The sequence below is a fragment of the Pantherophis guttatus genome, chromosome 2, assembly GCF_059756535.1.
Source record: "Pantherophis guttatus breed Tessera chromosome 2, ASM5975653v1, whole genome shotgun sequence".
Taxonomy (NCBI): domain Eukaryota; kingdom Metazoa; phylum Chordata; class Lepidosauria; order Squamata; family Colubridae; genus Pantherophis; species Pantherophis guttatus.
The window spans coordinates 272,023,669-272,095,757 of NC_142064.1; the positions used below are offsets into that span (position 1 = coordinate 272,023,669).

The 72,089-nt window shown below is 40.9% G+C and overlaps 2 protein-coding genes across 2 annotated transcripts; one reads left to right on the forward strand and one right to left on the reverse strand.

The window, feature by feature from the left end:
- Positions 1-32,458: 32,458 nt before the first annotated feature.
- Positions 32,459-44,152, reverse strand: LOC132711682 (vomeronasal type-2 receptor 26-like). The gene is made up of 6 exons (XM_087885282.1): positions 43,935-44,152; positions 42,915-43,203; positions 37,902-38,696; positions 35,709-35,921; positions 35,017-35,143; positions 32,459-33,363 (listed from the first exon to the last, which is right to left on the reverse strand). The coding sequence occupies exons 1-6, from the start codon at positions 44,150-44,152 to the stop codon at positions 32,459-32,461; spliced, it is 2,547 nt and encodes an 848-aa protein (XP_087741408.1).
- A 7,941-nt stretch (positions 44,153-52,093) lies between these two features.
- On the forward strand, positions 52,094-57,441 carry LOC148115909 (vomeronasal type-2 receptor 26-like). Its single transcript, XM_087885283.1, has 4 exons — positions 52,094-52,402; positions 53,658-54,452; positions 55,234-55,446; positions 57,239-57,441. The coding sequence occupies exons 1-4, from the start codon at positions 52,094-52,096 to the stop codon at positions 57,371-57,373; spliced, it is 1,452 nt and encodes a 483-aa protein (XP_087741409.1). The 3' UTR covers positions 57,374-57,441.
- Positions 57,442-72,089: the final 14,648 nt, after the last annotated feature.

Consider the following 72,089-nt stretch of genomic DNA (forward strand, 5'->3'; position numbering starts at 1 on the left):
CCTTAGAAAGGATGGAAGGCTGAGTCAACCTTGAGCCTGGCAAGATTCGAACTTATTAATTGCAGACAGCTGGAGTTAAATTACAATGCATTAGTCTGCTGAGCTATCCAGGCACTTGATCATATACTGGATAAATTGCTATAAAAGATCAATTAAATTCATCTTAGTGTAATCAACAGTAAATGTGCCTTTTAAAACTTTATAATCCAAAAATTCCTATTCTTATTCTTTTTCTATGACATTATTTCAGAGTATTGCAAACTGTTGAAGAATAATTGTGATTCAGTGGAAAAAAAAATTATAATTATGGAAGAAAAGTTCAATGTAATTCTCACTGATATGTTTTTACCTTCAGAAAATCAGCCAAAGATTATTGGAAATTTCTACCCTACGTTTTTACCACCGAGGACATCAACCACAATGACCGTCTCTTCCCTAACCTCACCCTGGGTTATAATACCTATGAAAATTTCTACAAGGCAGAAATGACTTCAGATCCTTTGCTGGACCTGCTTTCAGATGGGGAGGCCAATGTCCCCAACTACAGGTGTGGAAGGCAGAGAAAGACAGTGGCTGTTCTGGCAGAGGCTGAGACTGGCATCTCCATCCAGATTTCAAACATGCTGGGCACCTACAAAATCCCTCAGGTGTGTCTTTCTTGGGGAAACAGTTTTCATTCATTTCAATCAGAGGTCCTCTGCCACAAATGAAAGCAGACTTTTATTATGGAAATGGTAAGAATTACATTGTGTTTGTTAAATTTCAACTACCACCATCTTCCATTTCTTTCAGATCAGTTACAGTTTTGCTTCCAAAATTCTGGGGGATAAAACTCAGTTTCCTTTCTTCTACTCAATGTTGCCTGCTGAAGGAGTCCAGTACCTGGGGATGGTCAAGCTCCTCCTGTATTTCAGGTGGACCTTGGTTGGTCTTGTTGCTCCAGAAACTGAGCAGGGAGAGGGATTCATGAGGACAATGTCTTCGTTGATGTTAAGGAATGGCATTTGTGCAGTTATATATCAAAGCTTTCCACTTCATAGTTATGGTGTAGTTGGAAAATTTGACCAATATTACAAGTGGAGGAAAGTCAATGTCTTTGTTTATGGTTCAGACATGAATTCATTCTTGTTTGGAATTATGATTGTACAAGAAGCACTTAAATGTTTTCAGGAACATGTTGAAGACAAAGTCTGGATCACTACAGCTCACTGGGATCTCGGCCCTGATTTGATGTTTGATCAATTCTCCTTTAAATACCTCAGGGCCATTTTTTCCTTTATGATACAGAAAATGAAATGGACAAACTATGCTGCTTCTCTTCCCATTGTCCAATCCATAGCTAATTTTTTGAAGAAAACCTTTGCATGTTCAACCGCTAAGGATGCCTTTTCAGTGAAAGTCTGGAGACGGTGCAGACAGAGAGAAGATCTGGAGCCTCTCAGGAAAGAGGATGTTGATCTGATCCAGGCTCTGAACAGCTACATCATTGACAGCACCATTTGGGCTGTAAGAAAGGCCTTAAATTCAGCTTTGCTCTCCAGATCCAGAAGATCAATGAGAAAGGAGGATATGAAGATGGACATTCCAATGCTGAAGGCTTGGCAGGTATTTCTCTTCCATTAGACATGCTCAACCTGCAGATGGGCATCAGTTTTGTAAGTGGATGCCTTGGTTATTTGTTCTGAATAACAAATTATTCTGAAACCCAATTCCTGCCTAATTCTATTTTTATTTCCTCTGATCCTTGTATTTGCAATATTTTCCCTTTTTACTTTTTAAAAAAGTGAATGCTTTGTTATCTTGGTTGCTCAGCCATTCTTTTATCTCATTTATTGAACTATCTTCTAATGACAGTATTTATGGCCCAAATATTATACTACGTCCATGTTTTTTTTTTCCTTTGACACTTCATACAAGGAGCACAATTGTGTCACAGAGAACCTTATTCAGAATCAGAATAGACCTTGGAGATCTTCTTACTCCAGCCCCCTGCTCAAGTAAGTGATCATTTCAGACAACTGATTGTCCAGTCTCTTCTTAAAACCTTCCAGTGATGAAACACCCACAAGGTCTGAAGGCAAGCTTTTTCACTGGTTAATTGTCCTCACTGTCAGCAAGTTTCCCCTTAATTCCAGGTTCCTTCTCTCCTTGATTAGTTTCCATCCATTGTTTCTTGTCTTGTCCTCTGGTGCATTTGAAAATAAATTGATCCCATCTCTTTGTGGCAACCTCCCAAATACTGGAATACTGCTATCATGTCCCCCCTTGCTCAATAGTCGTAACTGTGAGAGGGATCTTGGAGTCCTAGTGGACAACCATTTAGATATGAGCCAGCAGTGTGCAGCAGCTGCCAAAAAAGCCAATACAGTTCTGGACTGCATAAACAGAGGGATAGAATCAAGATCACGTGAAGTGTTAATACCACTTTATAATGCCTTGGTGAGGCCACACTTGGAATACTGCATCCAGTTTTGGACGCCACGATGTAAAAAAGATGTGGAGACTCTAGAAAGAATGCAGAGAAGAGCAACAAAGATGATTAGGGGACTGGAGGCTAAAACATTGGAAGAACGGTTGCAGGAACTGGGTATGTCTAGTTTGATGAAGAGAAGGACTAGGGGAGACATGATAGCAGTGTTCCAGTATCTCAGGGGTTGCCACAAAGAAGAGGGAGTCAAACTATTCTTCAAAGCACCTGAGGGTAGAACAAGAAGCAATGGGTGGAAACTAATCAAGGAGAGAAGCAATCTAGAACTAAGGAGAAATTTCCTGACAGTTAGAACAATTAATAAGTGGAACAACTTGCCTGCAGAAATTGTGAATGCTCCAACACTGGAAATTTTTAAGAAGACAAATGGTTATTTGCCTGAAGTAGTGTAGGGTTTCCTGCCTGGGCAGGGGGTTGAACTAGAAGACCTCCAAGGTCCCTTCCAACTCTGTTATTCTGTTCTGTTCTGTTCTGTTCTGTTCTGTTCTGTTCTATTCTATTCTATTCTATTCTATTCTATTCTATTCTATTCTATTCTATTCTATTCTATTCTATTCTCAAGATTAGCTAAACCCAAATCCTGCAACTGTTCTGCATATGTTTTAGTCTCCTTGCCTTTAATCATCTTAGTTGCTCTTCTTTGCACTTTTTCCAAAGTTTCAACATCTTTTTTTGTAATGTGGTGACCAAAACTGGAATCCGTACTCCAGGTGTGGTCTTATTAAGGATTTGTGAAGTGTCCCAAAGGTGCTTTTTCAAGAGGCAACTGGACTTTCTGGTTTTTGTTTGAAGACGTTTTGCTTTTCACCCAAGAAGCTTCTTCAGCTCTGGATTTATGAAGTGGTATTAATACTTCATGTGATTTTGATTCTATGCCTCTGTTTATATAACCAAGGATTGTATTAGCTTTTTTGGCTACTGCTGCACACTGCTGACTCATGTTTAAGTGATCATTCACTCCAAGATACCTCCCACAGTTACTGTTTTTGAGCCAGGTTTTGCCTAATCTATATTTGCACCTTTGATTTTTCCTGCCCTGCTTTGATCCACATTAAATTTCATTTCGTTGAATAGGGGCCATTGTTCAAGTCTGTCAAGTTCTTTTTGGATCCTGAACTTGTTTTCTAGGGTGTTGGTTATTCCTACCACCTTAGTATCATCTGCAAATTTGATGAGTTCCCCTTGTATTCCCTCATCTAAGTTATTTATGACAATATTGAAGAGTACTGGGCTGTAGACATGAACTTGTGGTACCCCACTGCTTACTTCTCTCCATGTAGATGATAGTCCTTAATGGTAAGGACTACTTATTGAGTACAGTTTATCAGCCACAAACCATCTGGTAGAAATGCTGTCTATTCCACATGATAGACACACATATCCCACATGTTATACCACATGTCCATCCCTCCTGATGCAGTGAGACAGTGTCTAACTGTTCCATCCCATTGACCTCTCTTCCATTCAAGGCCTCCCTTTGCCTAGAATTTTCTCCATTCCTTCACTACCATCAGCTTTATTCTTTTGCCAAAATTCTCATACCTCAGTAGGATGAGAGAAGCCAAACAACGGAGAGACCCAGCAAGGGACAGAATATGGCCAACTTTCTCTGCACTGGGGAGATAAGGAGGCTGAAGCTTTTTTGTTAATAGTGTGCTAATTAAAATTGGATATTAATGAGAAAACCAGTAGCCAAATATTAAGCAGCTAGCTGGAGGGAAATGAACCTAAGCAATATTTGTTGATGCTGACCCTGAGGCCACTACCCCATGAGCCCCCAGACCCCGTGGTCATAGGGGGCCAGACCCATTATGAGGTGTAGCAAATCCTCAATTTGATGTGGCACTGGAGTCAACTCCAATATTTAATCAAGTAGAAGGATTGCCCCTTATCAGAGGCATCTTGGGTAGAGTCGAAACATCCAGGCTGATCGCCTTATAGCCAAATTTCATGCAGAAAATCCAAACAAGCCAGGTGGAGGGTTACATCTCTAAACTCTGCATCTGTACTCAAATTGTTTTGCTTTGTGCAGGTCGCCCTCGGGAAGTGAGGGGAGCCGAATGTCAACTTGCAAAGCTTTCAAGTTGCCATGAGCAGGAGGGAGGGAGAATTGATAGAGCTGATTGACTAACTGAAGTTACATTCCATACATGCTTCCTGACTGCAATCAGAGGGAGGGTGTTAAATTTCACAGCCAGCCAAAGTGGTTAATTGGAGAATGTGATTTATGACATGGCCAGGGAGGAGGGGAGAGACAGGGTCATATGGGAACGTGAATCCATGTGGGATTAGTTCTAACTGCATCCGAATAATGCCAAAATGGTGCTCCTAATAAATGACTGTATTTCTTTTGAAGTTTGGCTCCTGGCTCATGAATTAATTAGGGCATCTTTCGGGAAACTTCACAGCTAGACAATTCAAATAAAAAAAGAAAAACTCTTAACTATCTATGTGAATTTAATCTTTTTCTCAACTGACGGGGAGAAAGCAATGAGAAATGGGGGCAGCTTGAAGGAATAATTTACTTTGTACATTGGCCCATGGTAGAAAAGAACAGCAATAGAAAAAAATAAGACTTGGGCCACAAGAAAAAAAGGCAGATAAGAGAATAACAGAATATCAGAGTTGGAAGGAACATTGGAGGCCTTCAAAACCAACCACCCACTCAAGCGAGAGATCCTGTACCATTCTCCACAAATGGCTGCCCAATCTCTTCTTAAAAAATCTCCAGTAACGGAGCATCCACAACTTCTAGAGGCAAGCCGTTCCACTGATTAATAGTTGCCACTTTCATGAAATTTCTTCTTAGTTCTACGTTGGATGGATTTCTTCTTGATACGTTTCCATCTGTTAATTCTTTCCCTGCCCTCCGGTACGTTGAAAAATTAGTTGACCCCCTTCTTCTCCTTGACAGTCCTTCAAAGATTGGAGAACTGCTATCATGTCACTCTCTATCCTAATTGATACTCTCCTAACCAAGTTAAAAACTGAAATAGAATCTTATTCTTGAACACAGAGAGAAAAATATTCAGATTCCTTCCACTATAAACCATTCTTTTCAAAGAATGTTTGAACTTCTTTCTAAACTCTTCTTTTCTTTTCCTTTCCTTTCTAGCTTCACCCTTTTCTTCAAAGTTCTCAGTTTCAGAATAATTCCATAGATGGAGTATATTTGGATGAGAAAGGAGATTTGACAGCTGATCTGGACGTTGTGAACTGGGTTCTTTTCCTCAACAAATCTTTCAAGAGTCTGAAATCTGGGAGTCTAGAAAAACTGACATCCAAGGATTTGAAAGTTACCATTGACCAGAAGAGTATCATACAGGTGGAAATACTAAACAACTTGAAACTAATATTTATTTTATTCCACTGAAGACAGCAAAAACAGGATTACAGTTTTGGTGTGGGTGGCAGTTTTCCTTCAAAGCCTTTAAGATTTTATGTGAGCTGATGAAGTTGTCAAGACTGTAAATTTATTATCAGCTATTCAGGAGGTTTCAAAATGTATACTCTTCAATTTTCATAGAAAATATTAACTGAGTCGATGAAAAGGGAGATACAATCAGTCAGGCTTGCAAATAATGTGGTTTACTTAGCCAAAACAAGGAATCCAACCAACATTTCCTGGATAAATTTAATATCTAAATTTAAAATTAAAGTCTAAATTTGTAGTAAGCATGAAATATTTCAAGGGAAGAGAAAGAGAGAAGGAATATCCTATTCAATATGATGAACCTTGCATTTTCTCTTGGCATCTTATTAGTAAAACCAAAATCTTGAACTGGAGATGCCCAAACTATTTTTGCTTTGCTGTGTTTCTAAAGCTAAGTTCATTTTCTTGGTATTTTCCCCCCTCTCTCTTCAGACTCTTCCTCCTTCCAGGTGTGTTGAAAGATGTCATCCTGGATCCATGAAGGTGCCTCAGGAAGGGAGGCCCATCTGCTGCTACAACTGTCATCCTTGTGCAGAAGGAACCATCTCCACCTTAGAAGGTTGGTGACATCATAGAAAAGGGAGAGATTTTTGGTAACAGTGCAGACTGTTTTCAAAACATGGAGTCTGGATAGACATTTTGAAGTCTGGCTTTTAAAAACTATATATAGAAAGAACTTCATTTAGCCAAGCATAATTAGATACACAAGGATTTTTTTTTTCCAGTACAGGTGCACTGAGTGTACTTGTAAAGTGACAGAGAAAATAGTAATAATACCAACCAAAGGGGAAATAAAGACGACAATAAAAGGGATAATAATGCTACTATGGATATAGTCAAAGGTTTAATGGATATACACATTTGACAGAACTGTGAGAATTAGGTTTTCAGCAGAGAAATGGCATGAGGGATAAATACTGCCCCTATGCCTAGTTTTCTTGGCATACAATACCCTATAGAGCTGTTTAGAGGGAAGGAGTCTTCGGGGTCTTCAGATAGGTACTTTCTCAGCCATCCTCCATGCAATATATACACATACATTTTCAGCCAGCTTACACATGAAGACCAGCAGCAGAGTTTATTAGAGAAATATCTTTCTTCTGAAAAATATTAGAGCTGCAAGGGGCCACTGCAGCCTTGAGTATAACCTGTTATTCCTTCTTGTGCCAGAGTTAGTCTAGTATAGAGAGTCCCAATGTCCATCTGTTCAGAAGCCATTGGGGAAGGGCTCTAGAGCACTTTTGATGTTGACTTTGAAATGTGGTTTTTTTCAATATGGGATGGAAAGGATACAAGGATACAACCTCTAAAAACTGCTCATCCTGGGAAGGCATGGCAGAGATTCCTTTTTACTTCTAGTACTTATTATTTTTGTCACAGTTCTTAAAATTCCTAACCAATGTGCATACTAGCTATCCCCATGCACATTCATCCACATCATCATTTGTCTCACTCCAACTATGCATCTGATGGAAGAGCATGCCTTATGTTTCTTGCTAATGTTAATTTTGTCCTTTTCAGAGGCTGAAAAATGCACCAAATGTCCAGCTGATCAGCATCCAAACCTCAACAAAGACAAATGTATACCTAAGATTGAAACGTTCCTATCCTATCATGAAAATTTGGGGATAATCCTAGCTTCTCTTGCCTTGCTTCTGTCTTTAGTAACAGGATTAGTCTTGGGAATCTTCATTAAATTCCGAGAAACTCCCATAGTCAAAGCCAACAATCGGGATCTCTCCTACATTCTCCTCACCTCCCTCCTGCTCTCTTTCTTGACCTCCTTCCTATTCATTGGTCGGCCAAGGAGAACCACTTGCCTGTTGCAACAAGCAGCATTCAGCAACATCTTCTCAGTTGCCACTTCTACTGTCTTGGCCAAAACAGTCACAGTGGTGATTGCATTTTTGGCCACAAAACCAGGGAATAAAGTACAGAGGATGCTGGGGAAGAGCCTGGCCAACTCCATCATCCTTTCTTGTTCTGGTGTCCAAGTTGTCCTCTGCAGCATCTGGTTGGGCACTTCTCCCCCATTCCTTGAGTCGGACATGTCCTCACAATCTGCAGAGATCATCCTGCAATGTAATGAAGGCTCCGTTGCCATGTTCTATCTTGCCCTTGGCTACATGGCCTTCCTGGCTCTCATCTGCTTCGTGGTGGCTTTCCTGGCCAGGAATCTACCTGGGGCCTTCAACGAAGCCAGGCTCATCACCTTCAGCATGCTGGTCTTCTGCAGCGTCTGGATATCTTTTGTCCCCACCTATCTCAGCACCAAGGGGAAGTATATGGTGGCCGTGCAGGTCTTCTCCATCTTGGCTTCCAGTGTTGGCTTGCTATGCTGCATCTTCATCCCCAAGTGTTTCATTATTTTTATAAGACCTGATCTGAATACAAAAGAACATTTGATGTCGAAATAAAATAGAAATATTAACTTTTGGTATGTCTTTCCCCAAAAGGCTATGATTATTATTTGCTACACTGATTTTCCTTTAAAAGCACATAATCACACAGAAACCACAGCAATGTAATGATTGCTAGAGTAATCATACATTGAAATAATCTTCCATAGGATTTTTCTAATTGTTTATCCATCAATCCCCAGAGAAAACATTCTGGGTTCAATTGAATATTTATCTTTAAAATCCTCTGTATCAATGTTTGTATTTGAATCCAATTTTGTAAGCTTTTTTCACTTGCCCAGTATGCATTATTTAATGTCTCTCCATGTTCTTTACATTTCAAACTCTACAAAGTTTTTCCCAAAAAAGGGCCTACATAATCTCTGGGAGTGTTTTATTTGAGCCGGTTTGAGAACTAACATTAGGAGTACCCCACGCAATTTTTCTTTCCTTGTGTTGCCACTGTTCCACCCCCACCAAGATTCCTGAGAAATCCAAAGATTTAATTGTTGAATTGGAATTCCAAATTCCCCCCTCTCTATCCCTCAGCTCCAGTGTGGCAACATTGAAGGCTCACAATGGCCTCAGTCAGGTCACTTCAGTTAGCATATGTTTGTGTTTAGTTTAGTTTAGTTTAATGCAATTTATATGCCGCCCTATCTCCAATGGACTCAGGGCAGCTCACAACAATAAAATACACAATAACATTGATACAATATAAAATTAAAAAGTCCGAATTAACAATTTATAATCAATTTAAAACTATTAAAAAAAAAACCCTCATCAGTCCAGGCTATGAAATAACCAGGTCTTCAAATCACAGCGAAACGAGCGAAGGTCAGGGGCCATCTGAAGCTCCAAAGGAAGTTGTGCTTGTGTTGTGTCCTGTTGGCTGCTGGCCCCTCCAGCAGCCAAATCAGAAGAGGAGAAGGAGGTGTGGGAGTCAGTGTCAGTGTCAGGGCAACCTGGGAGCTCCAAGGGGGAAGAGGGAATGGAGCTGTCAGAGAGAGAGGTGGAGCCTGGGCCATCCGTCAGCCCCCAAATGGAGAGTCAACAGCAGAGGTGGGTTTCAGCAGGTTCTGACCAGTTCTGGAGAACCAGTAGCGGAAATTTTGAGTAGTTCAGAGAACTGATAAATACCACCTCTGACTGGCCCCACCCCCATCTATTCTCTGCCTCCTGAGTCCCAGCTGATCAGGAGGAAATGGGGATTTTGCAGTATCCTTCCCCTGGAGTGGGGAGGGAATGGAGATTTTACAGTATCCTTTCCCTGCCACACCCACCAAGCCATTCCACGCCCACCAGGCCATGCCCACAGAACCGGTAGTAAAAATTTTTGAATCCCACCACTGGTCAACAGCCCCCAGGTCTGGAGGTGGCTAATGAAGAAGAAGAGGAACAGCTGGGTCCAGTGCCTGATGTGTGGCTGCACAGAAGACAGAGAAGGGGAGAACAGTGGAAAGCCATGGGCCAATCCTTAGGAAGGAAGAGCCACTGCTGCTAACGAGGCCCCACCCCACCAGCAGGGGATAAAAGGCAGGAGGTGGAGATGAATAATTATGGCAGACAACTATTCATCTTTTGGCTGGCCAGACTTGTTAGCCTGCGGAGAACATTTTGCCAAGGCTGCCAGCATTCCTAATAAAAGAATCTTTTGAGTTCACGTCAGAAGGTTTGTCTTGTTTGGGAAACTGGGTCAGAACAGCTTGTGTGTGTTTGTGTTTAGGGGAAAAAGGGAGGGAAAGCAGGACATTGGTATGGTTGACGAAATTGAGAAACTTGCCTTGAAACATCACCCTTTCCCATTCTTTCACCAGAGAATAAAAATGACCCTCATTTTCCAGCAGCAGAGACACACACGCACTCAGAAGGCACTGCAGATTCCAAGAAAAATTCTGATAAATTTCAGACAGGATTCAGAAGTGCAGGCTATCAGTGGCTGACTGGCAGGGAGATGAATAGTTGTCTGCCACACACCTATTCATCTATGCCCCCTGCCTTTTATCCCCAGAGCTAGGATGGGGCTTTGCTAGCAGCAGTGGCTGTTCTATCCCTAGGACCGGCCCTTAGATTCCTCCTCTTCTCTGCCTTCTGAGCATCCGTGCATCAGGCACTGGACCCAGCTGTTCCTCCTTTTCTTCATCAGCCACCTCCAAACCTGGAGGCTGTTGACTCTCCATCTGAGGGTTGATGGATGGCCCAGGCTCCACCTCTGTCTCTATTTCTGACAGCTGCCTTCTCTCTTCCCCCTCGGAGCTCTCAGATTGCCTTGATGCTTCCCACGACTCCCCCAATGCCTCCTCATCTGATTTGGCTGCTGGAGGGGACGGCAGCCGACCGGCCACAACAGGACTCCTCGAAAAACAATTATTCCCCTCAATCCTCTCTTTACAAAACTAACTAGTCACTCTTTCAATTATTATCATGCCAATGTCAACAGGGAAGGGAGGAAGCCAGAAGGACACCCCCCCATGTTACTCATAGCTGAGCTTTTCCAATAAGCTAAAGAGACACAGAGAACTTGGTCAGTTGCTGCCTAAGAACATCCACCTGTGCTCTGTTCCTGACATTTCTCCATAAACAGAGTAGGTTGATAATTTACTAAAGGGGGCAGGCAAAGCAGACACATGGTAGAAACTGAAAATGCTCAGATATTTTGGAATCATGTGTGAGTGGATTGGCCTTAATACCTCGAGAAGAGGGGTGACTTATCCAGCAATTTCAGTAGACGGACACCAGTCAAAATAGTGTGATTTCAAGATAGTCATTGTTGCAAAAAGGATCCAACTACTGAGATGACCTCCTGGCTTGCAAAGGTTCTACTCCATCCCACTCAAAGGATGAGTCAAAGGACATTTGATAAATTGGACATAGTAGAAGCACCCCGAAAGTTAGCTTGATAAGCAGCTGGGTCTTTTGGAAGCATTCTGGGAGTTTCAGAATGAGTGGCAAAGGAAAGAAATTTTCAATGAAATTATAGCTCAAGCCACAGTACCAGATCATGATGGATGGCCACTGATTGATGATTGGACAGTATACGTAGAAATAACATCATCTGCTACAAACCAGAAGTCCGTGAAGTTAGCTCCAGAATCAAACATTTTCAAAATAGGTTTCCCTGGTATCTGCAATGGCACTGAAACCTCTCAATGTTTTCATGGAATGGGAGATGGGCTTTGGGCTTTGTTTGCCAGAACTTGTCCTCAGTTTAGTAGCCAATCTAAACTTAAACCGTTTCCCAAAGTGATTTTTTGGCAGGGTAGTTTGCTGCCATATGTCCCTGACCACCACAATACAACAAAGCCTCCCATCTGCTTTAGTGCCTTCTGAGCATCTGTCAGACTACGTCACGCACCCCGAATCTGCCTGGGTTCCTCAATGGAAGGGTTCCCCACCCCCAGTACTAAACATTGGCTGATATGCTGCAGGCATGACAGCAGGTTTGGTACTATGGACTCTGTCCTTTAGGTGCCAATCTATCTTCAAGCACAACTGAATTAATTCTTGCACTGTTCCCAGACATTCAGTTTCTGCTGACTTGTGAAAAATCTCATCTGCCAACCAACCCTTCCTGAAATTGGTCATTCAGGGCAACTTCATTCTGCAAAATGTGTGTGTTTTTTTAAGGAGGAGCATGGAAATGAGTCATATGAAGTTGGTGCAAGGCTCAAGAGCAGGGTTGTCAGCCAGTCCAAGGATCTAAGGTTCAAGAGTGAAATTCATGCACAGGGATTACACTTAAACTGAAGAGAAGGAGAGAGGGAGGGAGGGAGGGAGGGAAGGAGGGAGGGGGAGGGAGAGATGGAGAGAGAGAGTGATTGCTGCAACCATTGTTACTTATTGGAGTGTTGACTCCATTGCTAGGCAAATTAACTTGACAGAACTTATTTTCTACTGTCCTTTCTCCTGGGCCATCACAAGTCAACACATGACAAGTCAAAGGGGAAAAAACATAGGGGACAAAGGGCAACATTGTCTTGCTCCTTTCTGAATATTATGTAGTTTAGTTAGATCCCCATTAACCATAATTTGAATTTTCTGAGACATACTATATCTTGAATTAAATTCTTGTGACTATCTTCTAGACCTTAAGTGAAAAGGTCAGTATAAATTATCAAAAGCTTTCTCTGCATTTAAGAAGATTAACACAGCTTGTTTTTCATTACATTGTGTGTAAATATTCTATTACTTCCAATACAATTCTCGCATTATCTTTTGTCTTTTATGTAACAATAGGCACTGGTCTTCATGAGTAAACTCGTAAAAAACATATTTATCTCTCAGCCAAAATTAATGTAAATAATTGATAATGACTGAAATATGTTATATGGTCTAAATGAAGGATGAATGCATGATGCTCCTATAGAGAATTCATCTACTACTGGAAAGATCTCTAATTTCTTTAGGCCTGAGATCAGTCAGGAACTCCAACTTTTCTCAACCTCTTCCTGGGTTGCAATCATAATGACAATCTCAATGATGTTCAGGCACTTTCTGCTTCTATTATATAATTTGTACATAAAGCATTTATTTTTTCTTACTTCAAATCAGAGGTGGGTTTCAGCAGGTTCTGACCAGTTCTGGAGAACCGGTAGCAGAAATTTTGAGTTGTTCGAAGAACTGGTAATAAAAATTGTGACTGGTCCTGCCCCCATCTATTCTCTGCCTCCCAAGTCCCAGCTGATTGGGAGGAAATGGAGATTTTACAGTATCCTTCCCCTGCCACACCCACCAAGCCATGCCATGCCTACCAAGCCACACCCACAGAACTGGTATTAAAAATTTTTGAAACCCACCACTGCTTCAAATGCCATTTTTTAAAAAGCATATCAACAAAATTCCAATTGCACAAATATCATGTTTCAAAAAGCAGGATGTGGCATCTCAGGCCTCAGTAGACTAAGTGCATTAGACAGATATGCTGCCTTGAGAATTCAGAAAAGCTAAATGGACATTTTGGAATTTTAAGAGTAATAGATTGGGGTCATTATCTTCCAAACACCCTTTAATTATTTCAAGCAAAATCATTGGCCCTCTTATGTTTGGAGAGGAGCTTGGATCATCTTCTTGGTGTGGAATGATGCAAACTATTGAGACAAAAAATTCCTCTGTCTCACATTTCTACATTTCTTCTGGTTGTAAGTTGCTCCTTTGTATTCAGGGCTGGTTTCAGGATAATAATGTAGCACTTGGGGATGAAGATACAGCCCAGCAATCCAGCACTGGAGGCCAAGATAGAGAAGACCTGAACAGCCACCATGTATTTCCCTTTGGTGCTCAGGTAGGTGGGTACAAAACTCACCCAGACACTGCAGAAGACCAGCATGCTGAAAGTGATCAACTTGGCTTCATTGAAGGCCCCAGGGAGATTCCTGGCCAGGAAAGCAACTGTGAAGCAAATGGCAGCCAAGATACCCATGTAGCTGAGGGTAATGTAGAACATGACAACAGCCCCTTCATTGCATTGCAGAATGACCTCTCCAGACTGGGAGTGGAGGTCAGAGTCAGGGAATGGGGGAGAAAACCCCAGCCAGATGGAGCAGATGATAATTTGCACAGTAGAACAAGAAAGGATGATGGAATTGGCCAAGCTCTTCCCCAACCATCTCTTCACTTGGTTTCCTGGTTTTGTAGCTAGGAAAGCCAACACCACTGTGATTGTTTTGGCCAAAAGAGAGGAAACGGCAACTGAGAAGACAATGCTGAACACTGCTTGTCGAAGAAGGCAGGTGGCTTTCCTTGGTTGACCAATGAAGAGAAGAGGAGATAAGAAGCAAAGCAGGAGGGAGACCAGGAGGATGTAAGAGAGGTCCCGGTTGTTGGCTTTCACAATGGGAGTTTCTCGGTATTTAATGAATATAATTAAAATAAAGTTTGTGGTTAAGAACAAGAATAGGGCAAAAGACACTAGGATGATGCCCAGATATTCTTCATAAGAAAGGAAGATTATAATTTTGGAGATACATTGGACTCGTTCTTTGTTTGGATATTGATCAGGTGGACACTTGGTGCATTTTTCTGTATCTGAGAATACCAAAAGGTTTAATTTTTTTTTAACAATCTCTCCATTCACATTTTAAGAAATAACTTCTTCGGACAACAGCTAGTACCAGAAACATTTCCCCAAATGCATGTTTTAACATTCATCAGAATATAGTTAATAAAAATATCATTTTCTATGGATAGACTGTCTATGGAAATGAAGGAGAGGGAAGAAACCAAGTACTATCAAATTTGGAATAGATGGTATTCCTGGCTTGAGAGTAAATGTAAAACTTAAGATATAAGTTGTAAAAAGTATTATATATAGAATGCAAAATTTATAAGAAATATATGATATTGATTTGTGAGTAGATATTGATATTATAATTTAAATAAGGATATAACATACGATAGTGATGTATATAAATAGAATTTTTGTAAATATGATTATTACAAAATATATTGATACCGATATGGAAAAGCTGTTATAAGTGTAAACATGTGTTTTGTGTTTTAAATGTTGGAAAATTCAATAAATACTATTTTTTAAAAAAAGAATACCATTTTCTAATATATAAATATATAGCTAAGATCTATGGAATTTGGGCAAATCTCAGGAACGGAAAGATTTCACGTTTAATGTGCAGAATCTCCATAGGAATTTACAGGATTAGAGTTTAAGAATGAATCAGTTAATCTTTCTAGTTACACTTCCTGAATCCTGCAGGATGGCAATTCTTAATATATTGATATCAGAAGATAGCAATAGCAATAGCACTTAGTCTTATAAACTGCTTCACAGTGCTTTACAGCCCTCTCTAAGTGGTTTACAGAGTCAGCATATTTATTGCCCCTAACAATTTGGGTCCTCATTTTACCGACCTTGGAAGGATGGAAGACTAAGTCAACCTTGAGCCTGGTGAGATTTTGATCTGCCAAATTGCAGGCAGCTGGCAGCCAGCAGCCAGCTGAAGTAGCCTGCAGTACTGCACTCTAACCACTGTGCCACTGCGGCTCTTATATAGCTATCTTGGTGCATATATCTGTCTTAGGAGCCTTGGTGGTGCAGCAGACTAAAGTGCTGTTAAGTAGCACTTAGCTGCCAGCTGCCTGCAATTACTGCGAGTTCAAATCTCACCAGGCTCAAGGTTGACTCAGCCTTCCATCCTTCCAAGGTAGGTAAAATGAGGACCCGGATTGTGGGGGCAATAAACTGGCTTTGTATAAAAAAGAACACCGCTTGGGGGGGGGGGCAAAAGCCCTACTAAGCAGGTATATACAAAAGTATGAAGGCTATTGCTTAATGCATTGTAAGCTGCCCTGAATCTCGGAGAAGGGCAGCATATAAATCGAACCAATAAATATCTTGTGAAATCTAACAACCTAGCAGAGAAAGCTACTCCAGCAAATAATCTGGAATGGTTAATGGAAGCATTGGTAATATGGATGGAATGAGGGCTCCCTATAACTTAATTCAACACCAAATTATGGATCAGTGATGCCTTCCCCCAGTGAGCCCATAATGAATGTACTGCAATAATCCTTCCAATAATTATCCTAACATCATTTCTCAAGTGATGTTCCCAGAAGTCAAAATATAGAAAGAAACTATAACCGGCTGACAAACCGCACTCAGCGTGTACTACTTAATATTCCAATATTTGAGGGGCTGCCAAAAAGAAGAGGGGTCCACCTAGTTTCCAAAGCATGCAAAGGCAAGACAAGACTCAAGGAAAGAAATAACCTAGAACTAAGAAGAAATTTCCTAACAGTGAGAACAATTAACCAGTGGAATGGCTTGCCTTCAGAAATTGTAGGTACATTATTTTTGCTATTCCTCCAGTGGTGGGATTCAAATAATTTAACAACTGGTTCTCTGCCCTAATGACCAGCTGGGTAGGTGTGGCTCGGTAGTCATGTGACCATGTGAGCGTGGCCAACTCAACATCACTCACTTTGATGGGCGCTTTGCCTTAGCTGTTACAATGTAATAAGGGTTAACCAGAGAGGCAGTTTCTGTAAGCAGGGCAATAAAGATTAGGCTAGAATCAACACCAGAATGTTTTCTTCCTGCCTTCCTTACAGGATTAGCTCTGTAAAGTGGAAAAAAACAAAATAAGATTTCTTCCAACAATCGGTTCTCTGAACTGCTTTGAAAGTTAACAACTGGTTCTCCCGAATAGGTGCGAACTGGCTGAATCCCATCAACGTATTCCTCCCCTTAGATAATAAATTGACCATTAGAAGATGAACAAGAAAACAAACAGTTGAGCTTCAATCAAGCTTTATCTTTTTAACTGCACTTTCATGAAAATGCTGTGGAAGAATCCAGTTCCACAGATCCTGTCCTTTTCTTTTCTTTAATGTTACCCACCTTCCTGAGTGGAGATGGTCCCCTCTGGACAAGGAACGCAGTCATAGCAGCAAACTGGTTCCCCTTCTCGCTTCCGCTTGACAAATCCAGGATGACAATTTTCCACACACTGGGACTGAGGCAGAGACTAAGCAGAAAAGCCAAAGAAAATGCATTAGCACTTACCATCCATGGAAAATAAAGGTTAAAATGAATATTAGCCAAAGACTCTCTGTTATTCAGTTAGATAAATGAAATGAGTTCTTTAATTTCAACCGGAATAACACAAGGGCTATCAATAGATTCAAACTCAATGTAATTCGCTCTAATTTTGATTGTAGGAAATATGACTTCTGCAATAGAGTAGTTAATGTCTGGAACACTCTACCTGATCCTGTTGTTAGTCTCTCTAATCCCCATATCTTTTACCTTAAACTGTCTACCGTAGACCTTTCATGTTTTTTAAGAGGTCCCTAAGGGGGCATGCATAAGCGCACCAGCGTGCCTACCATCCCTGTCCTACTGTTCCCATTTATATGTACTCATTTTATGTGTTTATGGCTATTTTTTCCTTTTATTTGTGCCAATTTTTTTCATGTGTCCATGTCTATGTCTATGGTGTTACTTGTTTCCTTGTACTTGATGACAAATAAATAAATAATAAATAGATAAGTCTGAACTCTCTAATTAGTTCCAAATAGTTGCAGGAGATGCAACTACTGACAGATTCTTCATTTAGTTCTTCCCTTTTGCTTTTGGAATATCTCATTGAAATAAAGGACTTTTCTACTTAGTAAAATTAGGAGGGATGGGGTTAAGAAGAGATTTAAGCATTAAGTGACAACCAGTGTTTTTTTTTCTTCTTCTCATGGCTGTATTAAAAAATTCCTCCATTCTTCATATATCCATGTATTAGTGTTAAATTTGGTAGAATCAAATTTATTCTAAAAGATTTACTAAAGTTTTACTTCATTAGATTTATGAAAATAGAATCAAACTGGGATGAAGAAAGAAGGTTAGTACGGTGCAAAGATTTCTTTAGGACTACTTAAAACATTGCAGCTGGTGCAGAGTGCAGCCGCGCGGGTGGTTATGGGAGCGACGTGGTGTTCCCATGTAACACCTCTCCTGCGCGAGCTGCACTGGCTCCCGGTGGTCTTCTGGGTGCGCTTCAAGGTTTTGGTTACCACCTTTAGAGCACTCCATGGCTTAGGACCTGGATACTTACAGGACCGCCTGCTGCCACCAATAGCCTCTCACCGGCCAATACGCTCTCATAGAGAGGGGCTCCTCAGGGTGCCATTGGCCAAACATTGTCGGCTGGTGGCCCCCAGGGGGAGACCCTTCTCTGTGGGGCACTTGTTATTTGGAATGAGCTCCCCCCGGAGATACGGAGGATCCCAGATTTACGCACCTTCCGCCACGCCCTCAAGACCTTTTTATTCCAAAATTAGGCTGGCCTGGCCTAACTTTCCCTTTTAAATGGTATATGAGAAATTTTAAATTTGTTTTAAATATGGGTATGTTTTTTAATTTGTCTTGGGCCAAATAGTTTAATACGTTTTTATACTGTTTTAAATTTTATAATCTCTGTGTTTTATCTTTTTGGCTGTTCACTGCCCTGAGTCCTTCGGGAGTAGGGCGGTATATAAATCTAATAAAATAAATAAATAAAAATAAATAAAATAATGTTTTAAAAGTGGTTTAAAATAGTATCCCGGTTAAGATACATAGGAAAAGGTTCTTACAATTAGAGGTGTTAACCTTAAAACAGAGGGACTTTGTTTATTTGCATATTTTACTTTCATTTATATGGCTGCCCTCTTAGTTATATGAGACTAAAATCAAGAGCCTAGTATCTAAAGTGTAATTAGATGACATAGAGGTAAGGTCATGAGAACATGTCCCTCAAAATGTCTAGCATCCTTTGCTGCAAGAGATGAACATGAATATGAGCCCTTCATTGGAAAAAGTTATTTCTAAGGCTCAGCTAGGTATCCAAGACAAGGTCCTTTCTGTTGAAGAACTACAATGAGGTGATGCCAACTGGCATGGAAAGACAGATTCACATTTATTATTAGGTAAATTTGGAACCTCATTTCTGCTCAGCAAGACTTAATGTAGGAAGCAATCATGATAAACAGTATCATTCAAGGGTTATTAGATGAAACACCCTCTTACAAGCCAAATCTAAGTAACATTTCCTTTCAAATTGTCCATTGGACATTGTCCAATATTAGGAAGGGCTTTTCTTTCAATCAAAGTCATATTTCAGTGCTCCAGTTTTCTGGATCAAGGTATTATCTCACATTAGACCAGTCATTATGATTTCAGTTGAACTGAATGCCTTGAACTTCTTTCCAATGACCAGAAGATCTATTGCTCTCTCCAACTGGAGTGAAAGGAAACCATGGATAATTATGGCCACATCTGGCCTGCTTAAAATTTTTACTGACTATGGAACCTTCCCTTTCAAGGGACACTTTGCCCAGCCAAGACAATCTGAATCCCAAGGCATATACCCAAGGAGGTATCTTGTTTCCACTTCATTTGATTCAGTCCAACCCCAAATTCGGGAACTCTTTAACAGAATTGCCTTCTCCTTTGCTATTTTAGAACAAGGAACAAGCAAAATTGAATATATCAGTACCACAATCATCAGCACTTGAGGGCCTCGCTCATCAGTTTCATAGAAATACAGGTAGTCCTCAACTTACGACCACAATTGAGCCCAAAATTTATGTTGCTAAGTGAGAAATTTGTTAAGTGAGTTTTGCCCCATTTTACAACTTTTTGTCAGCTTTGAAAGCCATATTATTTTATTTTATTTTATTATTTTTATTTTTATTTATTTTTATATGCCGCCCTTCTCCGGAGACTCAGAGACTCATTTTTAAAAATACAATACTTTACATATATACATACAAGGTTATTGCAACTAACGTACACAAATCTGCGCCTATACCACTAATACAATCCATTTCATTTCCCTCTCTTTTCTTTCACCCAATTATACCATAAATTCCAACATTTGTAATAATCAGAATCTTTTTGGTTCCTAAGTAATTTCGTTAACTGGTCTGCCTCTGCGCATTCTGTAATTTTTTTTTATTGTATTTTTATTTTATTTTTTTATTTATTTTTATATGCCGCCCTTCTCCGGAGACTCAGGCCGGCTTACAATGCGTTAAGCAATAGCCTTCATATTTTTGTATATTTTATACAAAGTCAGCTTATTGCCCCCATAAACCTGGTCCTCATTTTATCCACCTTAGAAAGGATGGAAGGCTGAGTCGACCTTGAGCCTGGTGAGAATTGAACTCGCAGTAATTGCAGGCAGCTGGATGTTAAATGCTGCCTTAGTAGGAGGCATTAGCCTCCTACGCCACTCAGGCTCCTGATATTAACCCCGGAAGCTTCCACGCTGCCACTTTCTTGTGCTTGGGAAAGTGGGGGGGGGATTTAGTAGAGGGGTTTTAGTTAGACATAATAGCATTCTTCTTTTCGGTCAAGGTCAGGGTGTTCCTGCATCTGGAGGAGGAGCGGTTGCAGTGGTGGCTCAAGTTGGGACGGATGGTGATTGGGCCATGTGATGGACTGATGGGTGCAGGGGCTGGATTTGGGGTTTTGATTTATTGAGGGAAGATCCGGAACTCTCAGATTTGGGTTTTCCCAGATCTGCTAGTATACCTATTCCAATAAATGGAAGACTTGAGGTGATGCTTGTCTTGGAGTTTTTAATTGGAGTTGGGTTGTTCTGGAATGCTGACACTTTTTCACCACATTTGTTAGGTTTTTCAGGGCCATCGTAACTTTGAATGGTCACCAAATGAACTTCTTGTAAGTCAAAGGACTACTTTTACCAGATTGTATAGGACAAAAAAACCAAACAAAAACCATGATCCGTGTCCCAAAAAATTGTCACCCAACATCCTATGTTGGACAGTGCAAAATCAGCTTTTGTACAATCTCCCATATTTTAGCATGGAAAGGACGCCTGATTTTCAAGCAGCCTTTAAAAAAAAACCTGTGAGATTTCTACTCCCCACATTCAATTCTCAGTGAAGGTCAACTACCTTGTTGATTAGGCTGAGCCAACTTGAAATGAGTGCTCAGGCTTTGGATAGATAGAGGATGGACACGCATATTTCTCCTACCTTGTTGAGAAGCTTTAGCAATGACAGAGTATCTTTATTGACTGTAAATCTCTGCCTTTCAAAACTCCCCAGTTGCTCATCAACAGGATCCAACCAGGGAATAAACACCCAGTTTATGACATTCAGATCTGCTGTTACATCTCCATTTTGGTCAAAGTACAATTTCCGATGGGAAATATTGTAAAATTCATTCTTCTCCAGAAATGGATGGAACTAGAACAGAAACATCCAGGAATTTTAAAGGCAGAAAATTTAGGTTTTTTTAAAAAAAAATCCCAGGTGGCCTTTTCACTTTTGAAGCTTTCATCTACAGTTGTCAAAGTTACAAATATAGTAAGCTGGGAAAACAAGTGTTACCACTTTCTTCAAAAGTGAAAAAGGCTCAGATAAATTGGTCAACCATATATTGAGATAGATAGATAGATAGATAGATAGATAGATAGATAGATAGATAGATAGATAGATAGATAGAAAGATAGATAGATCTACATCTATATATAGACAAAATACTGTCCAAATTTGCCAATTAAAGGGAAGATTTTAGAACATATCAGATGTAAATTGAACAAAGAAACAAACAGTGAGATTATTCATAAATGAATAATCCTCCCAACATATTTGTATTTTTTTTTGTCATTCTATTTCTAAAAGGTTTACCAAAATGGTCTGAAAAAAATATCTAAATCAAATTTAAGAGAGAGACTCATGCAAAGTTCTACACTTGGAAGAAGTAAAATGAGATGCCAGAAAAGTAGGATGAGGGATGCCAAACACAGCAAGAATACTTGTGAGAATAAACTCAAAATAGTAGTTGATTGCAAGCTGAATGTGAATCAGCAGTTGATGTGCATGGAAAGAAGGAAATACACCCATAAAAAAATCTCAGGAAGTGAAGGAAAGAGATCCCTACTCAAATACTAGGTCCTTCAAACTAATGAATGTAAAATTCTACAATACTCATAATATCCTAAATACAGGAATTTATTTAAAAATGTATACATTGTTTTACAAAGAGCAGTTTTAACATCAATATATGAATCATAATTCCCACTCTTTGGATCTTTCTTTCTTTCTTTCTTTCTTTCTTTCTTTCTTTCTTTCTTTCTTTCTTTCTTTCTTTCTTTCTTTCTTTCTTTCTTTTTCCTTCCTTCCTTCCTTCCTTTATGAGATTTGTTTGCCACACATCATGCCTTGAGGTAATTCTAATCATTATATATTAAAGCCAATAAAACATATACAATAAATGTTTCTAATCACAATAAAAATTACAATTAAAAGGATGAGGAGGAAGGGAGCAAGATGCACACTAGGAGAGATGGAAACATCTCTTAAGCCATCAACCACTTCCAGTGTGACACACCCTCACGAGGACTGCAAACCATCTGGCAGAACCAGGTCCTCAGGCCATTAGGACATGTCGGAAAGGTAGATGCTGATCTCACCTCAGTGGGATGGATGTGTCAGATCATTGGATTCCTTTTGAAACTTGGCTCGAGACTCATTATTTAATTAGGGCATCTGTTGGAACCTTCACAGCATGTTCCAAAGAACAGGAGCCATGGGAGAAAATGACCTTTTCCTGGACCCCACCAGCCAAAATTCCAAGACTGATGGGGCCCACAGAATGCCCCTTCTGATGGCATGGATGAGCTGGGTCAGTCCCATTGGGGTGAGATGCTTCTTCAGACAGCCTGGACCATGCCATGCAGGGCTTTAAAAGTGATAACTAATACCTTGAATTTCCCCCAGAAGCAAACCAGTAGATAGTGCAGCTTGCAGAGTGGTGATGTGACTAGGGATATACTAGGGGCATCAAGAATTGCCTGCCCTGCTGCCTTCTGCACCAGTTGCAGCGTCCGAATGCTCTTTAAGGGTAGCCCCATGTAGAGTGAATTGCAGTACCCCAAACAAGAGATGACTAGGGCTTGAGTGACTGAGCACAGGGACTCTTGATCCAGAAAAGTGTGCAACTGGCACACAACATAAAGTTGTGCAAAGTCAATCATAGCTGTGACTGCCACCTGCTCTATGAATAGGAGTTGAAAATTCAGGAGAACCCCAAAGTTGTAGACCAGATCTTTCAGGGGTAGTGCAACCCCATCTAGAATTAAAGATGTTAAATTTCCAGATCCCGAAGATCTGTGCAGCAGAAGCCATTTGGTTTTTTTTTTTAATTTGATTTATATGCCGCCCTTCTCCGGAGACTCAGGGCGGCTTACAGTGCGTTAAGCAATAGCCTTCATACTTTTGTATATTTTATACAAAGTCAGCTTATTGCCCCCACAAACTGGGTCCTCAATTTACCTACCTAAGAAAGGATGGAAGGCTGAGTCAACCTTGAGCCTGGCAAGCTTTGGCAAGATGCCAAAGTTCAGCCAGAACATTTTGTCCCCCATCCCCACAATATTATTCCTTGTGTGATTAAGTTAGCCTTTTGTAGCACAAGGAGATTGAGAAGGTTCCTCTACCTCTCCTTAGGAGTTTCATTGATCTTGGTAGGGACTCCATACCTGCCACAGCTGCAGTCTTGGAGTCCCCAAACTCTCTTCACCCTTCTTGCTTCTCCTCCTGGATCTGGAAGAATATGCAGCTTTCAAAGCATAAGCCAAAGTCTTGATAACACTGTGCAAATGGAGATGAAAAGGGATCCATGTCTTCCTCCATTCCTCTTCAGGCTTCAATGGGGCTTTCTGGGTGCATCTTTTCCGACCTTTGACAGAAAAAGTGTGCTTTGAAAAAGAACAGTGGAAATAGTGCTCTTCCAATTGCACATAGAGTTTGGTTTCAAAAGGATCATCTTTTGGCCTTGTTTTCTCCTGAAAAGCAAAGCTCCAAATACTATGGACATATTTGTAAAGGCTTTCCCATCCCAATACCAATTGTTCGATGCTTTCTAATAGCCAGACTTTCCCTTCAACAGGTCCTGGAACACCTTCAAATGTTAACTGCAAAGTATGGATTCTGTCCCAAACATTAACCGTTTCTATGTAGTTTACAAAGACATTGACTTGTCTCCACTTAGAGACGGCATCCGTGAGCGGTGTTGTATGTCCAGTTGCCGAGAATTGTCGTGATATAACAACACAAATTCCATTCCTGACAAGCATAGGAGTAAAAGTCCTCATGAAACTTTCTCCCTCCTCTGTGTCTGAAGTAAAGAGCCCAATCAAGGTCCATCTGAAATGGAGGAGCAGTTGGACAATTGCTGGATACTGGATCCCTTTTGGGGGAAGAATCCGGTGGAAAAAAGGGAAATCGATTTTATCATTCAGAGCCTCTGAAACAATTCCATCACTGATCTGAAAAAGCAATGAAGAATACTAAGATACAAGATATAAATAAAAATAAAATGAAAAACAACTTATGTTAAAAAGAATAAGAATAAAGAATGCAAATCACATTTCTGTTACGCTCCACCAGTTTACCACAATACGAGCCACATATGCACATCTAAACTGAACTTTATTGTCCAAATAAATTCTCTATTTTTAAAAATTCTGACAGGATATATACACGTGTGTGTATATATACGTGTACTGTATATATGTATACATACATATCTCTCTATCTCTCTATCTCTCTACCTCTACCTTTACCTCTGCCTCTACCTCTACCTCTACCTCTACCTCTACCTCTACCTCTACCTCTACCTCTACCTACCTACCTACCTACCTACCTACCTACCTATCTATCTATCTATCTATCTATCTATCTATCTATCTATCTATCTATCTATCTATCTATTATCCCTCATCTACCATAGTCCAACTCACTTTGTCAGATACAGAAACAGCCAAACCAACCTGTGGGACTTTGTAGGGACCTATTAATGTTGACATCTGAATGGCGGTTTCCCTCTTAGCTCCATCAACCACAGCCAAAAGGTTTTCTTTCCTTCCACAGCTGTAATTGGGAACATTGGCTTGTCCAGTAGAGAGCATGTCCAGCAAGGCTTCTGAAGTGGCAAGGGTGTTGACATAGTTGTCATGGATGTTGTAGCCAAGTGTGAGATTTCCCAGAAACTGGGGAGTCTTGTTGACCATTTGAATGGCAAAAATCAGGATTAGCTGTTTAAAATAACTTGTCTTACTGTAAAAAAATATCCATGTTATTACCATCATCACCAACAGAAACAACAAAATTATTTTTTTTTTCAATTTGCCTCCACAAGTCTACTGGGTCATAAACCAATACAGATTGAAAGCTCAAGGCAAATGATAGCCACCCATCAGCAGGCAAATTTTTATGAGCATTGAGAAGATGGGATGGAGATAGTCAAATACACCATTATTTGTAGAAGTCCTAATTTTCATTTGCCCTGTAACTTGTATTCAAAATTCAATCATTAAAGCATAACCTAACAGATGACTCTCACTCTGTCAAAGACCTAGGAGTACTCATCTCAAATGATCCAAGTGCCAGAGCTCCCTGTAACAGCATTGCCAAAAAAAGCATTAAGAGTTATTAACCTAATCTTGCATAGCCTCTTCTCTGGTAATATTGAACTGCAGACTAGGGCATACAAAACTTTTGCCAGACCAATTCTTGAATACAGCTCATCTGTCTGGAACCTGCACTGCATATCGGACATTAATACAATCAAACGAGTCCAGAGATATTTCACAAGAAGAGTTCTCCACTCCTCTGCTCGCAACAAAATACCTTATGCCACCAGACTTGAAATTTTGGGCTTAGACAACTTAGAACTTCACTGTCTTCAGTCCGACCAAAGTGTAGTACATAAAATCATCTGCTACAATGTTCTACCTGTCAATGAATACTTAGTTTCAACCAAAACAATACAAGAGCACACAATAGATACAAACTCACGGTAAACAGAAAATATGACTTCAGTAACAGAGTTGTCAATGCCTGGAATGCACCACCTGACTCTGTGGTTTCTTCCCCAAATCCCCAAAACTTTAATCTTAGACTGTCTACTGTTGACCTCACCCCATTCCTAAGAGGTCTGTAAGGGGCATGCATAAGGGTACCAGCGTGCTTACCATCCCTGTCCTAATGTTCCCTTTTATTCATATCCATTTCATGTATTCATAATTATGTTTACACTTGTATCTGTTATCAAATACATGCTTGATGAAATACATACATACATACATAATACATAAAATAACCATATAAGCCTAACTATATTAACACCATTGTAAAAAGAAGAGAATGTTCCATTAGTGACTCAGAAAAGCAACTGTGAAAAGAAGTCATTTCTCTAAGGATCAGGCACTGAATATCAATGACTTTAAATATGGAAATGTGTCGGGCAGAGACATCTACAACCCTTTCAATCATAGCTTTAAACCAAACTCAGTATCCAAGTGATGAACATAGCATTAGACAGGAATGCATAAATAATCTAGACTTGTTTCAGGTTTTATTTGCCACATGGTTGGATCTGAGTCATCAGAGGAAAGCAAATGAACTGCAAATCGTGGGAATGCAATTTCATCACGCTGAATAACTTACGAGCGAGTCTCACTAAAAGGAGCCGTGTTGAAAGTCAACGTTCTAGGTGATGATGTTGTTTCGGTGGTGACTATGCCAATGAAATGGTCTCCTGGCATGTAATAGTTCCATGGTTTTTCCCCATCCTGGTTCTCAAAATTAAGTGGGCATTTCATTCTAAGCTTCACAGAAACTGCCTGAGACACCAGCAGCATTAGGAGCAGAAGATCCATAATTTATAGGACTGAATCAATCCCCTTCCTATTTCTAAACAAGAACAAGAATTAGATGAATTCAAAGCACTCTTGCTTTCCTGATTCTGCAGAGACAAACCAACCTTCACCTGGAAAAGAGAGAAAGGCACATTCAAGAGCACAATCTCTGCCTGTCCCAAAACACAGACTGTGACCTGTGGCATTTATCCTTTTCTGATGCAAGATCCCTTTCTTGTTGTTTCAGTCTGATGTTAACATCAAAGGCAGTCACTGTGGCAGAAGAGGTCTCAAAGACCAGGATGGTGATCATTACAGTGAGAAACAATTTCTCCTCTGGGGATCTTGAAGTTCTTCTAAGATTCCAAGTGCAGAGGGTCAACTGGAGAATAGCGTGTAAGTGAAAAATCACAAATACACCTCTGAGGGTGTTGTGGTCCTTCCTGTCATGACATGTCCAGAAAGTGATGCTGGAGGAAAACAGTTCAACATTGAGGTAATTTCATTTCATTTCATTTATTGGATTTGTATACCGCCCTACTCCCAAAGGACTCAGGGCGGTGAACAGCCACAGAATAAAACACATAAATACAAAATTTAAAAACAAAATAAAACCGAATTAAACAATTTGGCCGAGACAAATTAAAAACACCCAATAATTTTAAAAACAAATTAAAATTTACATTTTAAAGGGGAAAGATTTAGGCCAGGCCGGCTTGATGGAATGAAAAAGTCTTGAGAGCGCGACGGAAGGTGTGCAGATCCGGGATCCTCTGTATCTCGAGGGGGAGCTCATTCCAGATAGTAGGTGACCCCACAGAGAAGGCTCTCCCCCTGGGGGCCACCAGTTGACATTGTTTGGCCGACAGCACCCGGAGGAGCCCCTCTCTATGAGAGTGTACCGGCCTGTGGGAGGCTATTGGTGGTAGCAGGCGGTCCCGTAAATAACCAGGTCCTAAGCCATGGAGCACTCTAAAGGTGATAACCAAAACCTTGAAGCGCACCCGGAAGACCACCGAGAGCCAGTGCAGCTCGCGCAGGAGAGGTGTTACATGGGAATGCCACATCACTCCCATAACCACCCGCATGGCCGCACTCTGTACCATTTGGAGCCTCCGAGGGCTGCTCAAGGGGAGCCCCATGTAGAAAGTGTTGCAATAGTTGAGGCTGGAGGTGACGAGGGCATGAGTGACTGTGCATAAGGAGTCCCGATCTAGAAAGTGACGCAACTGGCGAATCAAGCGGACCTGATGAAAAATCCTCCCAGTCACGGCCGTCAAATGCTCTTTTAAAGACAGCCGTGAATCCAGGAGGATGCCCAAGTTGTGAGCCCTCTCCATGGGGGCCAGCGATTCGCCCCCAATAGTCAGTGATGGCGCCAACTGACTATATCGGGACGTTGGAAACCACAGCCACTCGGTCTTGGATGGATTGAACCTGAGCCTGTTTCTCCCCATCCAGATCTGCACGGCCTCCAGGCACCGGGACATCACTTCAAGGGCATCGTTGGGGTGGTCCCAACGATTGACTTCTGGTGTCCTTCATTGTGGTTGTCCCATCCTCAAAGATTGCTGAGGACGGTCACTCAGATGGTCACACTATGGAGTTTGGTTACATTCTGTGTTGATGACACAACTCTAATCCTGCCTGTCTTCTGATGCAAAGGAGGCAAACGGTACAGTATCTTTCAAGGTCTTTTTATGATTTTCTTTTCTATAAGATCTCCATTTTTCAATCATAAATTGGAACTGATTTTAAAATTCTTTGTGCCTGAAATGAAATTTTGTTTCCCATTAGTTTTTATCCAATATTGAATAAGAACCAAGTAAGAGGCAGGTGTTGTGGCTCCGTTGCCTGAGCCTGGGCTATCGACAGATGCAGACTCTGAGAGTGAGGGAGAGGAGTTGGCAAGGCCTCCCTCTCCAGGACCCTCCTCTCTGGCAATGCCTCTGGAGGACACCGAAGGCCAAAAGATAGGCTCAGAGCCAAGCACGTCCCCGCAGCCACAGGTGGACAGCAACGAGGAAGATAAGCGCTGGCTGGACCCTCGACAGAGGCGCAGGGAGAAGTGTGCACAGCAGTGGAGGAGGCGTGCCAGAGATTAGCTGAGTCACTGGACCACACCCCACAGGGTATAAATGTGGGTGTGGTGGCTGGTTCAGTTTGTGATGAGCAAAAACTGGAAATACTCCATGATCTCTGCGTTACTGGACTTTGCCTGCTTTATCGGACTGCCTTTGGATTAATCCTTGTATTGTTGAAAACTCTGCCTGTTTTATCGGAATGCTTGCAGTCTAATCTTTGTTTTGTGTGAGTAAAGTCTGAATTGGCAGCTAGCCACTGGGTTGCTGCCAGCTTTATCTTCAAAGAGTTTTGTCGTGTGGCTTATTAACTCCGGGCCGTCTCTGGGTGTGTGTGTGTGGTACGGGGACAGAACAGCAGGAAAGTGACAGCCTGTGAACCATATCATTCGGTAGAACGTAGAATAATGGGGTTTGAATGGACTTTGGAGGTCTTCTGGTCCTTACCCATAGCAAGAGATCCTATACCCATGATGGTGAACCTACGACACGCGTGCCACAGGTGGCATGCAGCACCCACTCTGTGGGCATGCGAGCCAACTCCCCAGTTCAGGTCTGCTGTGCATGTGTGCGTGCCTCTCGCCAGCCAGCTGGTCATAGGATCTCTGCTGCACATGTGCAGGGGCAGGATGTGTACAGGGGTCTGCGTACGTATGTGCGAGGGATGGGCCTCGTGCGGGGGGCTGCATGTGCATGCGTGGGGCAGAGTGCATGCACGAGGGCTGTGAGCATTACATTTTGGGGGTTCGGGTGCGTGCATGCGCATTCACACATGCACGCGCTTTGAGCACTCGATCCGGAAAAGATTAGCCATCACTGTCCTATACCATTCCAGACTTTTTTTGATGGGATGGATAGATGTAATCAGAGAAAGAACAACAGAACTGGAACTGAATGATAGATTTGGAAGGGATGCCAGAGGTCCTCCAGTCTAACATCCTCCTAAGCAGGAGACCCTATACCAATGCTGGCGAACCCTTTTGTTGTCGCGGGCCGAAAATGCGCCCATGTGCCCGCACCCATAATGCAATGCACACATGACATCCCCCTGTGTGTCCTGCCCCTCCGCACATGTATATGTGACCCCCCCACACTCCCCCAAATCTTGTGTATGTATGTGCAACCCCCCCGCACCCTGTTTTGGGCCTAGTAGGCCTCCCTGCAGCCTCCTGGGACCAAAAATGGGCCGTGGGGGGGAACCCCACCCCCACCCCATCCCCACCCCATCCCCCACTCCCCTCCTGCCCCTGGGCATGCTCATGTGTCCCTGTGCATGCACACACGACCCCCCATTCCCCCACACATGAGCACATGTCCCCTTATTATGCCCCACCCTCCATGCATGCGCAGCAGAGACCCAAAAATCAGCTGGCTGATGGGAGGCAGGCATGCATGCGTGGTGGAGCTGAACTGGAGCAATGGCTTGCTTGCCCACAGAGAACAGGTGCGTGCCACCTGTGGCACATGGGACATAGGTTCACCATCACAGCTTATACCATTTCAGACAAATGGCTGTCCAATCTATTCTTAAAAACCTCCAGTGAAAACCCTCCATGAAGCACCCACAACTTTGGGAGGCACACCATTCCACTGGTTAATTGTTCTCACTGTCAAGAAGTTTCTCCTTAATGAATCATCTGCAAAAATCAAGCAAGTTCTGAGAGCACAAAGGAGCCCTAGTTTCTTCTTATTTCTAGATAGCTTCTCTCCTTGATTAGTTTCCATCCATTACTTCTTGTCCTGCCTTCAGCTGCTTTAGAGAATAAGTTGAATTTGTTTTTTCTTGCCTATATGTAGAACATTACTTTTCTCACCATTGAATTTCATTTTATTAGATAGGGCCCAGTTTTCAAGTTTGTCGAGACCCTTCTGCATCTTGAACCAATCTTCTGGAGTGTTGGTTGTTTCTACCAGCTTGATGTCATCAGCATATTTGATGAATTCCACCCTCCCCCATGCCCTCATCTAAATAATTGATGAATATGTTGTGCTGGTCTTAAGACAGAGCCTTGGGGTACCCACTGCATACTTCCTTTCATGTAAATGCACGTCTGTTAAGGATCTTTTGAGTATGGTTGGTCAGCCAGTTATGAATCCATCTGGTGGTGATGCTGTCGAACCCACATATTTCTTTCTTATCAAGTAGTAGATTGTGGTCTACTTTATCAAATGCCTTACTGAAGTCCAAGTAAATTATATCAACAGCATTTCTCTGGTCCACTATTTTTGTCACTTTGTCAAATAATGCAATAAGATTTGTTTGGCATGATCTATTTTTGACAAATCCACTTCAAGTTATGACTTTGTTTTCCTTTAGGTGGTTGCAGATTCATTGCTTATCTTTTCCAGAATCTTCCCAGGTATTGATATCAGGCTGATAGGTCTATAGTTTTCTGGATCCATTTCCCCCCCTTTTTTGAAGATGAGAACTACATCAACCTCTTTCCAGTCATTTGATAGTTCCCCAGTACTCCAGGATCTTTGAAAGATATTTCAGTGGTTCTGAGATCACATCAGTTCTTTCAAAGGTTTATTTAGTTGGAAAATTTATATTGTTGCCTACTTGCTCACAGGAGACTCAAAGAAATAAAAACAATATAAAAGAAATAAAAATAATAAAAATAAAAATTAATTAAATAATATCCCCCTACCATCCCAGTGGTAATACATGCTCATACCAGCCATTTAATGAGCTCCATCCCCCTATTGGTTAGAAAAAAGATATCAATAAGCTTTAATAGAGATAGATAAAATATGTTATAACTAGATGAGTGGGAAATTTTTGTAATGGACTTGGTGAGAATGAAGATAGAAGAGACAATAGAAAAGAAGTTTTTGGAAACTGTCAGGTTTCGATATCATCTTCAAATAAAATAAATTGCATTTCCAAACAGATAGTCTTTGAAGAAATCTTTCATTTTATTAAGCATGACAATCTGGCCCCGATCATGGTGTAGCCAGCTCTGGCTTCCTGACCCCAAACCCTCCCTTTCAGTTCCCCAAATCTCTGCATCTCATTGGCTTTCTTCCAAATCACTCTCCCCATATCTACTACCTAAGCTCCCAGGAATGCCCCCCCTCCCTCTCATCTCCTAGGGGATATTATCTTCAAGGAAAATAAGTAGGTGAAGTGTCAAGAGTCCTCTTGCCAGCTGGCCCCTCTTTTCCTTCTTATGTTAGCACTAGAGTAAATGCAGGTTGAAGTGCTGACATCACACCAAGATGTCACATGGAAGAAATGAATGATGTACTAAATGTGTATTGAATACATGGTTAAATAAATAAATAAATAAATAAATAAACAAATAAATAAATAAATACAGGATGAAACCCAGCTCTACTTCCACCCCCTACTTTGGAGAAGAATGCATAGGGACAAAGAGACTATGTTCAAACAGACTTAGATTAATGTTTTCATCCCACCTTGAATTCTTTCTCCCATCTTCCCTGGTTGCATGACAATTTTAATTATGAATTCATTTGTTTTACTGTTTGACCTTTATTGTGGATTTTAATTGGACTGGTTTTACACTCTTCATATTTTCATTTCCTTTATCTTAATTATCAAACAGATAGTCTAGTGGCTAAGTTGCTGGCCTAGAAACTAGCAGACTGTGAGTTCTAAAGCTGCCTTAGGCATGAAAACTGGCTGGATGAGTTTGAGCTGCCAAGTCTTTCAGCCCAAAATGAGAAAGAGGAAAGATATAAAAATATGTTCACCACCCTGCATTACTTATAAACTAATAAAGAGCATAAAAATCTAATAAATAAACAAAAAAATTGTCATTATTATTGATTTTAAATAACCTTATTGTCTAACAGAAAGGAAGCACACAAATCCAATAACTGCAATAAATAATAAAATGTTATCAGTCTAAGAAACAGTTTCACTATCAGTTCTCTACTTTTATCATTAAACATTCCTTAGTGTTTAGATCTGGTCTCAGGATGATAATGTAGCACTTGGGAAAGAAGATGCAGCACAGCAGTCCAGCCCCGGAGGCCAAAATGGAGAAAACTTGCACAGCCACCATGTATTTCCCTTTGGTGCTCAGGTAGGTCGGCACAAAGGAGACCCAGACGCTGCAGAAGACCAGCATGCTGAAGGTTATCAGCTTGGCTTCGTTGAATGCCCCAGGTAGGTTCCTGGCTAGAAAAGCTACTGTGAAGCAAATGACAGCAAGGAAACCCATGTAGCCGAGGATGGCATAAAACATGGTGACAGAGCCTTCATTGCATTGAAGGATGATCTCTCCAGGCTGGGAGTGCAGGTCAGAGTCAGGGAAAGGGGGAGCAACTGCTAGCCACAGTGCACAGATGAACATTTGAACACCAGAACATGAAAGAATGATGGAGTTAGCCAAGCTCTTCCCCAACCATCTTCTCATCCTATTCCCTGGTTTTGAGGCTAGAAAGGCCAGCACGACTGTGATTGTCTTGGCTAACACAGAAGACACGGCTACTGAAAAGACAATGCTAAACACCGTTTGTCGGAGAAGGCAGGTGGCTCTCCTGGATTGTCCAATGAAAAGAAAGGAAGACAAGAAGCAGAGCAGGAGGGAGACCAGGAGGATGTAGGAGAGGTCCCGATTGTTGGCTTTGACAATGGGAGTTTCTCGATATTTAAGAAATACGATTAAAACAAAGCCTGTGGTTAGGAACAATAGTAGAGCAAAGGAGACCAGGATGATGCCCAGATGCTCTTTATAAGAAAGGAAGGTTATTCTTTTGGGGATACATTGGACTTGATTCTGAGTTGGATATTGATCATCTGGGCACTTTGTGCATTTTTCAGTATCTGAAAAAAAAACACCAGAAAGTAATATTTCTTTTACAATCTCTCCTCTCACATTTTTTTTTAAAAAAGTCTTCTTTGGATGATATTTGATACTGAGAAGCAGGAGAGTCATAGTAAATGGTAAATATATATGAACACTTGTCTGACTATCCCCTAAAACCTAAATGCCTGATGGAATACATGATGCTGATTATGCTGAATGTGGGACTGATGAACTAAGCTATCAGAAATATTTGTGTTTTATCTATTAATCCATAACAAGGACTGTTAGAGCACTGGAGAGGAAATAGGTAGGTTTTATCCACAATCATGGTAAATTTAGCTTATATCTTTACTTTTGCACTGACATCTTCTCAATAGAATTAATGATGTGTCATTTGTTCGCTTGTTTTTTTTTTTTTCTTGGAACCCAACCACTCTCTCTCTCCACTGTCCTCCAACTAAGATCATTCGGCTTATGTGGCTCTATCTGTCAACCCTGAACCTGACCTGACCGAAGCCATTTTGAAGCTTCAGTGTTGCCTCACTGAAGCTGAGGGATAGGTAGGGGTGGAATTGAGATAGTTGGGGTGTTGTAGCCAAAACAAAATACTGTCTCCTGGAAACCAAGGACCTTCTTACAGGTGGCCAGAGAGAGGGAAGTTACCAGGCAACTGGACGGCACCTTGATTGGACCATGTAACTGATTGTTTGGGAAAGGGGGAAAACTTTTATTAGGTGAAAACCACAGGAACCTCCAGAGTTGGTTTTCACCAGAACTGTGCCAATGTGATCTATCCAATAAAACTATTCTTTGAGGAATCTACCTGTCTCGGAGTTTTGCTTGCTATGGATCAGTGGTGGGTTGCCCCCGGTTCGCACCGGTTCTATAGAACCGGTAGTAAAACTGGCGGGAGGCTCCACCCACCGACCCTGACATCATCAAAATGCTTCTGCGCACATGTAGAAGAGTGTGCGTGCGAACAAAGCAAGCCCCGCTGTAAACCAGTAGTAAAGGTAAGTAGAACCCACCCTTGCTATGGATGTATTACTTGGAACCCTGACATTATTATCTTAATAAAGATTAAGATTGATTAATTGACATATTAATCTTTTGGACTATAAGTTAAGGTTGATTTGGGTGATCAAAAGCCATTAGCTTGAAGACATTTATTTATTTTATTTATTTAGTTTGTCAAACATTTACGAGAACAGATATAAGTATAAACATGGATATGAACACAGGAAATAAGTACAAATAAATGGGGACAGTAAGACAGGGAAAGCAGGCACGCTGGTGCGCTTATGCACACCCCCTTACAGATCTCTTAGGAATGGTGTGAGGCCCACAGTAGACAGTTTAAGGTTAAAGCTATGGGGGTTTGAGGAAGTAATGATGGAGTCAGGTACAGCATTCCAGATATTGACCACTCTATTGCTGAAGTTGTATTTTCTGCAATTGAGTTTGATTTCAAATATTCCTAAGAAAACTTCAAGACTTCAGATATTCCTAAGGAAACATATAAAGACGCTTGCAAAGTGACAAGAGAGATTTTTGTGGTAGAAGTAACCTTTCCCAATCCACCATGTCCTCCTAACATGCGCTCTTTTAACATGCACATTGATCAAAATGCTTTGGATGAATCCAATACCTTTTGTTCTGGTATCACCCACCTTCTTGCAGTGAGATGGTCCCCTCTGGACAAGGAACACAGTCAAAGCAGCAAACTGGCTTTCCTTCCTGAACCCGTTTGAAAAATCCAGGAGGACAGTTGTCCGTACATCTGGACTGAGGAAGAGACTAACCAGAAAACAAACAAACAAAAAAAATGTGTTAGGACTAATCTATGGAAAATGGATGTACACCTGAACATTAGCCAAATAATCTATGGGCTTCGCTTACATAAATAAGTATAATCACTAATTCTAATTCAAACACTTGCAGGATATGCAACTACTAGTAGATTCTTCATTTAGTTATTGCCCTTTGCTCCTGGTGTATAACATTGCAATAAAGAACTTTTCTACTGAATATTTTTTTGAAACTTTCTTTAACAGTAACAGAGTTGGAAAGGACCTTGGAGGTCATCTAGTCCAACTCCCAGCTCACGCAGAAGACCTGTACTAGGGATTCGAACTGCCAAACTGCCGACCTTCCTGATCAACAAGCTCAGTGTCCCAAGCCATCTAAGACAACTGACAGGGATCTAGTCGCTACATTCAGTGAAGGTCATCCACATTGGTGACTACTTTTAATCCATATGAAATGTTATTGATTTATTTATATTTCATATTTCTTAACTGCCCATCTTTCTCAGCTCCTAAGACTTTAAGAAACAAAGGGAGGAAGCCCATATTTAACCCACCTTGTTGAGCAACTTTAGTCGTGAAACGGCATCTTGGTTGATGACAAATCTCTGTCTTTCCAAAGTGCCCAGTTGCTGTTTGACGGGATCCTCCAAAGGGAGAACCACCCAGCTGATAATACTTAGATCTGCTGCTACATCTCCGTTTTGGTCCAAGTAGAGTTTCCGTTGGGAAAGATTGCAAAACTCATCATTCTTCAGAAATGGGTGGAACTAGAATGGAAACATAGTGCAATTTTAAAGCAGAACCTTGTTTGTTTGTTTTTTTATCCCACGTGGTCTTTTCATATTTGAATGTTTCTTCTAGTGTGCTTTAACTTGCAGATATCCTTAGATGGAAGTTACCGCCTTAGATGGGTGTTACCACTATCTTTAAAAATGAAAAAAAAAAGGTTCAGTAAAATTTGTCAATAAGACATAGGAGCCTTGGTGGTGCAGCAGACTAAAGTGCTGTTAAGTAGCACTTAGCTGCCAGCTGCCTGCAATTACTGCAAGTTCAAATCTTACCAGGCTCAAGGTTGACTCAGCCTTCCATCCTTTCGAGGTAGGTAAAATGAGGACCCGGATTGTGGGGGCAATAAGCTGACTTTGTATAAAAAAAAGAACACCGCTTGGGGGGGCCGAAAGCCCTACTAAGTAGGTATATACAAAAGTATGACGGATATTGCTTAACGCATTGTAAGCTGCCCTGAGTCTCCGGAGAAGGGCAGTGTTGTGTAGTGGGGGAAGTTAAGGACTGAGGCGACATGCGAGACCGTGATTATAACTCTTTATTAAACAACACGTCTTAACAACCAAACGTAGCGAACAAGCAACTACAGCCTGACAGCTCTTTTATATGTGGCTGTCAGGATTAATTATGCCACATTAATTAACCAATTAATTATGCCACATTAATTAACCAATTAGGGAGCATGGAACTCCCATGCTCCAGCCGGCTGCTAACTAACCAATCAGGAACAGGCATTTCAGTTGCTAGGGAAATGCTCCGACATAACAGGCGGCATATAAATTGAACCAATAAATAAATTAGTTATAGGGAATAGTCTACAGCCGTGATGGCGAACCTATGGCACGCGTGCCACAGGTGGCACACAGAGCCCTTTCTGTGGGCATGTGAGTTGTTGCCCCAGCTCAGCTCCACCATGCAGGCATGCGTACCTCCCCCTGGCCAGCTGGTTTTCAGTCTTTGCTGTGCATGCCCTGGGGCAGGATACATGTGGGAGACATGAGTGCATGGGCGGGGGGCGAGGGTGATGCATGCATGAGCAGGAGAGGCTCGCACATGTGGGGCGGGGGGCATGTATGAGATCACACATGCATGCATGGGAGCAAGGGAAGTACAGGGGTCACACACACATATGTGGGGTGGGGTGCACCTGGAGGGTGCACACGCTCATGCACAGGGGGAGCGCACAGGAGGTTATGCACACATTGCATTATTAGCATTATTATTATATGACAAAAAGGTTAGCCATCACTGGTCTAGAGCAATTAACAAAAACCTGAATCAAAAAAGAAAGAAATTATTCATAACATCATTATAAGCAACAGTTTGATTACCAGAAAGCTTGGATTTCAAAGTCAAGAAGAAAGTTGTCCAATCTTCTCCCATGGAGACCAGACAGAGTACACCGTTTCTTGAGCTGATTCTACTTTATTGTCAGTCTACATTATCATAATCTAAAAGTCTGAAAGATCTAATCCCACATCAACCCTTCTGACGGTTTGAAAAGTTAGCGAGGATCCTTTCTGAGTTTCTTTCTCAGTTTCTCCTTCATTGATTGTCTTAATACAAAGGCCAGGCAACCATTTGGGATTCCTGCAAAGAAGTCTAGATGATCTAACAGTCTCCTTCAAATTTATGAAGCTAAGTTTCTGCAATGTAGTAACATAGAGGATGCACATATCTTAAAATATGTGCATGTTACTACAGTTACTACATGTTACTACATTGTATGAATCTTTTATGTTACTCTACATTACTACATTGCAGAATCTTTTTAAAATTAGCAGTATGTAACATCAAAATGTCAAGTTGCCTGCTCTTTGGAACACTATGGCCTCAAATGATTAGATTGGTCAAACCTATTGAACTTTTGTAGCACAAGAAGGTTGAAAAGGTTTTCCTCCTCCTTTGGATTCCTTCTGTAAAGGAACTCAGCTTGAAGGTTCCTTGTTGGGACCCCATACCTGCCATGGCTCAAGCCTTGGACTCACCAACCTCTCTTTGCTCTCCTTCCTTCTCCTCCTGGATCTGGAGGAATATGCAACATTCAAGGCATGGGCCAGAGTCTTAATGAGACTGTAAACATGGGGATCATTTTTGATCCGGATTCTGTCCTTTTTCTCTTGGATCTCCAGTGGTGCTTTCTGGGTGCATCTTTTCCGGCCTTTGGCAGAAAAGACATGTTTTGAAAAAAAACAGTGAAAAGTCTTGTCTTCAAAATGGGGTTCCACAAAGAGATTGTATTCAAACACATCATCTTTTGGTCTTTTTTTCTCCTGAAAAGCAAAGGTCCAGATACTATGGATGTATTTGAGAAACAGGTGGTTTTTCAATAGATATACTCCCAAGACTGTCATAATCCAGACTTTCCCTTCAATGACTTCTGGCAAATGCATCAGTGCTAAATGGAAAGGAAGAATTCTGTCCCAAATGGAAACATATTCTATGAAGTGAACAAAGACATTGACTTGTCTCCATGCGGAGACGACATCAATAAGCGATGTTATATGCGCTCTCATTGGGAATCGTTGGGATATAACAACACAAATTCCATTCCTGACAAGCAAAGGAGTGAAAGTCCTCATGAAATTCTCTCCATTCTCTGTGTCTGAAGCAAAGAGACCAATCAAGGTCCATCTGAAATGCAGGAGCACTTGGATAATTCCTGGGTAGTGGAATCCTTCTTTGGGGAGCATCCGATGGAAAAAAGGAAATTGACTTTTATCACTCAGAACCCCTGAATCAGTTACAAAACTAATCTGAAAAAGCAGTGAAGAATGCTGTATTACATTAGCTTATTGTTCATTAGTCATTAGGCCATATGGAGATACAATATAAAACAGAATATTAACAAGATCATATATAAAAATGAAATAAAAAGCCATTAAGTAAAAATAATAAGAAGAAAGAAGAAAAATTAAGTTTCTGTATCACACCTACAATTTACCACAATAGCCCAATGGTATGATTTCAAGTGAACTGAAATGAAGGACTGCATTATACAGTACATATTTTTTTTTCAATTTTTACTGCACAGAAAATAATTTATTTTAATATAAGGGTCCCATTAGGTTGTTTGTCTAATGTGCACTACAGATCCAAGAATACTGATATCCTTTTTTCTATATACAATCAGTGGTGGGATCATTCCGGTTTAACAACCAGTTTGGTGGTGAAAAATCACCTTCTGCATTAGTGCTAGGGAATCAAAGCTGAGGCGTGGCAATCCGTTCTGCCATGTTAATCAGTTGGGAAGATAAAGATAAGTAAAGCACAAGGGCGGGCCCAGCTGATTGTCTGAGCGAACTGGTTCGCTCCCAGCTGATCGTTGGAGCTACCGGTTCACCTAAACCGGTCTGAACCGGTAGAATCCCACCCCTGTATACAATTGACATTCAAATAATATATATGTTACATCTTCTGCCTCTGGAGCTTTATACATATATTTGTTCATTATAAGGGACTTCATTAATTCTTCCATATTTAATCATTGTGTCCTTCTGTTCAAATCCTGCTTAAGAAAATGCCACTTATAATACTTATAGGCATTTCTGCATTTAAGTATGTGGGCAATTTGGAAGGTGTATTTGTACCAGATTATTCATTTCAATGTGCCAGTTCTACTGAGGATGGTTATATGTTTCTCTCCAGGATATCCCAGATTTTTTATGCAACAATCTTTCTAGCAATAGCACTTAGACTTATATACTGCCTCATAGTGCTTTACAGCCCTCTATCAGGCCTGGAAGCTATCTTTCGCATTGGATCTTCAGGCCTGCCACATTTACTACTGTGGGAAACTGGGAGGGGGATTGTATGGAACCAGGGTGATATATAGGCATAATAACATTCCTTTCTCAGAGAATCAAGGACATCTTGCCCTGTATCTGGAGGGTTGGAACTGGGAGGCATCTCCAGTTGTGATGGTGCTTAATTGGACCATGTGATGGACATGTGGGTGATGGGCGCAGGGACTTGGATTTTCCTTTGGATGGAAAAACCTGGAAGTTTTCAGATTTGGTTTTCCCAGATGTGCCAATATGACAACTTTAATAAAATGGAACTTTGAGGAACTTCAGGCCTCAGACTCTTCTTTCGTTGGGCATGTTACAGAGTCATCATATTTCCCCCAATGATTTGGGTCCTCATTTTACTGACCTTGGAAGGATGGAAGGCTGAGTGCACCTTGAGCAGGTGAGAATCGAACTGCCAAACTGCTAGCAGCCGGCAGCCAGCAGAAGTAGCCTGCAGTACAACATTTTAACCACTGCGCCACTGCTCTTATACTAGGATCTTCTAAGCTTATTCCATAGTTCTAGAAGAAACAGGTAGACCATGGCTCCTAAAATAATTTGTCAGTTGTCGAATCCACAAAGTCTTTAACTGAATTTTTGTCTTTTCTAACAGACCCAATTTTGGAAAACTCTTAGTTTGGCTCATTTTAATTTCACACCAATTATTTTAGCTAATTTTTGCTAATTCTAGACAAAGACCAATTTTATAAATTCCCAATTCAGCTCTGAGAGCAGCAGCCAAAGTGTTTTTTATCCACCCGCAAGGTACTTCTCTGATGATCTGATTGTGTTTGTTCTTATAGTGATAGATTTTAAGTACCAAACTTCAGCTTCATGTAAATGCATGGAGAGTAACTTTGGCATTATGTACTAGAATAAATTTGGCAAGGAAGCTGGTTAGCTACATAGCATACAATCACTACGCTTTGCTGTAAGTGAGCCTCTTTGATGAAAAGGGAGCCATGATCCCAATTTCTAGGTAATAAAAGGTTGTAAGTTACTCTAAAGGTCACCATTGAATAGTCATCTATGGCTATGATAGCATTTTCCAAAGATCATTACTTTTTCGTTTGATTTATTAATAATCAGAGAAATATGTCAGTAGGAGCCAAGCCCTCTTAACAGCCTACAGATTTTGCAAGCATGATAATTGTATTGGTGCAAATATAATATATATGTATCATTTTAGGCATGTGTACTAGTACAAAATCTTTTATTAGACCTGGTAATTAATGGTTGCTAATGTCTAGACTAAATAACAAATGTTGCAAGTATGCATCCTTATCTTACCTTTGATAAGGACCATGTTGTGGCTCCAAACCCTATTTTCAAACAAGAGCTTGATTCAGTAGTGGGTTTCAAATCCCGGCGCTACCGGTTTGCTATCAGGAGCACGCAGGTGCGCTTGCTTGCTTCGCTAGTATGAGCGCAGTGGTTCTGCGCATGTGCAGAAGATTCTGTGCATGCGCAGAGCATTTCTGATGATCTCTGGGTGAGTGAGCGGAGCCTTTCACCACAGCCGCTACCGGTTTGCCTGAACCGGGGTGAACCGGTAGCAACCCACCACTGGCTTGATTGTAGAAAAGGCTTCAATCAGGGTCAATTGTCTGGGTTCCATTTTAAGGGCAAATCCATTTCCTCCATAATATTTCTCTGTTTACTGTGTCAAATGCTTCACCAAGGTTTGCAAGTGACATATTTTCTACTTAGATGATTTAAGGAAAAACAATTCTAAATTATGGACCAACCCTATTTTAAGCCTGCTTATTCTTCAGCAAGGAATACACTTTTCATCTACCCACTCTCAACTCTATTTAAGAGGAACCTAGCATACATTATATGACAATATCTATTAGATTAATGGACCTTTAATTGCTAGAATCCTTTTTATTTCTTTTTTCTTTTTAAATACACTAGCTACTACTGACATTTTTCACACAACTACTTATGGCAGGCATTATTTATAACCGTGAAGATACCTATCAATAGAGGAGCCATCTAGTTTGGATGTTGTTTGAATAGTTTAGCTGATAGAAAGGGGGACTTGATTGTGCTTCAAGGCTTTCATGATAAATTTGATCATGAATATGTTAAAAAATAGTTGGCTTGTTGGCTAATATGCTATTTTTTGTAATAAAGTGATTTATTAATGCTAGTGGTGCTAATGAATCCATAAGACAATTATAGCTAAGGATACTATTTCACAAATCTGAGATTTGGTCATCTTTGAAAATATTATTAGTTTGGGTCTGTGTACAAAATATGAGTTTCCCATCATTGCTGCACCTTCCTCTTGTACAGAAGCCTTTGATTGGACATAGAGCCTCTCCTCACCTTCAGACGTCTGGTGTAGAAATGCCCAAATTAATGGAGATGGTGACATGAGAGGATATGCCTGCCTGATCCTTGCCACCTCACCAATGTGAATCCCAATCTGTTCTGCCCCAGCTACGGACCCCAAAGAATGCAGCACACACAAAGTCTTTACAAACCTTAGTTTACTAAATTAAATCAGTCTTTTTCAAACAAAGGCTGTTAATTAACTTTCTTAACAGCCTACAAGAATCCAAAGAATAAATAATCGTAATCTTACTATGGTTGGCAAAAAGCCCAGAAGCAATTTGCAGAGAACTAAGATCGAGACATGAAGGAGAGTGAACGAAGTTGTTCCCTGCAAATTGCCTCAGTCGTCGTCCTTCCTTAAAAAGGCTAAGGGAGTGGCCAATTAGCCCCAAGCCTTACTCTTGAGGAGACCTCCTCCTGAGGAGCCACTCCTGCCTTTTGGCAGTTCTGCGTGCCCGTGCATCGAGAAGAGGCTCCTCCTCTTCGTCCTCTTCATTTAAGGGAGCTTCTGGAGGTTCTGAAGACCCTGGCTGAATCCCTGCCTCTGACACCACATCTTCTCCAGCCTCCTCATTGTCCAACTCGAGTGCCAGCTGCACAGGCTGCTGGTGCAGCACCGCACCAGCCTCTTTGCTGTCAGAATCAGCTACTAGCTGTATAGGCCACTGACGGGCCACAACACAATCCCTAGTCATGACACTTAAAATAGCCTTAGTGAAAAGCAGCTCTTGAATTCAATGGAGAATATAGAGTTGAGTAGAGTATAGAGTAGTACATGAGCTATTGCTCATGTACTACTATCCCATTAATTTTAGCAAATAGAGAAACACAGAAACAAACCTGCAGGACTTTGTAGGGGCCTCCTAACATTGACATTTGAATGGAGATGTCCCTGGCAGCTGCATCAAGAAGAGCCAAAAGGTTGACCATCCTTCCACAGCTGTAGTTTGGAACATTGCCTTCTCCAGTGGAGAGCATGTCCAGCAAGGCATCTGAAGTGCCAAGTATGTTCAAATAATTGTCATAGATGTTGTAGCCAAGTGTGAGGTTGTGCGGGAGCTGGGGATTTTTGTTTATCACTTGAATGGCAAAAATGAAGCGCAGTATTCTTGACTGATCAAAAAGTAAACTAGTGTAAAAATGTTTATGTTATTGCCATTATTATCAACATGAACAATAAAATACCTTTTCTAATTTAATTCTCTTTGCCTTTACAAACTTACTCTGTATTAAATGAATACTGATCCAAAACCAGGTATATACTAGTCACCCATCACCATTTAATATTTCTGAGTGTTGAGAAGATGGGATAGAGATATACCTCCATCAGCATTAAGAATCACAAACACATGATAACATGTAGCAGTACTAATTTTCATCAACCCAGTAACCAGGTAGCAAAATAATTAATTATTAAAGTGGAACCATCATAAGAAGAAGAGGATGTTTCACAGATGACCGAGAAAAGCCATTCAAAAAGCAAGTCATCCTCTATTCCTATAAGGATCAGGCCTCGAATATCAATGAACTTTTCTAAAAATATGGAAATAGTCTTGGCAGAAGTAACTACAACCTTTTCAATATCCACTGTAAATAATATCAGTGTTGAAGTGATGAATTCTGGGCTGAAAGGGGAGAGAAAAATAATCTGGACTTCTTTCAGGATTTTTTCCCCCTTCCCTATCTTTGTATTTCAATCTCCTCCACAAATTAAGACAAAATAGAGAAGCCATGGAAATCAAAATGATTCGTGAAATGAGACAGGTCCTACAATTTAGGAATAAGTGAAATCCGAAGAAAACGAGAGTGTTAGAATTGCAAAAAAGAGGGAAGAAACTTAGATCACGCTGAATGACTTACAAGGGAGATTGACTAGAAGGAGCCATGTTGAAAGGCAATGTTATATGTGATATTGTTGTTGCCGAGGTGACAATACTAATGAGATGATCTCCTGGGTGGTAATAGCTCCATGGATGTTGTCTATTCTGGTTCTCCAAATTCAGTGGGCACTTCATTCTCAGCTTCCCAGAGACTGGAAGGAACACCAGCAGCATCATAAGTAGAAGCAGGAGGTTCATAATTGATATGATGAATCAATCCACTTCACATTTTTAAATAAGAACAAAAGGAAGAATTAAGAGAATTCAAAGCACTCTCACAAGACGGTGGCTTTCAAGAGTCGTATAGACATAAACTAAGCTTTACCAAGGAAAGAAAGGTACATTCAAGAGCATAGTTCCTGCCTGTCCCAAAACCTGCATTTTATTATTTTCTGATGCAAGATCCTTTCCATGTTGCCTCAATCTGATGTTTACATATAGATAATTGCTGGAGAAGCAGCTGAAGATATATGAAAAACTGGGATGCTCATAATTATAGTGAGAAACAACTTTTCCTCTGGGGATTGTGAATTTCTTTGAGTTTCCATTTGCAGAATGGTAGCTGGAGAAAATCATGTTAGTAAAAAATCCCAAACCATCCCTGGGGACATTGTCCTCTTGTGGCTATGGTTCTTCCTGTCAGGACATGTTCTTCATGTCAGGACATGTCTAGCAAGCATTGCCGGAGAAAACATCAAAACAAAACAAAATGGTTTTTGGTGTCCTTCAATGTGATCTCCTGTCTCCAAAGACTGCTGGGGAAGATCAACAATAGTTATGGAGTATAGTGCCACTCTAGATTCATGACACTTAACTTTAGTGTTGCCTGACTTCTAACACCAAGAAAGCAATTAGTACCCTTGAACACTGGATATTTTTGTGATTTTCTTTTATGTTGGATCTTTGTATATTTTAATTTTTTAAAATTGCTTCTGCTTTCCACCTGTTCTACAAATATCCGTTTTTGAATGAGAGGTGATTAAGAGACAGGAAAGTGAAAGCTTATGGAATGTATCATTGGGTAAATATGAACAGAAAGTTATAGAATAGATCAGGGGTGGGCAACTGTGGCCCTTTTACAACCTGTAGACTTCAACTCCCAGAATTCCTGAGATAGCCAAGCTGGCTCAGGAATTCTGGGAGTTGAAGTCCACAGATTGTAAAAGGGCCACAGTTGCTCACCCCTGGAATACATAGACATTTTTTTCTTCATATTCTCTGCATATTCCTTTTGCATCAATGTAAGACAGTGACATCTTTGACAAATTGAAATTTCTTGATTTATTAAATAAACAGTGGGCTGTGAGGTCTGCAGCTGAGATGGCGGTGGTAGCCACACTGTGTTGAATTGTGTGTTTCTTGCCCCATACACATCAAACATTGTATGGAGGTACCTTATGGCCCTTCTTTGTGTTTTGTAGATGTTCTCAATGTCGTTGTGGCCTTTTGGATAAAAGGTTAAAAAACAAATGCTATTTTTAACCAAGTTCAACATTCCTACCTTCAATTCAACTACTATCAGATTCTTTCTTTTAAGACATACTATTAGTGTAATTTCATTTTTCTTTGTATGAGCTGTATTGGGCCTTCCCATGTCTTCCTATCTGTTCTTTTTTTCTTTTCTGACCAGTGAAATACAAACAAGTACAACCTCAACCAAGAAGTAATACAATACTTGAGTGATTGTCTGAAGTGTCCCCTGATTTAGGAAAGAACACAATTAGTACAACAGATGGAGCTCTTCAAAGGAGGGTGGCGTCCCTCTGGTTGAAATGTGCCCACCAGGCTTCAGAGCATTCCATCAGCCGAGGGCCCAGGGGAGGGGCGGGGGGGTGGCGGTTATTATTAACGAGGATCTGGATCCGAGGGAGACCACTGTGCCTCAGATAGCCGGATGTGAGTCCCTCCTTGTGAGGTGGGGCCGTGGGGTTCAGATGGGCTTGTTGCTTACGTACCTGGCTCCCTGCCACGTGGCAACAGCCCTTCCTGAGCTACTCGACGTGATAGCCACGGTGGCAGTAGATACACCCAGGCTTTTAGTCATGGGTGATTTCAACTTGCCATCTGTCGGTGAAACATCTGAGGTGGCTCGGGAGTTCATGGCTTCCATGACGGCCATGGACCTGACCCAGTTAGTTCATGGCCCTACTCACAGGGGAGGTCACACTCTGGATCTGATTTTTGTCTCTGGCCAGTGGTTGAGTGGTCTTGTTATAGGGGATATAGACATGGAACCCTTGTCATGGACTGACCACTCACTCCTTCGCCTAGATCTTCGAACCGCGACCCCTCGCCGCAGGGAGGCGGACCCAATTAGATGGATCCGCCCCAGGCGCCTGATGGATCCTGATAGGTTCCAGATGGAGCTTGGGCCATTTCCTGAGGATCTAGCACATGACTCGGCCGAGGACCTGGTAGCCGCCTGGGATCGGGCGGCTGGTGGGGCCTTGGACCGAGTTGTGCCTTTGCGGCCTCTGACCCGATGCCGATCCCGGGTGGCTCCTTGGTTTACTGAGGAGCTGAGGGAAATGAAGCGCCGGAAAAGACGCCTGGAGAGCGGTTGGAGGGCCAGTCTCGCTGAATCTGATCGAACACTGGTAAGGTCGCATATTAAGGCCTACCTAGTGGCGATAAAGACGGCAAAGTCTAACTACTTTTCCGCCTCTATTGCGTCATCAGGGAATCGTCCGGCCGCCCTGTTTAGGGTGACCCGCGCCCTGCTCCATCTGGGAGTGCGGGAGGATCCCTTAGAAGGCAGGGCGGAGGATTTCGGACAATACCTGTATGACAAAATCGCTCAGATCCGGGGGGATTTGGACTCTGACTGGGTAGATCAGGGCAGGGTGACGAGGAACAGTCTTGAGAATGTTATCTGGGAGGAGTTTGATGCTGTGACTCCCGATGATGTGGACAGGATTTTGGGGAGACTTAGTGCGGCCACATGTTTACTGGACCCGTGTCCCTCCTGGTTGGTACTGGCTTCCCGGGAGGTTACACGAGGCTGGCTCCAGGGCGTTATTAATGCTTCCTTGAGTGAGGGTCACTTCCCCGCTGCCCTGAAAGAGGCGGTGGTGAGGCCTCTCCTCAAGAAGCCGTCCCTGGACCCAGCAATATTGGCTAACTATCGTCCTGTCTCCAACCTTCGCTTCATTGCGAAGGTTGTTGAGAGTGTGGTCGCGCAACAGTTTCCACAATTCCTGGAGGAAACATCCTATCTGGATCCGTTCCAGTCAGGTTTCAGGTCTGGGCACAGCACCGAAACGGCATTGGTCACGCTGGTTGATGATCTCTGGAGGGCTCGGGACAGGGGTTATTCCTCTGTTCTGGTCCTATTAGATCTCTCAGCGGCTTTTGATACCATCGACCATGGTATCATGCTGCACCGGCTGGAAGAGTTGGGGGTGGGAGGCACCGTGTTATGGTGGTTCTCCTCCTTTCTCTCCGACCGGTCGCAGTTTGTGTTGGCAGGGGGGCAGAGGTCGACCTCGAGGCCTCTCATTTGTGGAGTGCCGCAGGGATCGGTCCTCTCGCCCCTTCTGTTCAACATTTATGTGAAGCCGCTGGGCGAGATCATCCGTGGCTTTGGGGTGAGATACCACCAGTACGCTGATGACACCCAGCTGTACATTTCCACCCCAGGCCACCCCAACGATGCCCTTGAAGTGATGTCCCAGTGCCTGGAGGCTGTGCGGATCTGGATGGGGAGGAACAGGCTCAGGCTCAACCCTTCCAAGACTGAGTGGCTGTGGCTCCCAGCATCCCGATATAGTCAGTTGACTCCATCACTGACTATTGGGGGCGAGTCTTTGGCCCCCACTGAAAGGGCTCGCAATCTGGGAGTCCTCCTGGATAGGCAGCTGTCTTTGGAGGAACATCTGACGGCTGTTACCAGGGGGACCTTTTATCAGGTTCGCCTGATTCGCCAGTTGCGGCCCTTTCTTGATCGGGATTCCCTGTGCACAGTCACTCATGCCCTCGTCACCTCTTGCCTTGACTACTGTAACACTCTCTACATGGGGCTCCCCTTGAAGAGCACCCGGAGGCTCCAGCTGGTCCAGAATGCAGCAGCGCGGGTAGTGATGGGAGCAACATGGCGCTCCCATGTAACACCACTCCTGCGCGAGCTGCACTGGCTCCCGGTGGTCTTCCGGGTGCGCTTCAAGGTGTTGGTTATCACCTTTAAAGCGCTCCATGGCATAGGGCCTAGCTATCTCCGAGACCGCCTGCTGCTACCGATGACCTCCCATCGACCCGTGCGCTCCCACAGAGAGGGCCTCCTCAGGGTGCCATCAGCCAAACAATGTAGGCTGGTGGCCCCCAGGGGGAGGGCTTTCTCTGTGGGGGCTCCCACCCTCTGGAATCAGTTGCCCCCGGAGATAAGAAGAATCCAGGACCTCAATGCCTTCCGTCGTTCCCTGAAAACCTATCTTTTTCAGCAAGCCGGGTTGGCTTAAGAAGAAATTTTAAAATTTTTAAATCCTTTTAATTAGTCTGCGATTTTTAATTTTTTGGGCCAAATTTTATATATATTTTTAAATGTTTTAATATTTGTATTCTATGTTTTTTATCTTGGCTGTACACCGCCCTGAGTCCTCAGGGAGAAGGGCGGTATATAAATTCGAAATTAAATTAAATTAAATTAAATTTCCTGGCCACAACTGCCATTTCTTTCTCAATAGGAATTGAACATTCAAAAATACCAACGGATTGCCCAGAAGCCTTGCATGTGAAAATGCCATCCCGACAGGAAATCAGAAAATCAGAAATAGAATCTCCAGAGATCTGGAAGTCATAAATGTCCACTGCTAGGTGTCTCAGTAATTTATCTTAGGCTTAACCCTGACTCAAATCTTTCCAGATAATCTTACAGCAATCTCATTAGTTGAGCAGCTTCTTAAAAACCTTGTCCCCAAAGAGAAGATTGGAGACCAGCTGATAGTTGTTGGAAACCATTCAAGGTAACCTCTTGAGGTGTCTGTGGAGATTCTCAGTCATAACTGTCCCAAAAGTGCTTTTTCAAGAGGCAACTGGACTTTCTTGTTTTTCTTTGAAGACATTTTGCTTCTCATCCAAGAAGGTTCTTCAGCAGACTGGATGGTGGGGAACGGAAGGATTTATACTCCTTGCATACAGCTGGTCATTTGCATTCTTTTAGAGAGTCATTGAGGCCACTTGGAAGTTTAACTGTGTCCTCAGGGTCACCTGAGTGGTGCAAATGGGTGTGGAGCCTTGGAACTGCTGAAAGGACTGTGTTGTAGACTGGAGATAGATGATGTTGTATCCCTCCCCCTCTGTTGAGAGAGGGCTGCTCAGTTTTGACATAGATCAGGGGTCAGCAACCCACAGCTCTGGAGCCGCATGTGGCTCTTTCATCCCTCTGCTGTGGCTCCTTTGCTCAAAATATGTGTCACAACTGCCAATATGCGACACCCACCAGCACGCAATTTATTGAGCTTTTCAACCCCCAGTAGGCCAACCATGGATAAATCCAAGAAAAGAAAGTTTCAGAAGAAAACAAAATGTTTAATTCAGCTATATATGCTAGTTTTGTGGGTGCTCAGGAAATAGTCAGACACAGGAGTTTTGTGGCTCCCGGTGTCTTCTTTTCTGTGGGAAACAGGTCCAAATGGCTCTTTGAGTGTTTAAGGTTGCAGACCCCTGACATAGATGGCCACTTTGACCCATTTTCCAAACCAGCAGTCCTCTCTGTCCAAAATGTGGACTTTGCTTACACTCTTCAAAAGAATTTATTTTATATGCAGATGGATGCTGAATTTACTCTTGATGAGTTTGTTCGCCTATGTTGAACTTCTATCTTGAAGTGGTGGCATGCTACTACTTCTCCCAAGGCAAAAGGCACCAACTCCACTATCATGGAGACTGGTGTTATAGCATGGACTTACCTGTAAGTCAACCTCCTGCAAGTTTTAGAACCCAGGAGGGGCCCACATTCAATATATTTGATTAAATAGGCAGCAAAGAGAACCTTGTCCACACAGAAAGTGTCAAGGAACAAAATAAAAACTTTTGTCTACCCTTTAACTTTCTCCCCATTGACCCAATGGGGGCCACAGACTGTCATTTTCAGCTCTCATTTAAAAAAAAAAACATATTTCCAGATGGAAATAAAATTTTGCTTCCGGAGCAACTGAAGTGAAACAACCGAAGAAGCTTCTTGGATGAGAAGTGAAATGTTTTCTAGAAAAAAGAAAAGAAAAGAAAGTTCAGTTGTCTTTTGAAAAGCAACTAAGATCTGGAAGATTGAGAATCTCCCTACCCTTCAGGGACTAACCATTTTAAAACCAGTCGCGATTTAGGATTTATATGTGGAGATCTAGTAGAATAGAAAAATCACAAACAGGCTCAGCACTTCAGATCAGGAGGATTTAAGGTTACTGATTGCTTTCTTGTCATTAAAAGACAGGCAGCACTAGAGTTAACTGTCATCAATCCAGAGGGACACCAAACTCCATAACTCTGAGTGACCTTCCGCAGCAGTCTCTGGAGAAAAGATACCACACTGAAAGATAGCAAAAGTCAATTAACTGGGTGCTGAACTACTTAATTCTCACATCACTTTCTGGACATGTCTGGATAGGAAGAATCACAACTACTACAGAATAGTATCCCCCAGGGGTATTTCTATGATTTTTCACTAACATGCTTTCCTCCTCTTGATACACAAAGATGTTTGTGATCCCTAGAGAAGTTACTTCACACTGTAATTATGACCATCCAGCTCTTTGAGACTATCTCTTGCTACTTCTCCAGTGACTGCCTTTGATGTTAAACCAACATGGAAGAGATGGTGCATCAGAAAAGGATAAATGCCTCTGGTCATGCTCCCTGTGGCACATATTTTTGGACAGGCAGGGTCTGTGCTGTTGAATATGCCTTTCTCTGCTTTCCATGGGAAGCTCCATTGATCTATCTCTGAATCGGAAGGGCCACTGGCATTTCCATCTTGTGAGGATTCTTTGAATACTTTCTACTCTCCTTGTTATACTTGTTTAGAAATAGGAAGCAGGTTGATTTAGCCCTATGAATTATGAACTTCCTACTTCTTCTGATGCTGATGCTGATGCTGTGCCAGCCAGTCTCTGGGAAGCTTGGAATGAAGTGCCCACTGAGTTTGGAGCACCTGGATGGAAAACGACCATGGAGCTATTACAAGCCAGGAGACCATCTCATCAGTATAGTTGTCACCGCAACAACAATATCACATATAATATTGCCTTTCAATGTGGCTCCTTCTAGTCAGCTTCACATGTAAGTAATTGAGTGTGATGGAGTTGCATTCCCTCCATTTGCAGTTCTAACCCTCTCCTTCTTTCCTTCCTATTTCACTTAGTCCTACATTTCAGGACATATCTAATTTCTTGAATTGTTGTGACTTCCTTGGCTTCTCTCTTTTGTACAAGAGACTAAAATACAAATGTGAGGGAAAAATACTTGAAAGAAATGTAGAATATATACTTCTTCCAATTCAATCCTGAGTTATCGCTTGAATACTGATTTTAGTTTAAAATAGTGACTGAAAGGGTCATAGGTTACTATTAGATTTTTTTTTCTGGGTGCCTAATGAAACGGCATCTTCCTATTATGATGGCTCTACTCTAATGATTGAATGATTTTGACTCCTAGTTAGTACTGTTCCCAAGCCTGGGATGCTGAATATGCCAAGGGTTCAATTTCCTGGCTATATTGCTAACTAGCCAAATATCCTGCTCTTGAGTATGTTGAATTGAGATGTTTGTAGTGTTTTTACTGGTTTTTTTTATTTTAAAATGTTTTTAATATAATAATTATATTTTAAATAAATTTAAATAATATATTAAATTTATTTAAATAAAGTAATATATTTCCTGTATTGTAAGCTTCCCAGAGTCATTGACTGAGATGGTGGTTATGGAAAATGAATGAATGAATGATGGTATATTTGTGATTGTTAACCCTGATGGAGGTTTATTTCCATCCCATCTTCCATTCATAAAAATGAAATGGTGATGGGTGACTATCATTTGCCTTTGGTTGTGGATCAGTATGGACTTAAGAATCAGAAGACTTGTGGAGACAAGGAGGATTAAATTGAAAAATTATTTTGTTGTTGTTGATGATGAGGATGATAATGATGATAACATGAATACTTCTTACATTAGCATACCTTATGATACACTAAGAATACCACGCTACATTTTTAATATTCAAGTGGTTAACAAGAATGCCTGGCTCTTGAGAAATCTCACTCTTGGTTATAATATCCATGACAACTATGTGAGTACACTTGGGACATCAGATGCCTTGCTGGATATGCTTTCTACAGGAGAAGCCAATGTTCCCAACTACAGCTGTGGAAGGAAGGACAACCTTTTAGTTCTTCTTGATGGATCTAAAAAGGATATCTCCATCCAAATGTCAACATTAGGAAGCATCTACAAAATCCCTCAGGTTTGTATGTTCGTTTTTCTATAGGTAAAGTGAGAGGCATTGTGGTGGGTGAATGGTAGATCTGAACCTATCTTCCCTTTGGAAGTGAAGAGATGCTTTTCACAATGGCCACTATAGGTGTCATTGTTATACACTGCCAATATATTATTACCATACTCCCAAGATGGGCTCTGTAAGACTGTATTGGAGTTGAAGTTTGGGACTTTAAATGTATCACTACTGGAACAAACCCAGTCACATCACCTCAAGTAACTTGTGGATGGATAAAAGTTCTACAGCTATTAACCACAAAGCTGACTTGAGAATTCATACCAGAATAACAGAGTTGGAAGGAACCTCTTGTATTCTAACCTCCTGCTCAAACAGGAGACCCTATTCCATTTCAGACAAATAGTTGTCCAATCTCTTCTTAAGAACCTGCAGTGATGTAGCATTACCGTTTGTTCTATGTCTAAAACCTGGGTGTATAATTATTGGAGTTACGTTAAAGCTATAGAAACTGATAGACTTCCAAAATTCTGATTTTTGAACAGAAAAAAAAAATCAAGTGAAAATTCTTGGACTCTACAACTTGACAAATTATATTAGGAGCTGCGGTCTCTTGTATAACTGGAGAAAAAGCTAAAAAGATTGCTGCACAAAGAATCCAAGATATAAAGGCAGAAAAAATATAGCTATCCTCAGTAATACTGGTTATTTGAAATATATTAGACACTACAAACATACTTTCAAAATTTCAAGTATATCAACACAGAAATACAAAAACATCTTAGGCTCCAGAGACAGATGACTTAACATATCTATTATTTTAATGTCAATTGTATAAGAAAAGGAGAGATCAGTATCTTGAACCACATTTAGATGAATGAGCTTTTGGGATGCTTGTGTTCAAATGACATATTTTCTGTATGGTCAAATTCAAAAATGATTTTAATATGGCTTTTTATTTGAACAAACATTTAAATTGAGGGTTGCATGTACAGGTCTGATTGTGATCAATAGTAGGGGTGATACAGAAATGTGATTTGCATTCTTTGTTCTTATTCTTTTTAAATTTATTTATTTTATTTTGGACTTTTGTTGTATACAGAATTGTAATATTATGTATTTTTATTCTGTATCTTGATTTTGCTTAATGATTAATCAACAATAAACTAAATACGTTTATGAGAACAAATTGGGTCTCTTTAAAGGCTAATATTTTTGAACTGATCTGACTTCAGATAGAACACAATGTTCTTCATTGTTTTTTCAGATCAGTTTTCAATTATTTTCAGAGTCACAGAATGATAAAAGTCAATTGCCTTTTTACCACCGGCTTTTCCCTAAAAAGGGGATCCTCTACCCAGCCTTTGTCCAATTGCTTCTGCATTTCAGATGGACCTTAATTGGTCTCTTTGCTTCAGACACAGAAAATGGAGAGAATTTCATGAGGATTTTCACTCCTATGCTTGTCAGGAATGGAATTTGTGTTGTTATATCACAACAATTCTCAACAACTGGACGTATAGCTCCCCTCAGGGATGCCCTCTCTAAATGGAGGCAAGTTAATGTCTTTGTTCACTTCATAGAATATGTTCCCCTTACAGACAGAATTCTTCCTTTCCATTTAACACTTGAAGGCTTGCCAGGACCTGTTGAAGGGAAAGTCTGGATCACCACATATGTCACAATAAATCCAATTAAAAATTACAGACTTCTCAAACATGTGCATAGTATCTGGACCTTTTATTTCAAGGGAAAAGAAAGGCAAACAAAGGATGCATTTGAACCCAATTTCTTTGTGGAGTCACCATTTGCAGATCAGATATTTCACTGTTCTTTTTCAACAAATGTATTTTCTGCCAAGGGCCGGAGAAGATGCACTGAGAAAGCACCACTGGAGACCCAAGAGAAAAGAAACAGAAACAAAATCCAAAATGTCCACCATTATTATGGTATTATTAAGACTCTGGCCCTTGCCTTGAATGCTGCATATTCCTCCAGATCCAGGAGGAAGAGGACAGAAGGCAAAGAGGTGCTATGGGCTCCAAGGCTGCAGCCGTGGCAGGTAGGGGGTCCTTACAAGGATCCATGCAGCTTATTTCAAAGGTGAATGAGGGGAAGTAGGGATGGGTTTCTGGGGGTTCATAGGGGTTTGGGAGAAAATCTAGCTAAGATTCTATGTAGTTCTGAGAACCCCCAAATCCCACTCCTGCCTGGCCCCACCCATCCCACCCCTTCCCTCTCAGGAGTCCCCACACGGCCCGTTTTGGATGCAGGTAAGTGCAGGGTGCATGCTAAGGCTTGGGAAAACAGGCCTACCGGAAGATTGGGAAGGCCGGAAATGGGCCCGTTTCTGGCCTCCTGAGGGCCTCCGCAGCCTGAGGAGGCCGTTTTCACCTTGGGGAGCCTGGGGAGGACAAAAACAACCCCCACTGTGGTACAGGGGCCGACTAGGCCACGCCACTATGGCCACATCCACCCAGCAACCAAGCAGAGAACCCCTTGCTAAAATTTTTGGAGACCAGCTCTGAGGGGAAGCATCTCAACCTACTTGTGCTACAAGAGGGTAACAAGTTTAGCAAATCTAATCGCTCAGGAGATAATATTCACAAGAGTGGGAAATATCTCAGATTTAGTAAAAATTGCTATTTTTTAATTTAAAAAAAGGATATATGAACTTTTAAATAAATTCCTGTATCTATGGGTTTGTGATTAAGATTGCAGAATTTGCCTCTATGATTATGAATGTGACTCTGACACCAAGTAGCGCAACCCCTTCTCTGCAGGAATCCCAGTTCAATAGATCCCAGTCTATTGCTTTTAAAATTCCTGCATTTCTATTCTAGTTTCATCCCTTTCTGCAGAGGAATGAATATTGGAATATTTCCAGGATGCAACTGTACTTTGACCAAAATGGAGATTTAGCAGCTGATCTGGTCATCATAAACTCGGTGGTTTTTCCCAAGGAGGAACTAATCCCAAAGGAACTGGGGATTTTTGAAAGACAAAGACTTATCATAAACTCAGCTACTCTGTCTTGGCTAAAGTTCCTCAACAAGGTGGGAGAAACATCGGTCTCTTTTCTCTATTTTACAAAGCCCATTTCAACTGTGGTAAGCCATTGCACCATGGTTTAGGGTTGAAACGTAAAAGCCACACGAAAAAAGAAAGCGAGGCGCTGAGGTACTAGGGATTGTGGTGCTGATAGCCTCAGGTTTACTTGTTCCTTGTTCTGAAAGAGCAAAGAAAAAGGCAATTTTGTTGACCCAGGTCAAAGTTCAGATTTGGACCGAATCCAATGAAAGTGAATCAAGAGTGAATTGAAGTCCTTTTGGTCACAGTGGGAAATAGGATTTGAAATCAGGATTTATCTTGTCCTTATTCAGGTCAGTGTCCATGAAAGGGCACATCAAGATGTTTTTAAGCAACCCAGAATTGGCCAGAATTATCCATTCCAATCTCTCACCCCACTGGGATAGTGCAATAGGTGTTGTGCTCCTAGGAAGGAGGTCCATGATTTCAGTTCATGAGGAATCATAATGATTGGTCTGATGTAAAGAACTGAAACATTGCTTTGACTCAAAGAAAAGCTCTTCCTGATATCTCAAGTAATGAGATATAGTTTGAAAGGAAATGCCATTTAGATTTGGCCTTTGGCTTATAAGAGGATATTTCATATCAAAACCTCTAGAATGCCACCTTTACCACCTTTAAAGCGCTCCATGGCAGAGGACCCGGGTACCTTCGAGACCGTCTTCTGCCACCAATAGCCTCCCACCGACCAGTCCGTTCCCACAGAGAGGGTCTCCTCATGGTGCCATCAGCCAAGTTATGTCGGCTGGCGACACCCAGGGGGAGGGCCTTCTCTGTGGGAGCCCCAGCCCTGTGGAATGAACTGCCCCCGGAAATACGTAAGATCTCCGACCTCCGGGTGTTTCGCTGCGCACTGAAGACCCTGTTGTTCCGCCAGGCAGGGCTATCAATATAATAATTTTAAATTGGGGTATTTTAATTTTTGGGGTTTTAAATCGGCCAAATTTATTTAATTATTTTAATTTTTGATCATTGTTGTGTTCTGTGTTTTTAAATTGGCTGTACACCGCCCTGAGTCCTTCGGGAGAAGGGCGGTATAGAAATAAAATTATTATTATTATTATTATTATTATTATTATTATTATTATTATTATTATTATTATTATTATTATTATTATTATTATTATTATTATTATTATTTATCTTGCTTGTTAGCTGCCTCAAGTCTCTCTGGAAAAAAAAAAGGAGGATCCAAATTAAACTACTAATAAATGTAGGTCTGTCTTTCCACACCAGTTGGCGATTGTATTTATTTATTTTTTTTAACAGGGAATGCTTTTTCTTGGACCTATTTCTAATTGGACTTATTTCTCAATTGGGCCTTGGAAATATTTCCTGTCTCATGCTCATGTCCCATGTGCTACAGCAAAAGATGGCTGATTTATCCTGTTTGAGGGACACATTCTCATGACTTCATCTCCTTATCTCACTGTAGTTTTAAGACGGAGCTTTTAGTCTTATTTCAAGACTAAAAATTAACATTCAAAAATTAACAAAGAAATATACAAAAAAACAAAGATCTCCTTTAAAATGGACAGTCCTAATTTGTAAGGAATGTTTTGTTTGTATCTTAACTGGGAGTTGGTTTTGGATTACTATGAAAGGGGAATGGAATTTTCAGTATTTGTCTTTCAACAGTTTAGAAATAGTTACAGATATCCTATTTATCTAAATAAAGCCCAGAGGCTACCTGGCTAAAGTTTATGTTTATGTTTATCCTAATATGTTTTCTTTGGCACTTTTTAATTTTATGCTTAGTCTCTGCCTCAGTCCAAATGTGTGGAAAATTGTCATCCTGGATTTGTCAAGCGGTCTCGAGAAGGAGAGCCAGTTTGCTGCCACGACTGCATTCCTTGTCCGGAAAGGACCATCTCTACTCAGGAAGGTGGGTGACATCAAAGAAAAGATTAGTCCCTGTGAAAGTGGGTTCATCCAGAACAGAGGTGTCAAACTGGGCCAGATATGTCACATGCAGGCCCTGCCCCTCCAGCTCTGTGAATGGAAAAAACCTAATGATTTGCCCCCTGGCAGCAACGTGACATGGCAAATTTGACACCCGTCAACCAATTTTTGGCACCACACTACAAAAAAGATGTTGAGACTTTGGAAAACGTTCAGAGGAGAGCAACTAAGATGATCAAAGGCCTGGAGACTAAAACATATGAAAAACAGTTGCAGGATTTGGGTTTGGCTAGTCTACAGAAAAGAGGAACTAGGGATGACATGATAGCAGTATTCCAGTACTTGAGGGGCTGCTACAAAGAAGAGGGGGTCAAGCTATTCTCCAAAGCACCTGATGGCAGGACAAGAAGCAATGGATAGAAACAAATCAAGGAGAGAAGCAACCTGGAATTAAGGAGGCACTTTCTAACAGTGAGAACATTCAACTAGCAGAACAACTTGCCTTCGGAAATCATGGGTGCTTCATCACTGGAGGTTTTTAAGAAGAACTTAACATTAACTAACTTTTATAACTTTATTGTCACTTTAAATGTACACTAATCAGCATACATTAAAAGGAAATTTTGTTGCATACAGTTTTCAAAGGATCACAACCTCCAATATACAGTACATAAACCTGACCAAACAAACACAAAATTATGCATATATCCACATATATGACACAGAGAAACAACACAGTGTAGTTTGGATGTATAGCAATAGCACTTAGCACTTAGACTTATATACCACTTCATAGTGCTTTACAGCTCTCTCTACGGTTTACAGAGTCTGCATCTTGCCCCCAACAATCTGGGTCCTCATTTTACTGACCTTGGAAGGATGGAAGCCTGAGTCAACCTTGAGCCTGGTGAGATTCAAACTGCCAAATTGCAGTCAGCAGTCAGTCAGCACAAGTAGCCTGCAGTACTACGCTCTAACCACTGCACCATCTCAGCTCTTATACGTGTACATGGTGAGAAAAACATGTACATGGCGAGAAGATTGGACAGCCACTTGTCTGAAATGGTATATGGTCTCCTGTTTGAGCAAGGGGCTGGATTAGAAGATCTCCAAGGTCCCTTCCAGCTTTATTTTATTCATTCATTCTAAACATACCATTGCTCCCAGTAGACTTTCCAGATTATTTGCAGGACTCGTTTCCTCAGTCAGCCAATTCGACTTCATAAGATAGACATACTATGTGTCTGGAATATAAAGAAATGTCATTTTACAGGAATTACAAAATTTGTGTAGAAAGATTAACTGATTCATTATTCACCTATAATAACAGGTTGCTATGGAAGTTCACAGAAAATCATTCAAGTCCTAGAATTTTCCCCAATTTCATAGACCTTAGCCATATATTTTTCAAGCAAATGTGATACTTACTACCTTCCTTCTTTGGAGATGTTAACCCTTAACCACAAACGTATTATTTCAGCTATGCTATTACAGACATGAGGTCATAATGACCTCTGTAGCAAAAAGACATTCAATGTTTTCATGGTTGGATCTAAAAATTGATGTATAGAGCAGTAAAGCAAAAAAATGAATTGATCTCTATCTAATCCACATCGCGCGGGTCACTTTTTGTTTCTCCATCCTTGAACTTCAATCTTTCTTCTCTAATTTTTACATTGGTCCACTGAATGATGGCGCTAATCATTTCTTTAGAAAATAATAATTTCCAAATCTCTAGGGGAGTAGGTGAATTTCCGTGATTTCTAGCTGCCAGCCGTAGTCCAAGTAATTGCACAACAATATTGTGACTAGCAGTTCTGGATCTATTGCTTCCAAAAGGTGCAGAAGACCATTTGAATTTTTTCTTGCCACATAAATTATTGCACGATGTAGATTGTACCTGGACATCAATTTCATTGGGAGCTTCATCATTGCTGATGTCAGAATTAGTGGTGGCAGTGGGTTTCTCATCATCCATTATAAAATTTTTGTTGCAATATTTTCAGGATCAGACTCAATAAGATTAGCAAGAGTTAAAGATTTAACTATATATTCTTTTATTTACATTAGGCATTCTATATTCACTGAATATTCACAGATAGAAGCGAGGGAAAGGGTGTAGGTAGCTCCTTATATATACAATGGGTGGAGCTATATGTGGGAGTGGTGAATTATGAATACATTAAGAAGTGAAGAATAAGTTAACCCCTGATACCCTGTTTGTACACTATTTACACATTAGAGAATAAGGCATTTACATCTGACAAATCCCCCTCTAAATGCCGATTCGTTATACAACACCAGTTACACTCAGATTCAGGACAATACAAAACATACAACTTAGAGGTTAAATATTTATGCTGCTTAGAAGGTAAAGGCTTTGTCAATATATCAGCTAATTGTTCTGAAGTGTCACAATGCACTGCTTTAATAAATCCATCCTGAGATAATTGTCTCACATGTTTAAATTTTATATCTATATGTCTGGACCTTTGTCCAATGGCATCAGATCTAGATATTTCAATGGCTGCTTTATTGTCTTCATGCATAACAAAGGGCAGAGCAGGTTTTTTCCAGACATCTGAAATTAAATCATTAAACCATACAAGGTTATTTGCGGCTTTGGATAAACAAACATATTCCGCTTCTGTCGTTGAAGTGGCCACTAGTTCTTGTTTACCAGTGTACCAGTAAACTGGACAGTCATTTAAGAGAAATACATAACCAGATGTACTTTTTCTGCATGAGGTGTCTCCAGCCCAATCTGCATCTGCATAACACGTAAGCTTTGGTTCTTTAATATCATTAGGCTCTAACATTAAACAAAAGTCTAGTGTACTTTTTAGATATCTTAAAATTCTTTTAACAGCTTCCCAGTGATACATTGTTGGTTTGCTGACATGCCTAGATAATAAATTGAGTGGTAAAGCGATATCTGGTCTAGTCCAATTAGATATGTAAAGGAGTGAACCTATGATTGATCTATAGAATGTATTGTCCTTGAACTCGGGAGAAGATTCATCAGAATTTCTTAGAAAGTCAGTTTGCATAGGGGTATCACAAGGTTTGGCATTGTTTAAGTTGCATTTATTTAAAAGTTCTATGATCTTATCTCTCTGGGTAAGTTTGAATCCCCTTTTTGTCTTATTAATTTGGACACCAAGGTATTTGTTTACCTTGCCTAAAGATTTCAATGAGAAATGCTCATTTAGTTTAGTTACAAAAGTTTCTCTTCTTTCTTTATGTTTTCCTATGTATAAAATGTCATCCACATAAATCAATACAAATTCAATGTAATCATCACCCCTCTTGACAAAGAAACAATTATCAGCAGTGGTAGCGTTGAAGTCCATGGTCTTAAGTACTTTTACTAAACAATCATACCACCGTTTACCAGATTGTTTTAGCCCATATAAACTCTTGTTTAACAACCAAGTCTCATTTCTGTTTGTGTATTGACTATGAGGTGCTCTCACGTATATTTCTTTATCTAATTTTGCGTGTAGGTACGCAGTCTGTATGTCATATTGGAATACATCAAGATTGAGTGCTGATGCTACCACTAGAGCTGTTTTGACACTCTCTGTTCTTACAGTGGGGGAATACGTGTCAGTATAGTCCTCCGGATATTTCTGTGCATAACCCTGTGCAACTAATCTAGCTTTGTATAGAGTATTTCCTCCCTCTAAATTCTTAATTTTATATATCCACCTGGTACCAATAATTGTCTTATCTTTAGGTGCAATTGCAGGTGTAAATACATTTAATCTTTGTAAACTTTCCATCTCTTTCTTCATTGCTAATTCCCATTTTTCTTTTTCTTCGTGAGGAAGTTTTAACACTTCCTCGTATGTATTGGGTGTTGTTGGTTCACCATCCATGTGCATTACATAATCCTTGTATTTATTTGGCATTTGATTTCTGGTGTTTCTAATGATTTTTTCGGGTTTACTATCGTTATCATGCAAATATCTTGCTTCCTTTTTTGTTAGTGTGTCTGTCTTTATTTTGTGTTGGCTATTTGTCCAAGTTTTGGTTTTGTTTTTATATTTGTTGATATTTTGCTTTTCTATAGTCCCTTTCTCATGAGGTTTTGTATCTTCATGTTTATTTGGGAATATCTCATTAAGATGTAATTTAGACCAGTTAGCTTGTTCATGGAACACAGCTGTTCTGGAGACTATAAATTTGTTGTTACTATCAATGAATCTGTATCCTTTAGTGCCAGTCTCATATCCCATAAATCTGAGTCTTCTGGACACATTTTCTCCCTTTCTTCTTAATTGTTTAGGTATGTGTACGTCTGCTGTGACTCCAAATATATGCATGTGTGCTAATTTTGGTTTTCTATTATACATCACTTCATATGGTGTCTTATTTACAATGCTGGACCATGTTCTATTTTGTGTGTAATTTGAATAATGTAAGGCTTCTGACCAGAATTGTTTGCTTAAGCCAGCATCTTCCAATGTGCATCTAATCATGGTTTGTAATGTGGAATTTTTTCTCTCTGCAATCCCGTTTTGGAACGCAGAAAATGGACTAGATGTGTAATGTAACATTCCTTTGTCTTTTAACCATTGTGAGAATTCTTTAGACATGAATTCGCATCCTCTGTCTGTCATAATTTGTTTTATTTTGATGTTGTGTTGTGTTTCTATGCGTTTGTAAAATTCTTTAAATTTTTGAAATGTTTCATCTTTGTGTTTTAATGTATAAACAAATCCATAGCGGCTATAATCGTCCACTATTGTCAGGAAGTAACGTTTTCTATAAGTGATTGATGGAGTTAATGGACCAACTAAGTCCATGTGCACTAAATCAAAAATTTTGTTAGTTGATCTGGTAGATTTTCTTGGCCTGGGACTAGTTTTTAGTTTTGTAGATTTACATACTGAGCATTCCAGATAATTTTCACAATTTTTTATTTTAACACCTTCTGCGTGTTCAGTCATTTTTTGCACTACAGGAAAACTGGCATGTCCTAACTTCCTATGCAATATGTGAGCACACTCATCATGAATTGGTTTACCTATCTTTGGCTTCTTATCGTTGTGTGCATCTGTGTGATCATGAGATATTTTACATTCATCATTGTCACTGTTGCTAACATTCTCATCATCTATTTCAATACAATCTTCCATATTTGAATCAATGTTATGTAACCATTTTTCTTTTGTTATCAGATAAGGTAGGCCTCCTTTAGTCACCACAGTGCCTACATTTATTTTATTCTTTTCCAAAGTTGCCTTTCCTTTTGAAAAGACAATGTTAATGTCAGAATCTCTGCTTAGTTTTATGGCACTTAATATGTTATGAGGTATTTCAGGTATTAGTAATACCCCCTCTATTTTTCCTAGACCAGGCAAGGTTACATTTCCTCTGCCTAATACTTGAACCTTTTCTTGGTTAGCTACCTTAATTACAAATTTATCTTCTGCAAATGAAGACAATATACTTTTGTTATTAGTGGTGTGATTAGTTGCTCCAGAATCAATAAGCCAATTATTGTTCTCACTTTGTTGTGTGTTAGTGTTGTCTTGTTTATTTAATCCATTCAGTGAACCAGACTTTCTATCCTTTGAATTGTCTCTGCCCCCTCTATTCTCTCTGTGATTTGGTGGGCTCCTATATCTATGCCTTTCTATGGAAGGCTGTCTATAATCGTATTTGTTTCTGTATTCTGATCTATATCTTTCTTTTAAGAATTTTGGGCAATCTCTTCTATTGTGTTCCCTGGATCCACAATTATGACATTTAAATGTTCCACTATATTTTTCTTGGAAAGCTACTTTCCTATATGGTTTATGTTCTGTGTGATTGTTAGAACGATTACTTCTAGAATTATCTTCTGTTATCAATTTGTTAGATAGACTTTCTATGGATAAATATCCTAGATTGATTGTGTCTAAGTGTGACATAAAATTGTCCCATGATGGATCAAGTGAGTTGATAATAACACTTTTCATTGTTTGGTCTGAAATCACCTCCCCCCTCAAATGCAGTTCAGCTCTCATTTTGTTCAAAGATATTAAATGTTCACTTATGGAAACCCCTGGTTTTATCCTAGATGAAAAGAAGTCTTTAGATATCCTTGTGGTGGTAGCTACACTGTCACTGTGAAACAAATTAAACATGCATTGAATAATTTCTGAAACAGTCAAATTTGGCTTAATGCTGTGATACATTGCAGGAGACACACTAGATATCATTAAGAAAAAAGCTCTATGGTGTAAACAATCTATTTTTAGTGTCCAAGGTCTTTTTGGGGGACTAGTGATAAAAAACAGTAAGTTTTCCTTCATAAAGACAACCTGGAGCTGTTGATACCATTCTTGTAAATTAATGCCATCAACCCTTAGTTTTGGGAAGTCACTGGGTAAATTTCCGACATTATTGGGTCCATTACTTACAACCTGAGGTAGTCCGTGGTCTCGTAAATGCAGAAAATTGCAAAACGGCGTGGGGATGCTCGCTACGAGTCTGCATGATCTTCTCTCCAGTTCATGTCTTCCCGGATCATCAGCGTAGTTTCGCGCATGCGCGTTGCTCATTTCTTCTTCGGCATCGTCGTGGAAGGTTCTCCTCATTGCGGCTTGCTCGCTCTGCTCTTCTTCAGACGAGTCGGTCTCTGGTTCGACTTTGGGGGTTCTGACGACGGTGGCTGTTCTTCCTCTTCTATTGAGAGCGTTGGTGCTTGCTTCGGTCTGCGGCGTAGGGCGGTATCGGCAGGGCTCTCTGGGTTCTGGCGTCAGCGCTCTAGTAGTCAGGATGGGAGCGGGCAGGTCTTGAGGCATTGGCTTGCTCGCTCGCTTTTTCGGCATCTTTTTAGTAATTTTCAGTTTTGGCCCAAATGCAGCAAAGAGCGTTTTCATCGCTGATTTTATTTGGTGTTTTGTTGGATCTTCCTCACTTTCTGGTTCTGATTCTTCTGAGGTGTTTGAATCTTCTTTTTCGTTTTCGTTGTCTGATAACATTTTTCGCGCCAGAAATTTTGAATTGAGCTTGCTGATTGGTTCTGCTTCGTTCATCTTGGAGGCCGGTTGAAACCAAGATGGCCGCCATTCAAATTTTCGCGCGGGATCATCGTTTTTCTTCTTTGTAATGATTTTCTCCGCAGTCATATCACTCACTATTTTTGGATCTTTAGGTTTTTCATTGGTGATGTTTTTCTCTCTCGCTGCTCCGCTGTTCTTCAGCATATCTTGGAGGTTCGCGATGAGGCTTTCATCATTCTTCTGGCTTTTTAATAGTTTTAATATCTCTGACCTGAGTTCGTTATTTTCTATTTCGATTTCCTCCTGGTCATCAATTATTTCTTCGTCTTCAGTGGTGTATTCTTCGGATTCTCTCGAAATTGCATTCGTGGATTCGTTGATTATTTCTTGTTCCGTTTCCATTTCTTTGCTGTAGGCCCTGGTGTTGGGCCTATCTTTCTTAGACATTTTAAAGTTTTTTATTGAGTCAATTAACCATCCTCTGCTACCAATTTGTTGCAATATTTTCAGGATCAGACTCAATAAGATTAGCAAGAGTTAAAGATTTAACTATATATTCTTTTATTTACATTAGGCATTCTATATTCACTGAATATTCACAGATAGAAGCGAGGGAAAGGGTGTAGGTAGCTCCTTATATATACAATGGGTGGAGCTATATGTGGGAGTGGTGAATTATGAATACATTAAGAAGTGAAGAATAAGTTAACCCCTGATACCCTGTTTGTACACTATTTACACATTAGAGAATAAGGCATTTACATCTGACAATTTTCATCACAATCTGATTCAACTTCACTCAGATCACTCTTTGCTTCTCCATACCATTTTAGAACAGTTTCTTCGAACTTTGGATCACCAAATCACACTCTTTTTTATGGAAAACATGGCCCCAACATTATAAAAAAAAATGTTAACAATGATCTGCGGTCAAAATGACTGAAACTCAAATTCAAGTGCCTCTACAGAAAACACCAAATAACTGACGCAAGCCCAATGCTGCATACACTCTTATTGGTGGGAAAACAAAAGCTATTCACAACTGGAATGGTCCATTTCTAAAAAATAGGGGTATTCCGAACATTTTGGAAAACTGTTGCGGTCACTATGACCGTGTGTCTATGGTTATGGGTTCAGAAGTGCATTTTGGAAAATGCTCCTGGTATGAGTTATTATCCCAATGATGCATATCTTGAAATATAAAAGGACACAATATTAAGGAAATATTCTTTTTTGTTTTTCCCAGATACAGAAAAATGCACCAAGTGTCCAGATGATAAATATCCAAATGAGGAGCGAGTCCAATGTATCCCCAAAGTGATAATTTTTCTGTCTTATCAGGATCAACTGGGCATCATCCTGGTTTCTTTTGCCCTTCTCTTGTTCCTAAGCACAGTTTTTGTGTTAATCATATTAATTAAATACAGAGAAACTCCCATTGTCAAAGCCAACAACCGGGACCTTTCTTACATCCTCCTGATCTCCCTCCAGCTTTGCTTCTTGTCTTCTTTTCTCTTCATTGGTCAACCAAGGAAAGCCACTTGCCTTCTCCGACAAACAGTGTTCAGCATCATCTTCTCAGTTGCCATTTCTTCTCTCTTGGCTAAAACGATCACAGTGGTGCTGGCTTTCCTGGCCACAAAACCAGGCAGCCAAGTGAAGAGGTGGTTGGGGAAGAGCTTGGCCAACTCCATCATCCTTTCTTGTTCTACTGTCCAAATTATCATCTGCTTCATCTGGCTGGGAGTTTTTCCTCCATTCCCTGACTCTGACCTCCATTCCCAGCCAGGAGAGATCATCCTGCAATGCAATGAAGGCTATGTTGTCATGTTCTACATCACCCTCAGCTATATGGGCTTCTTAGCTGCCATCTGTTTTACTGTGGCTTTCCTGGCCAGAAATCTTCCTGGGGCCTTCAATGAAGCCAAACTGATCACCTTCAGCATGCTGGTCTTCTGCAGCGTCTGGGTGAGTTTTATCCCCACCTATCTGAGTACCAAAGGGAAATACATGGTGGCTGTGCAGGTCTTCTCCATCCTGGCCTCCAATGCTGGACTGCTAGGCTGCATCTTCATCCCCAAGTGCTACATTATCATTCTGAGGTCAGACCTGAATACAAAAGAGCATCTTACAACCAGAAGAAATGTAGAAATGTGAAACATAGGAATTTCTACTCTGAACATGGTTTTATAGGTCAATCTATAAAATGGCCCAAGCTGTCCTCCATGCATGATCTGGGTCAAGGAGTTTGCTCGAAATAATTAAAATGCATCTGGAAGATACCTTCCCCTCTTTCTGTCCAGTAGAATCCTAGGATGACCACTGAGCTGTTTTGAATAGTTCAGGCAGCATTTGTATCACACGCCCATAGCCTACCTGAGGCCTTCAGTGCCACACTCAGGTATTTGAAGAATGGATTTGAAGTGGATTGAGTGGCAGGAAACAAAAATAACAAATAATAAAAAAGAACATTGCTTAAGATGTCATGAAATCATAACAAGGAATACCAATATAATAAGAGCAATATTTTATTTTTTGTCTCCAGTCCCTAGCTATGGAATCAATTATTCTCACTAATTTTTTTTTTGTTGTGCAATTAAGCCTTCATGAAACATGCAAGCAGCTTTGAGTAATCTACATAAAACTCCCTATGTTTTCCTAATAATTAATCTTAAATTTACATGGAGGGAAGTATGCAGTGGAGTACCCCAAGGCTCTGTTTTAGGCCTAGTACTCTTCAACATCTTCATCAATGATTTGGATGAGGGGATAGATGGGGAACTCATCAAATTTGCAGATGACACCAAACTGGCAGGAATAGCCAACACTCCAGAAGATAGGCTTAAGATACAGAAGGATCTTGACAGAACTGAACATTGGGCGCTATCTAACAAAATGAAATTCAGTGGTGAAAAAAGTAAGGTTGTACAATTAGGCAAGAAAAACCAAATGCACAGGTACAGTATATGTGGTACCTTGCTCAATAGTAATAACTGTGGGAAGGATTTTGGAATCCTAGTGGACAACCATTTAAATATGAACCAGCAGTGTGCAGCAGCTGCCAAAAAAGCCAACACAGTTCTAGGCTCCATAAACAGAGGGATAGAATCAAGATCACGTGAAGTGTTAATACCACTTTATAATGCCTTGCTAAGGCCACACTTGGGATACTGCATCCAGATTTGGCTGCCATGATGTAAAAAAGATGTGGAGGTGGAAAACGGGCCTCCCAGAGGCTTGTGGAGCATGAAAATGGGCCTATTTCCTTCCTCCAGAGAGCCTTTGGAGCTCATGGAGGTTGAAAACGGGCTTTCTACAGCCCATTTTTGCTCCCAGGGGGCTTTAGGGAGGCCTAGCTAGCCAGTAAGGCTGGGGCACCCAATTGACCTATTCACTGCCTCCCAGCTGATCAGCGTGGTCAGTCTAGTGCTGCCTCCCAGCCTCCCAGGTGATCGGCTGGGTTTTCTTTCGTTGCCTTGCACAGGAGAATGGAGATGGAAATCAGGTTAGTGTGGGGGAGACGGAATGGGGATTTTGCAGTAACCTTCCCCAGGAGTGGGCTAGGAATGGGGATTTTAGAGTATCCTTCCCCCAGGAGTGAGGAGGGAATGGGGATTTTGTAGCATCCTTCCCCCAGGAGTGGGGGAGGGAAGGGATTTTGCAGTATTCTTCCCCTGGAGTGGGGTGGGAATGGGGATTTTGCAGTATCCTTCCCCTGCCACACCCACCAAGCCATGCCCACTAAGCCACACCCACAGAACTGGTAGTAAAAAAAAATATGAATCCCACCACTGCCCAGAACCCTTTCAATAACTACATTTAAACAAAATCAATATTCAAGGATGAATGCAGGACTTGAAAGAGGAGGAGGAGGAGGAGATCCTCTGGACTTCTGTGTTTCCCTTTCTCATGTTCTTTTAAAGTTTCTTCTGCCCCATCTTTGTATTTTAATCTCATACTAGATAAGGCAAAAGAGTATAAATCAAAATGATCTATGAACTTACACATTTCCTTCAATTTTGGAACCAGTGGAGTAGGAAAAAAGGAAGAAGAGTATTAGAAAGGCAAATGGTGGGAATGCAAGTCCATCACACTGAATGACTAGCAGAGAAGAAATATAAGGAGCCCCATTGAACTGTAATGACTGAAGTGAAAGTTTTTTTTGCAGTGACAACCACACTAATAAGATGGTCTCCTAACTGATAGTAGCTCAATGGACTTCCTTTTTCCTGCAGCTTCAATGTTGGGGGGCATTTGGCTCTGAGCTTTTCACAGTTTCTCTGGGTCAGCACAAGCAGCAGCATCAGAAGCATAAGCAGGAGGTCCATTTCTCTGGACCATTAGCCAGTTCTCTATTTCTAAACAACAAGAAGAGTTAAAAGAATTAAAGTACTGTCACAAGATTGAAATGCCAGTTGGTTTCTTGATTTAGACAGAGACAAACCAAGCTTCCCCATGAAAGGAGAGAAATTACATAGCACAGTTCCTTCCTGTCCTAAATCTTGTGCAAAACAAGAATGACTAATACCAACTAAGATGATAAAAGGCCTGGAGACTAAAATATATGAAGAACGCTTGCAGGATTTGGGCTAGGCTAGTCTTGAGAAAAGAAGAATTAGGAGGGAGATGATAGCAGTATTCCAATATTTGAAGGGCTGCCACAAAGAAGAGGGGGGTCAAATTATTCTCCAAAGCACCAGAGGGCAGGACAAGAAACAATGGATGAAACCTAATCAAAGAGAGAAGCAACCTAGAACCAAGGAGAAACTTCCTAACAGTGAGGACAATTAACCAGTGGAACAGCCTGCCTTCAAAAGTTGTGGGTGCTTCATCACTGGATGTTTTTAAGAAGAGACTGGACAGTCACTTGTCTGAAATGGTTTGGGGTCTCCTGCTTGAGCAGGGGGCTGGTCCAGATGACCTCCAAGGTCCCTTCCAGCTCTATGCTGATTCTAATACTGCAGAACACTGCCCCTAGACCCATGATGGCAAATCTATGGCATGTGTGCCACAGGTAGCACACGGAGCCATATCTGTGGGCATGTGAGCGTTGCCCTAGCTCAACTCCAGAGCGCATTCATGTGCTGGCCAGCTGATTTTTGGGCCTTCTGGACCCACCGGAAGTTGGGAAACGGCCTGTTTCTCACCTCCAGAGGGCCTCCGGCAGGTGGGGAAGGCTGTTTTTGCCCTCTCCGGGCTCCTAGAAAGCCTCTGGAACCTGGGGAGGCTGGAAAATGGCCCACTGTGCCATCACATACCAAAAGTGGAGGGAGTACAGGGGGTCGCACGCGCATGCAAAGGGGGCGGGGCACATTGAATTATGGGTGTGGGCACATGCGTGCGCAAACACACACACCCATGCTCCCCCCGCTTTTGGCACTCGATGGCAAAAAGGTTAGTCATCACTGCCCTAGACTGTTCTTGTGATTTTTCACTCTCATGCTGTTTACTAGCTGTTCATGAAGCCTTGGAAGAACTTTAGGATCCCCAGAGAATTCGCTTGTCACATTAATTATCACCATCCCAGTCTTTGTCACCTCTTCTGCTACTTCTCCAATGGCTGCCTTTGATGTAAACATCTGATGGAAACAAGGAAGGGATCTTGCCTCAGAAAAGGATAATTGCCTTTAGTCCCGTTGGGTGTTTTGCCCCAAATTTAGGGTTATCTATAAAATAGATAACAGGTAACAGATTAACAGAGTTGGAAGGGGCAGCTAGTCCAAACCCCTACTCAAGCAGAAGATCCTACACCAGAGGTGTCAAACTTAATTTCATTGAGGGCCGCATCAATGTCACTCATGTCAGGGCACCTGTGGTGGCACGAGGGCTCTGCCAGTGAAAATGAGCTCCTGAGCTCTATTTTCGGCTGCGGTGGCTTCCTGCAGCCCTCTGCCAGCAAAAATGGAGCACAGGAGGGCATCGGTGCATCATTGCATCATCATAGCAGCTGGTCAGCTCTTAAATCACTACCCTGATAGAACGTACTTTCTACCTTAAGCTGAGGAATGTCTGACAGCAGCTATTTTTATAACCTCAGCCTTCTTGGCAGGGCTGGCATACCAATACTCTTTGCTGCCTCTCAATTTTCTGACTTTCTTAGTACTATCTAGGCTTTCTGTTGTTCATAGTTTCTGGACAAAAATGCAAAAGCCTATGGCTACTCTGTGATCTCAAAAAAGAAAGAAAGAAAGAAAGAAAAAAGTGTAAGACCAGGGCTGAAGCTGTTATCCCTAAAGATAAAGCAAGCATGTAAGCAGGGTAGAGAGCCAGAAATCATGTTTAAAAGATCCTTTCAGGAGCTAGATATGAAGGAACTAAGTTGTTAGATAAACAAAGGAAAAATGTCACATGTAAAGAGACAAAAGAGGACATGGGAAAACCCACACCCAAATCCCATCAACACACTTGTCCAATCTCACACTTGGTTACAATATGCATGACAACTACGTCAGCACCCTTGCTACTTCAAAAGCCTTGATGGACCTAAAAGATATTGGACTAAAATCCACACATGGTTGGAAAAAATGACAAAGAAACACATTGACTTTAAACCAGAGATATTTTTATTAAGGATTTTGCCAGAAATGTATAACAAAGAGTTGAGATATTTAATCGTGAATGTTTTAACAGCGGCTAGAATTGTTTTTGCTAAAATTTGGAAAGGTGAGAAGATACCTACTGATAATGAAGTTATTAAGAAAATTATGGAATGTGATGAAATGAGTAAATTGACATTTGAAATGAGAGAACAGGAAGATAAACAATACTATTTGATATGGGATTTGTTTTACAAATGGCTAGATAATAAAGTATGGAGATGAAGTATAAAATATGAAATTAATGTAATGATAAAATATATGAAATGTTTTTCTTATGGGAGTTAAGCCTTTGTTAAATAATGGCTAAATGAGTATAATAATATAAAGAGATATACAAAACTGTTAAATAAGAGAAATTAAATAATTGGTAATTTTGGATATGGGATTGTGCACAAAAGAATTTTAACCGATCGACACACTTTCTGTGATTGTATTTGAGTGATGATGGTTTTATGTTTGGTTTTTGTTTAAAATAAAAATAAATAAATAAATAAATAAATAAATAAATAAATAAATAAATAAATAAATAAATAAATAAATAAATAAATAAATAAATAAAAAAGCCTTAATGGACATCCTCTCTATTGAATAAGCCAATGTTCCCAACTACAGCTGTGGAAGGAAGGAAAATATTTTGGCTCTTTTTGTTGCAGCTAAGAGGGGAACCTCCATTCAGATGTCAACATGAGTAGGCACCTACAAAATCCCACAGGTTTGTGTGTGTGTTTCTCTATCTGGGAAAATGAGTGGGGATGTTATTGGTAAGCAATACATCTAGCCATATTTTGTCTATATAATCTGCTTTTCACCATGGTCTTTATTGGTGTCATGGCTATGGACTGGGGTCCACTGTGGGGAGGGATCCATGAAACTCCAAAGGACAGGTAGAGGAACCTTCTCAACCTCCTTGTGCTACAAAAGGACAATATCTAATAACTCAGAGCATAATGTTGCAGGGATTGGGGACAAGAGGCTTTGACTAAACCCTCACAAGACCAAATGGCTTTAGGTGCATGGATCTTTAAGATCCAGGAATTTAACATCTTTAGTTCTGGATTGGGTTGCACTATCCCTGAAAACATGGTCTTCAACTTTAGGTTCTCCTGAACT

Coding starts and splice junctions, on each gene's coding strand:
- LOC132711682 (XM_087885282.1), bottom strand. CDS start 44,152: ATGAACCTCCTGCTTCTACTTATGATGCTGCTGGTGTTCCTTCCAGTC. Junction 35,922..37,901: donor CAAGGCTTGAGCCATGGCAG/GTATGGGGTCCC, acceptor TTTCCATTCTAG/TTCCACCCATTTCTGAAGAA. Junction 35,144..35,708: donor GACTAAAGTTGCTCAACAAG/GTGGGTTAAATA, acceptor TTTTCTGGTTAG/TCTCTTCCTCAGTCCAGATG.
- LOC148115909 (XM_087885283.1), top strand. CDS start 52,094: ATGAATACTTCTTACATTAGCATACCTTATGATACACTAAGAATACCA. Junction 54,453..55,233: donor CAAGGCTGCAGCCGTGGCAG/GTAGGGGGTCCT, acceptor TTTCTATTCTAG/TTTCATCCCTTTCTGCAGAG. Junction 55,447..57,238: donor GGCTAAAGTTCCTCAACAAG/GTGGGAGAAACA, acceptor TTTTATGCTTAG/TCTCTGCCTCAGTCCAAATG.